A 72,089-nucleotide genomic window follows, 5' to 3' on the forward strand; every position below is an offset into this window, starting at 1 on the left:
ATGCCTCCAAATAGTATTTAATTCACTTCCCGAGCCCCTGGAAGCATGCAAATCACTTTAAACATGCTAATTTTAGCTCTAACACTGATGATCAACCTACAAATGTGAACTGACGTTCAAAAATAAAACATTTGAAAACGGACCAGTCTCCACATTTCTGAAGCATGACGTAATGGGGGGGTGTTATCTCTTTTGTCGAAAATCAGCCGTTTTTGCTTGAACATTAAATGCCTCCAAATAGTATTTAATTAACTTCCCGGGGTGAAGAAACCCTTTTTGAGAACTCAGAGTGAGTAAATTGGCCATTTTCATGCACTTTTAACCATTCCATAAATCTTGTGTTTAGGGCCCCTGGAAGCATGAAACTCACTTTAAACATGCTAATTTTTGCTCTAACACTGATGATCAACCTACAAATGTGAACTGACGTTCAAAAATAAAACATTTGAAAACGGACCATTTTCCACATTTCTGAAGCATGACGTAATGGGGGGGTGTTATCTCTTTTGTCAAAAATAAGCCATTTTTGCTTGAACAATAAATGCCTCCAAATAGTATTTAATTCACTTCCCGAGCCCCTGGAAGCATGAAAATCACTTTAAACATGCTAATTTTAGCTCTAACACTGATGATCAACCTACAAATGTGAACTGACGTTCAAAAATAAAACATTTGAAAACGGACCAGTCTCCACATTTCTGAAGCATGACGTAATGGGGGGGGGTTATCTCTTTTGTCGAAAATCAGCCGTTTTTGCTTGAACATTCAATACCTCCAAATGGTATTTAATTAACTTCCCGGGGTGAAGAAACCCTTTTTGAGAACTCAGAGTGAGTAAATTGGCCATTTTCATGCACTTTTAACCATTCCATAAATCTTGTGTTTAGGGCCCCTGGAAGCATGAAAATCACTTTAAACATGCTAATTTTAGCTCTAACACTGATGATCAACCTACAAATGTGAACTGACGTTCAAAAATAAAACATTTGAAAACGGACCATTTTCCACATTTCTGAAACATGACGTAATGGGGGGTGTTATCTCTTTTGTCAAAAATCAGCCGTTTTTGCTTGAACATTAAATGCCTACAAATAGTATTTAATTCACTTCCCGAGCCCCTGGAAGCATGAAAATCACTTTAAACATGCTAATTTTAGCTCTAACACTGATGATCCACCTACAAATGTGAACTGACGTTCAAAAATAAAACATTTGAAAACGGACCATTTTCCACATTTCTGAAGCATGATGTAATGGGGGGGTGTTATCTCTTTTGTCGAAAATCAGCCGTTTTTGCTTGAACATTAAATGCCTCCAAATGGTATTTAATTAACTTCCCAGGGTGAAGAAACCCTTTTTGAGAACTCAGAGTGAGTAAATTGGCCATTTTCATGCACTTTTAACCATTCCATAAATCTTGTGTTTAGGGCCCCTGGAAGCATGAAAATCACTTTAAACATGCTAATTTTAGCTCTAACACTGATGATCAACCTACAAATGTGAACTGACATTCAAAAATAAAACATTTGAAAACGGACCATTTTCCACATTTCTGAAGCATGACGTAATGGGGGGGTGTTATCTCTTTTGTCAAAAATCCGCCGTGTTTGCTTGAACATTAAATGCCTCCAAATAGTATTTAATTCACTTCCCGAGCCCCTGGAGGCATGAAAATCACTTTAAACATGCTAATTTTAGCTCTAACACTGATGATCCACCTACAAATGTGAACTGACGTTCAAAAATAAAACATTTGAAAACGGACCATTTTCCACATTTCTGAAGCATGACGTAATGGGGGGGTGTTATCTCTTTTGTCGAAAATCAGCCGTTTTTGCTTGACCATTAAATGCCTCCAAATGGTATTTCATTAACTTCCCGGGGTGAAGAAACCCTTTTTGAGAACTCAGAGTGAGTAAATTGGCCATTTTCATGCACTTTTAACCATTCCATAAATCTTGTGTTTAGGGCCCCTGGAAGCTTGAAACTCACTTTAAACATGCTAATTTTAGCTCTACCACTGATGATCAACCTACAAATGTGAACTGACGTTCAAAAATAAAACATTTGAAAACGGACCATTTTCCACATTTCTGAAGCATGACGTAATGGGGGGGTGTTATCTCTTTTGTCAAAAATCAGCCATTTTTGCTTGAACATTAAATGCCTCCAAATAGTATTTAATTCACTTACCAAGCCCCTGGAAGCATGAAAATCACTTTAAACATGCTAATTTTAGCTCTAACACTGATGATCAACCTACAAATGTGAACTGACGTTCAAAAATAAAACATTTGAAAACGGACCAGTCTCCACATTTCTGAAGCATGACGTAATGGGGGGGTGTTATCTCTTTTGTCGAAAATCAGCCGTTTTTGCTTGAACATTAAATGCCTCCAAATAGTATTTAATTAACTTCCCGGGGTGAAGAAACCCTTTTTGAGAACTCAGAGTGAGTAAATTGGCCATTTTCATGCACTTTTAACCATTCCATAAATCTTGTGTTTAGGGCCCCTGGAAGCATGAAACTCACTTTAAACATGCTAATTTTAGCTCTAACACTGATGATCAACCTACAAATGTGAACTGACGTTCAAAAATAAAACATTTGAAAACGGACCATTTTCCACATTTCTGAAGCATGACGTAATGGGGGGGTGTTATCTCTTTTGTCAAAAATAAGCCATTTTTGCTTGAACATTAAATGCCTCCAAATAGTATTTAATTCACTTCCCGAGACCCTGGAAGCATGAAAATCACTTTAAACATGCTAATTTTAGCTCTAACACTGATGATCAACCTACAAATGTGAACTGACGTTCAAAAATAAAACATTTGAAAACGGACCAGTCTCCACATTTCTGAAGCATGATGTAATGGGGGGGTTATCTCTTTTGTCGAAAATCAGCCGTTTTTGCTTGATCATTCAATGCCTCCAAATGGTATTTAATTAACTTCCCGGGGTGAAGAAACCCTTTTTGAGAACTCAGAGTGAGTAAATTGGCCATTTTCATGCACTTTTAACCATTCCATAAATCTTGTGTTTAGGGCCCCTGGAAGCATGAAAATCACTTTAAACATGCTAATTTTAGCTCTAACACTGATGATCAACCTACAAATGTGAACTGACATTCAAAAATAAAACATTTGAAAACGGATCATTTTCCACATTTCTGAAACATGACGTAATGGGGGTGTTATCTCTTTTGTCAAAAATCAGCCGTTTTTGCTTGAACATTAAATGCCTCCAAATAGTATTTAATTCACTTCCCGAGCCCCTGGAAGCATGAAAATCACTTTAAACATGCTAATTTTAGCTCTAACACTGATGATCCACCTACAAATGTGAACTGACGTTCAAAAATAAAACATTTGAAAACGGACCATTTTCCACATTTCTGAAGCATGATGTAATGGGGGGGTGTTATCTCTTTTGTCGAAAATCAGCCGTTTTTGCTTGAACATTAAATGCCTCCAAATGGTATTTAATTAACTTCCCAGGGTGAAGAAACCCTTTTTGAGAACTCAGAGTGAGTACATTGGCCATTTTCATGCACTTTTAACCATTCCATAAATCTTGTGTTTAGGGACCCTGGAAGCATGAAAATCACTTTAAACATGCTAATTTTAGCTCTAACACTGATGATCAACCTACAAATGTGAACTGACGTTCAAAAATAAAACATTTGAAAACGGACCATTTTCCACATTTCTGAAGCATGACGTAATGGGGGGGTGTTATCTCTTTTGTCAAAAATCAGCCGTTTTTGCTTGAACATTAAATGCCTCCAAATAGTATTTAATTCACTTCCCGAGCCCCTGGAAGCATGAAAATCACTTTAAACATGCTAAATTTAGCTCTAACACTGATGATCCACCTACAAATGTGAACTGACGTTCAAAAATAAAACATTTGAAAACAGACCATTTTCCACATTTCTGAAGCATGATGTAATGGGGGGGTGTTATCTCTTTTGTCAAAAATCAGCCGTTTTTGCTTGTACATTAAATGCCTCCAAATAGTATTTAATTCACTTCCCGAGCCCCTGGAGGCATGAAAATCACTTTAAACATGCTAATTTTAGCTCTAACACTGATGATCCACCTACAAATGTGAACTGACGTTCAAAAATAAAACATTTGAAAACGGACCAGTCTCCACATTTCTGAAGCATGACGTAATGGGGGGTGTTATCTCTTTTGTCGAAAATCAGCCGTTTTTGCTTGAACATTAAATGCCTCCAAATGGTATTTAATTAACTTCCCGGGGTGAAGAAACTCTTTTTGAGAACTCAGAGTGAGTAAATTGGCCATTTTCATGCACTTTTAACCATTCCATAAATCTTGTGTTTAGGGCCCCTGGAAGCATGAAAATCACTTTAAACATGCTAATTTTAGCTCTAACACTGATGATCAACCTAAAAATGTGAACTGACGTTCAAAAATAAAACATTTGAAAACGGACCATTTTCCACATTTCTGAAGCATGACGTAATGGGGGGGTGTTATCTCTTTTGTCAAAAATCAGCCGTTTTTGCTTGAACATTAAATGCCTCCAAATAGTATTTAATTCACTTCCCGAGCCCCTGGAGGCATGAAAATCACTTTAAACATGCTAATTTTAGCTCTAACACTGATGATCCACCTACAAATGTGAACTGACGTTCAAAAATAAAACATTTGAAAACGGACCATTTTCCACATTTCTGAAGCATGACGTAATGGGGGGGTGTTATCTCTTTTGTCGAAAATCAGCCATTTTTGCTTGACCATTAAATGCCTCCAAATGGTATTTAATTAACTTCCCGGGGTGAAGAAACCCTTTTTGAGAACTCAGAGTGAGTAAATTGGCCATTTTCATGCACTCTTAACCATTCCATAAATCTTGTGTTTAGGGCCCCTGGAAGCTTGAAACTCACTTTAAACATGCTAATTTTAGCTCTACCACTGATGATCAACCTACAAATGTGAACTGACGTTCAAAAATAAAACATTTGAAAACGGACCATTTTCCACATTTCTGAAGCATGACGTAATGGGGGGTGTTATCTCTTTTGTCAAAAATCAGCCATTTTTGCTTGAACATTAAATGCCTCCAAATAGTATTTAATTCACTTCCCGAGCCCCTGGAAGCATGCAAATCACTTTAAACATGCTAATTTTAGCTCTAACACTGATGATCAACCTACAAATGTGAACTGACGTTCAAAAATAAAACATTTGAAAACGGACCAGTCTCCACATTTCTGAAGCATGACGTAATGGGGGGGTGTTATCTCTTTTGTCGAAAATCAGCCGTTTTTGCTTGAACATTAAATGCCTCCAAATAGTATTTAATTAACTTCCCGGGGTGAAGAAACCCTTTTTGAGAACTCAGAGTGAGTAAATTGGCCATTTTCATGCACTTTTAACCATTCCATAAATCTTGTGTTTAGGGCCCCTGGAAGCATGAAACTCACTTTAAACATGCTAATTTTTGCTCTAACACTGATGATCAACCTACAAATGTGAACTGACGTTCAAAAATAAAACATTTGAAAACGGACCATTTTCCACATTTCTGAAGCATGACGTAATGGGGGGGTGTTATCTCTTTTGTCAAAAATAAGCCATTTTTGCTTGAACATTAAATGCCTCCAAATAGTATTTAATTCACTTCCCGAGCCCCTGGAAGCATGAAAATCACTTTAAACATGCTAATTTTAGCTCTAACACTGATGATCAACCTACAAATGTGAACTGACGTTCAAAAATAAAAGATTTGAAAACGGACCAGTCTCCACATTTCTGAAGCATGACGTAATGGGGGGGGGTTATCTCTTTTGTCGAAAATCAGCCGTTTTTGCTTGAACATTCAATACCTCCAAATGGTATTTAATTAACTTCCCGGGGTGAAGAAACCCTTTTTGAGAACTCAGAGTGAGTAAATTGGCCATTTTCATGCACTTTTAACCATTCCATAAATCTTGTGTTTAGGGCCCCTGGAAGCATGAAAATCACTTTAAACATGCTAATTTTAGCTCTAACACTGATGATCAACCTACAAATGTGAACTGACGTTCAAAAATAAAACATTTGAAAACGGACCATTTTCCACATTTCTGAAACATGACGTAATGGGGGGTGTTATCTCTTTTGTCAAAAATCAGCCGTTTTTGCTTGAACATTAAATGCCTCCAAATAGTATTTAATTCACTTCCCGAGCCCCTGGAAGCATGAAAATCACTTTAAACATGCTAATTTTAGCTCTAACACTGATGATCCACCTACAAATGTGAACTGACGTTCAAAAATAAAACATTTGAAAACGGACCATTTTCCACATTTCTGAAGCATGATGTAATGGGGGGGTGTTATCTCTTTTGTCGAAAATCAGCCGTTTTTGCTTGAACATTAAATGCCTCCAAATGGTATTTAATTAACTTCCCAGGGTGAAGAAACCCTTTTTGAGAACTCAGAGTGAGTAAATTGGCCATTTTCATGCACTTTTAACCATTCCATAAATCTTGTGTTTAGGGCCCCTGGAAGCATGAAAATCACTTTAAACATGCTAATTTTAGCTCTAACACTGATGATCAACCTAAAAATGTGAACTGACGTTCAAAAATAAAACATTTGAAAACGGACCATTTTCCACATTTCTGAAGCATGACGTAATGGGGGGGTGTTATCTCTTTTGTCAAAAATCAGCCGTTTTTGCTTGTACATTAAATGCCTCCAAATAGTATTTAATTCACTTCCCGAGCCCCTGGAGGCATGAAAATCACTTTAAACCTGCTAATTTTAGCTCTAACACTGATGATCCACCTACAAATGTGAACTGACGTTCAAAAATAAAACATTTGAAAACGGACCAGTCTCCACATTTCTGAAGCATGACGTAATGGGGGGTGTTATCTCTTTTGTCGAAAATCAGCCGTTTTTGCTTGAACATTAAATGCCTCCAAATGGTATTTAATTAACTTCCCGGGGTGAAGAAACTCTTTTTGAGAACTCAGAGTGAGTAAATTGGCCATTTTCATGCACTTTTAACCATTCCATAAATCTTGTGTTTAGGGCCCCTGGAAGCTTGAAACTCACTTTAAACATGCTAATTTTAGCTCTACCACTGATGATCAACCTACAAATGTGAACTGACGTTCAAAAATAAAACATTTGAAAACGGACCATTTTCCACATTTCTGAAGCATGACGTAATGGGGGGGTGTTATCTCTTTTGTCAAAAATCAGCCATTTTTGCTTGAACATTAAATGCCTCCAAATAGTATTTAATTCACTTCCCGAGCCCCTGGAAGCATGCAAATCACTTTAAACATGCTAATTTTAGCTCTAACACTGATGATCAACCTACAAATGTGAACTGACGTTCAAAAATAAAACATTTGAAAACGGACCAGTCTCCACATTTCTGAAGCATGACGTAATGGGGGGGTGTTATCTCTTTTGTCGAAAATCAGCCGTTTTTGCTTGAACATTAAATGCCTCCAAATAGTATTTAATTAACTTCCCGGGGTGAAGAAACCCTTTTTGAGAACTCAGAGTGAGTAAATTGGCCATTTTCATGCACTTTTAACCATTCCATAAATCTTGTGTTTAGGGCCCCTGGAAGCATGAAACTCACTTTAAACATGCTAATTTTAGCTCTAACACTGATGATCAACCTACAAATGTGAACTGACGTTCAAAAATAAAACATTTGAAAACGGACCATTTTCCACATTTCTGAAGCATGACGTAATGGGGGGGTGTTATCTCTTTTGTCAAAAATCAGCCGTTTTTGCTTGAACATTAAATGCCTCCAAATAGTATTTAATTCACTTCCCGAGCCCCTGGAAGCATGAAAATCACTTTAAACATGCTAATTTTAGCTCTAACACTGATGATCCACCTACAAATGTGAACTGACGTTCAAAAATAAAACATTTGAAAACAGACCATTTTCCACATTTCTGAAGCATGATGTAATGGGGGGGTGTTATCTCTTTTGTCGAAAATCAGCCGTTTTTGCTTGAACATTAAATGCCTCCAAATAGTATTTAATTAACTTCCCGGGGTGAAGAAACCCTTTTTGAGAACTCAGAGTGAGTAAATTGGCCATTTTCATGCACTTTTAACCATTCCATAAATCTTGTGTTTAGGGCCCCTGGAAGCATGAAACTCACTTTAAACATGCTAATTTTTGCTCTAACACTGATGATCAACCTACAAATGTGAACTGACGTTCAAAAATAAAACATTTGAAAACGGACCATTTTCCACATTTCTGAAACATGACGTAATGGGGGGTGTTATCTCTTTTGTCAAAAATCAGCCGTTTTTGCTTGAACATTAAATGCCTCCAAATAGTATTTAATTCACTTCCCGAGCCCCTGGAAGCATGAAAATCACTTTAAACATGCTAATTTTAGCTCTAACACTGATGATCCACCTACAAATGTGAACTGACGTTCAAAAATAAAACATTTGAAAACGGACCATTTTCCACATTTCTGAAGCATGATGTAATGGGGGGGTGTTATCTCTTTTGTCGAAAATCAGCCGTTTTTGCTTGAACATTAAATGCCTCCAAATGGTATTTAATTAACTTCCCAGGGTGAAGAAACCCTTTTTGAGAACTCAGAGTGAGTAAATTGGCCATTTTCATGCACTTTTAACCATTCCATAAATCTTGTGTTTAGGGCCCCTGGAAGCATGAAAATCACTTTAAACATGCTAATTTTAGCTCTAACACTGATGATCAACCTACAAATGTGAACTGACATTCAAAAATAAAACATTTGAAAACGGACCATTTTCCACATTTCTGAAGCATGACGTAATGGGGGGTGTTATCTCTTTTGTCAAAAATCCGCCGTGTTTGCTTGAACATTAAATGCCTCCAAATAGTATTTAATTCACTTCCCGAGCCCCTGGAGGCATGAAAATCACTTTAAACATGCTAATTTTAGCTCTAACACTGATGATCCACCTACAAATGTGAACTGACGTTCAAAAATAAAACATTTGAAAACGGACCATTTTCCACATTTCTGAAGCATGACGTAATGGGGGGGTGTTATCTCTTTTGTCGAAAATCAGCCGTTTTTGCTTGACCATTAAATGCCTCCAAATGGTATTTCATTAACTTCCCGGGGTGAAGAAACCCTTTTTGAGAACTCAGAGTGAGTAAATTGGCCATTTTCATGCACTTTTAACCATTCCATAAATCTTGTGTTTAGGGCCCCTGGAAGCTTGAAACTCACTTTAAACATGCTAATTTTAGCTCTACCACTGATGATCAACCTACAAATGTGAACTGACGTTCAAAAATAAAACATTTGAAAACGGACCATTTTCCACATTTCTGAAGCATGACGTAATGGGGGGGTGTTATCTCTTTTGTCAAAAATCAGCCATTTTTGCTTGAACATTAAATGCCTCCAAATAGTATTTAATTCACTTCCCAAGCCCCTGGAAGCATGAAAATCACTTTAAACATGCTAATTTTAGCTCTAACACTGATGATCAACCTACAAATGTGAACTGACGTTCAAAAATAAAACATTTGAAAACGGACCAGTCTCCACATTTCTGAAGCATGACGTAATGGGTGGGTGTTATCTCTTTTGTCGAAAATCAGCCGTTTTTGCTTGAACATTAAATGCCTCCAAATAGTATTTAATTAACTTCCCGGGGTGAAGAAACCCTTTTTGAGAACTCAGAGTGAGTAAATTGGCCATTTTCATGCACTTTTAACCATTCCATAAATCTTGTGTTTAGGGCCCCTGGAAGCATGAAACTCACTTTAAACATGCTAATTTTAGCTCTAACACTGATGATCAACCTACAAATGTGAACTGACATTCAAAAATAAAACATTTGAAAACGGACCATTTTCCACATTTCTGAAGCATGACGTAATGGGGGGGTGTTATCTCTTTTGTCAAAAATAAGCCATTTTTGCTTGAACATTAAATGCCTCCAAATAGTATTTAATTTACTTCCCGAGACCCTGGAAGCATGAAAATCACTTTAAACATGCTAATTTTAGCTCTAACACTGATGATCAACCTACAAATGTGAACTGACGTTCAAAAATAAAACATTTGAAAACGGACCAGTCTCCACATTTCTGAAGCATGATGTAATGGGGGGGTTATCTCTTTTGTCGAAAATCAGCCGTTTTTGCTTGAACATTCAATGCCTCCAAATGGTATTTAATTAACTTCCCGGGGTGAAGAAACCCTTTTTGAGAACTCAGAGTGAGTAAATTGGCCATTTTCATGCACTTTTAACCATTCCATAAATCTTGTGTTTAGGGCCCCTGGAAGCATGAAAATCACTTTAAACATGCTAATTTTAGCTCTAACACTGATGATCAACCTACAAATGTGAACTGACATTCAAAAATAAAACATTTGAAAACGGACCATTTTCCACATTTCTGAAACATGACGTAATGGGGGTGTTATCTCTTTTGTCAAAAATCAGCCGTTTTTGCTTGAACATTAAATGCCTCCAAATAGTATTTAATTCACTTCCCGAGCCCCTGGAAGCATGAAAATCACTTTAAACATGCTAATTTTAGCTCTAACACTGATGATCCACCTACAAATGTGAACTGACGTTCAAAAATAAAACATTTGAAAACGGACCATTTTCCACATTTCTGAAGCATGATGTAATGGGGGGGTGTTATCTCTTTTGTCGAAAATCAGCTGTTTTTGCTTGAACATTAAATGCCTCCAAATGGTATTTAATTAACTTCCCAGGGTGAAGAAACCCTTTTTGAGAACTCAGAGTGAGTACATTGGCCATTTTCATGCACTTTTAACCATTCCATAAATCTTGTGTTTAGGGCCCCTGGAAGCATGAAAATCACTTTAAACATGCTAATTTTAGCTCTAACACTGATGATCAACCTACAAATGTGAACTGACGTTCAACAATAAAACATTTGAAAACGGACCATTTTCCACATTTCTGAAGCATGACGTAATGGGGGGGTGTTATCTCTTTTGTCAAAAATCAGCCGTTTTTGCTTGAACATTAAATGCCTCCAAATAGTATTTAATTCACTTCCCGAGCCCCTGGAAGCATGAAAATCACTTTAAACATGCTAATTTTAGCTCTAACACTGATGATCCACCTACAAATGTGAACTGACGTTCAAAAATAAAACATTTGAAAACAGACCATTTTCCACATTTCTGAAGCATGATGTAATGGGGGGGTGTTATCTCTTTTGTCGAAAATCAGCCGTTTTTGCTTGAACATTAAATGCCTCCAAATAGTATTTAATTAACTTCCCGGGGTGAAGAAACCCTTTTTGAGAACTCAGAGTGAGTAAATTGGCCATTTTCATGCACTTTTAACCATTCCATAAATCTTGTGTTTAGGGCCCCTGGAAGCATGAAACTCACTTTAAACATGCTAATTTTTGCTCTAACACTGATGATCAACCTACAAATGTGAACTGACGTTCAAAAATAAAACATTTGAAAACGGACCATTTTCCACATTTCTGAAGCATGACGTAATGGGGGGGTGTTATCTCTTTTGTCAAAAATAAGCCATTTTTGCTTGAACATTAAATGCCTCCAAATAGTATTTAATTCACTTCCCGAGCCCCTGGAAGCATGAAAATCACTTTAAACATGCTAATTTTAGCTCTAACACTGATGATCAACCTACAAATGTGAACTGACGTTCAAAAATAAAACATTTGAAAACGGACCAGTCTCCACATTTCTGAAGCATGACGTAATGGGGGGGTTATCTCTTTTGTCGAAAATCAGCCGTTTTTGCTTGAACATTCAATACCTCCAAATGGTATTTAATTAACTTCCCGGGGTGAAGAAACCCTTTTTGAGAACTCAGAGTGAGTAAATTGGCCATTTTCATGCACTTTTAACCATTCCATAAATCTTGTGTTTAGGGCCCCTGGAAGCATGAAAATCACTTTAAACATGCTAATTTTAGCTCTAACACTGATGATCAACCTACAAATGTGAACTGACGTTCAAAAATAAAACATTTGAAAATGGACCATTTTCCACATTTCTGAAACATGACGTAATGGGGGGTGTTATCTCTTTTGTCAAAAATCAGCCGTTTTTGCTTGAACATTAAATGCCTCCAAATAGTATTTAATTCACTTCCCGAGCCCCTGGAAGCATGAAAATCACTTTAAACATGCTAATTTTAGCTCTAACACTGATGATCCACCTACAAATGTGAACTGACGTTCAAAAATAAAACATTTGAAAACGGACCATTTTCCACATTTCTGAAGCATGATGTAATGGGGGGGTGTTATCTCTTTTGTCGAAAATCAGCCGTTTTTGCTTGAACATTAAATGCCTCCAAATGGTATTTAATTAACTTCCCAGGGTGAAGAAACCCTTTTTGAGAACTCAGAGTGAGTAAATTGGCCATTTTCATGCACTTTTAACCATTCCATAAATCTTGTGTTTAGGGCCCCTGGAAGCATGAAAATCACTTTAAACATGCTAATTTTAGCTCTAACACTGATGATCAACCTAAAAATGTGAACTGACGTTCAAAAATAAAACATTTGAAAACGGACCATTTTCCACATTTCTGAAGCATGACGTAATGGGGGGGTGTTATCTCTTTTGTCAAAAATCAGCCGTTTTTGCTTGTACATTAAATGCCTCCAAATAGTATTTAATTCACTTCCCGAGCCCCTGGAGGCATGAAAATCACTTTAAACATGCTAATTTTAGCTCTAACACTGATGATCCACCTACAAATGTGAACTGACGTTCAAAAATAAAACATTTGAAAACGGACCAGTCTCCACATTTCTGAAGCATGACGTAATGGGGGTGTTATCTCTTTTGTCGAAAATCAGCCGTTTTTGCTTGAACATTAAATGCCTCCAAATGGTATTTAATTAACTTCCCGGGGTGAAGAAACTCTTTTTGAGAACTCAGAGTGAGTAAATTGGCCATTTTCATGCACTTTTAACCATTCCATAAATCTTGTGTTTAGGGCCCCTGGAAGCATGAAAATCACTTTAAACATGCTAATTTTAGCTCTAACACTGATGATCAACCTAAAAATGTGAACTGACGTTCAAAAATAAAACATTTGAAAACGGACCATTTTCCACATTTCTGAAGCATGACGTAATGGGGGGGTGTTATCTCTTTTGTCAAAAATCAGCCGTTTTTGCTTGAACATTAAATGCCTCCAAATAGTATTTAATTCACTTCCCGAGCCCCTGGAGGCATGAAAATCACTTTAAACATGCTAATTTTAGCTCTAACACTGATGATCCACCTACAAATGTGAACTGACGTTCAAAAATAAAACATTTGAAAACGGACCATTTTCCACATTTCTGAAGCATGACGTAATGGGGGGGTGTTATCTCTTTTGTCGAAAATCAGCCATTTTTGCTTGACCATTAAATGCCTCCAAATGGTATTTAATTAACTTCCCGGGGTGAAGAAACCCTTTTTGAGAACTCAGAGTGAGTAAATTGGCCATTTTCATGCACTTTTAACCATTCCATAAATCTTGTGTTTAGGGCCCCTGGAAGCTTGAAACTCACTTTAAACATGCTAATTTTAGCTCTACCACTGATGATCAACCTACAAATGTGAACTGACGTTCAAAAATAAAACATTTGAAAACGGACCATTTTCCACATTTCTGAAGCATGACGTAATGGGGGGGTGTTATCTCTTTTGTCGAAAATCAGCCGTTTTTGCTTGAACATTAAATGCCTCCAAATAGTATTTAATTCACTTCCCGAGCCCCTGGAAGCATGAAAATCACTTTAAACATGCTAATTTTAGCTCTAACACTGATGATCAACCTACAAATGTGAACTGACGTTCAAAAATAAAACATTTGAAAACGGACCAGTCTCCACATTTCTGAAGCATGACGTAATGGGTGGGTGTTATCTCTTTTGTCGAAAATCAGCCGTTTTTGCTTGAACATTAAATGCCTCCAAATAGTATTTAATTAACTTCCCGGGGTGAAGAAACCCTTTTTGAGAACTCAGAGTGAGTAAATTGGCCATTTTCATGCACTTTTAACCATTCCATAAATCTTGTGTTTAGGGCCCCTGGAAGCATGAAACTCACTTTAAACATGCTAATTTTAGCTCTAACACTGATGATCAACCTACAAATGTGAACTGACATTCAAAAATAAAACATTTGAAAACGGACCATTTTCCACATTTCTGAAGCATGACGTAATGGGGGGGTGTTATCTCTTTTGTCAAAAATAAGCCATTTTTGCTTGAACATTAAATGCCTCCAAATAGTATTTAATTTACTTCCCGAGACCCTGGAAGCATGAAAATCACTTTAAACATGCTAATTTTAGCTCTAACACTGATGATCAACCTACAAATGTGAACTGACGTTCAAAAATAAAACATTTGAAAACGGACCAGTCTCCACATTTCTGAAGCATGATGTAATGGGGGGGTTATCTCTTTTGTCGAAAATCAGCCGTTTTTGCTTGAACATTCAATGCCTCCAAATGGTATTTAATTAACTTCCCGGGGTGAAGAAACCCTTTTTGAGAACTCAGAGTGAGTAAATTGGCCATTTTCATGCACTTTTAACCATTCCATAAATCTTGTGTTTAGGGCCCCTGGAAGCATGAAAATCACTTTAAACATGCTAATTTTAGCTCTAACACTGATGATCAACCTACAAATGTGAACTGACGTTCAAAAATAAAACATTTGAAAACGGACCATTTTCCACATTTCTGAAACATGACGTAATGGGGGGTGTTATCTCTTTTGTCAAAAATAAGCCATTTTTGCTTGAACATTAAATGCCTCCAAATAGTATTTAATTCACTTCCCGAGCCCCTGGAAGCATGAAAATCACTTTAAACATGCTAATTTTAGCTCTAACACTGATGATCAACCTACAAATGTGAACTGACGTTCAAAAATAAAACATTTGAAAACGGACCAGTCTCCACATTTCTGAAGCATGACGTAATGGGGGGGGTTATCTCTTTTGTCGAAAATCAGCCGTTTTTGCTTGAACATTCAATACCTCCAAATGGTATTTAATTAACTTCCCGGGGTGAAGAAACCCTTTTTGAGAACTCAGAGTGAGTAAATTGGCCATTTTCATGCACTTTTAACCATTCCATAAATCTTGTGTTTAGGGCCCCTGGAAGCATGAAAATCACTTTAAACATGCTAATTTTAGCTCTAACACTGATGATCAACCTACAAATGTGAACTGACGTTCAAAAATAAAACATTTGAAAACGGACCATTTTCCACATTTCTGAAACATGACGTAATGGGGGGTGTTATCTCTTTTGTCAAAAATCAGCCGTTTTTGCTTGAACATTAAATGCCTCCAAATAGTATTTAATTCACTTCCCGAGCCCCTGGAAGCATGAAAATCACTTTAAACATGCTAATTTTAGCTCTAACACTGATGATCCACCTACAAATGTGAACTGACGTTCAAAAATAAAACATTTGAAAACGGACCATTTTCCACATTTCTGAAGCATGATGTAATGGGGGGGTGTTATCTCTTTTGTCGAAAATCAGCCGTTTTTGCTTGAACATTAAATGCCTCCAAATGGTATTTAATTAACTTCCCAGGGTGAAGAAACCCTTTTTGAGAACTCAGAGTGAGTAAATTGGCCATTTTCATGCACTTTTAACCATTCCATAAATCTTGTGTTTAGGGCCCCTGGAAGCATGAAAATCACTTTAAACATGCTAATTTTAGCTCTAACACTGATGATCAACCTAAAAATGTGAACTGACGTTCAAAAATAAAACATTTGAAAACGGACCATTTTCCACATTTCTGAAGCATGACGTAATGGGGGGGTGTTATCTCTTTTGTCAAAAATCAGCCGCTTTTGCTTGTACATTAAATGCCTCCAAATAGTATTTAATTCACTTCCCGAGCCCCTGGAGGCATGAAAATCACTTTAAACATGCTAATTTTAGCTCTAACACTGATGATCCACCTACAAATGTGAACTGACGTTCAAAAATAAAACATTTGAAAACGGACCAGTCTCCACATTTCTGAAGCATGACGTAATGGGGGTGTTATCTCTTTTGTCGAAAATCAGCCGTTTTTGCTTGAACATTAAATGCCTCCAAATGGTATTTAATTAACTTCCCGGGGTGAAGAAACTCTTTTTGAGAACTCAGAGTGAGTAAATTTGCCATTTTCATGCACTTTTAACCATTCCATAAATCTTGTGTTTAGGGCCCCTGGAAGCATGAAAATCACTTTAAACATGCTAATTTTAGCTCTAACACTGATGATCAACCTAAAAATGTGAACTGACGTTCAAAAATAAAACATTTGAAAACGGACCATTTTCCACATTTCTGAAGCATGACGTAATGGGGGGGTGTTATCTCTTTTGTCAAAAATCAGCCGTTTTTGCTTGAACATTAAATGCCTCCAAATAGTATTTAATTCACTTCCCGAGCCCCTGGAGGCATGAAAATCACTTTAAACATGCTAATTTTAGCTCTAACACTGATGATCCACCTACAAATGTGAACTGACGTTCAAAAATAAAACATTTGAAAACGGACCATTTTCCACATTTCTGAAGCATGACGTAATGGGGGGGTGTTATCTCTTTTGTCGAAAATCAGCCATTTTTGCTTGACCATTAAATGCCTCCAAATGGTATTTAATTAACTTCCCGGGGTGAAGAAACCCTTTTTGAGAACTCAGAGTGAGTAAATTGGCCATTTTCATGCACTCTTAACCATTCCATAAATCTTGTGTTTAGGGCCCCTGGAAGCTTGAAACTCACTTTAAACATGCTAATTTTAGCTCTACCACTGATGATCAACCTACAAATGTGAACTGACGTTCAAAAATAAAACATTTGAAAACGGACCATTTTCCACATTTCTGAAGCATGACGTAATGGGGGGGTGTTATCTCTTTTGTCAAAAATCAGCCATTTTTGCTTGAACATTAAATGCCTCCAAATAGTATTTAATTCACTTCCCGAGCCCCTGGAAGCATGCAAATCACTTTAAACATGCTAATTTTAGCTCTAACACTGATGATCAACCTACAAATGTGAACTGACGTTCAAAAATAAAACATTTGAAAACGGACCAGTCTCCACATTTCTGAAGCATGACGTAATGGGGGGGTGTTATCTCTTTTGTCGAAAATCAGCCGTTTTTGCTTGAACATTAAATGCCTCCAAATAGTATTTAATTAACTTCCCGGGGTGAAGAAACCCTTTTTGAGAACTCAGAGTGAGTAAATTGGCCATTTTCATGCACTTTTAACCATTCCATAAATCTTGTGTTTAGGGCCCCTGGAAGCATGAAACTCACTTTAAACATGCTAATTTTTGCTCTAACACTGATGATCAACCTACAAATGTGAACTGACGTTCAAAAATAAAACATTTGAAAACGGACCATTTTCCACATTTCTGAAGCATGACGTAATGGGGGGGTGTTATCTCTTTTGTCAAAAATAAGCCATTTTTGCTTGAACATTAAATGCCTCCAAATAGTATTTAATTCACTTCCCGAGCCCCTGGAAGCATGAAAATCACTTTAAACATGCTAATTTTAGCTCTAACACTGATGATCAACCTACAAATGTGAACTGACGTTCAAAAATAAAACATTTGAAAACGGACCAGTCTCCACATTTCTGAAGCATGACGTAATGGGGGGGGTTATCTCTTTTGTCGAAAATCAGCCGTTTTTGCTTGAACATTCAATACCTCCAAATGGTATTTAATTAACTTCCCGGGGTGAAGAAACCCTTTTTGAGAACTCAGAGTGAGTAAATTGGCCATTTTCATGCACTTTTAACCATTCCATAAATCTTGTGTTTAGGGCCCCTGGAAGCATGAAAATCACTTTAAACATGCTAATTTTAGCTCTAACACTGATGATCAACCTACAAATGTGAACTGACGTTCAAAAATAAAACATTTGAAAACGGACCATTTTCCACATTTCTGAAACATGACGTAATGGGGGGTGTTATCTCTTTTGTCAAAAATCAGCCGTTTTTGCTTGAACATTAAATGCCTACAAATAGTATTTAATTCACTTCCCGAGCCCCTGGAAGCATGAAAATCACTTTAAACATGCTAATTTTAGCTCTAACACTGATGATCCACCTACAAATGTGAACTGACGTTCAAAAATAAAACATTTGAAAACGGACCATTTTCCACATTTCTGAAGCATGATGTAATGGGGGGGTGTTATCTCTTTTGTCGAAAATCAGCCGTTTTTGCTTGAACATTAAATGCCTCCAAATGGTATTTAATTAACTTCCCAGGGTGAAGAAACCCTTTTTGAGAACTCAGAGTGAGTAAATTGGCCATTTTCATGCACTTTTAACCATTCCATAAATCTTGTGTTTAGGGCCCCTGGAAGCATGAAAATCACTTTAAACATGCTAATTTTAGCTCTAACACTGATGATCCACCTACAAATGTGAACTGACGTTCAAAAATAAAACATTTGAAAACGGACCATTTTCCACATTTCTGAAGCATGACGTAATGGGGGGGTGTTATCTCTTTTGTCGAAAATCAGCCGTTTTTGCTTGACCATTAAATGCCTCCAAATGGTATTTCATTAACTTCCCGGGGTGAAGAAACCCTTTTTGAGAACTCAGAGTGAGTAAATTGGCCATTTTCATGCACTTTTAACCATTCCATAAATCTTGTGTTTAGGGCCCCTGGAAGCTTGAAACTCACTTTAAACATGCTAATTTTAGCTCTACCACTGATGATCAACCTACAAATGTGAACTGACGTTCAAAAATAAAACATTTGAAAACGGACCATTTTCCACATTTCTGAAGCATGACGTAATGGGGGGGTGTTATCTCTTTTGTCAAAAATCAGCCATTTTTGCTTGAACATTAAATGCCTCCAAATAGTATTTAATTCACTTACCGAGCCCCTGGAAGCATGAAAATCACTTTAAACATGCTAATTTTAGCTCTAACACTGATGATCAACCTACAAATGTGAACTGACGTTCAAAAATAAAACATTTGAAAACGGACCAGTCTCCACATTTCTGAAGCATGACGTAATGGGGGGGTGTTATCTCTTTTGTCGAAAATCAGCCGTTTTTGCTTGAACATTAAATGCCTCCAAATAGTATTTAATTAACTTCCCGGGGTGAAGAAACCCTTTTTGAGAACTCAGAGTGAGTAAATTGGCCATTTTCATGCACTTTTAACCATTCCATAAATCTTGTGTTTAGGGCCCCTGGAAGCATGAAACTCACTTTAAACATGGTAATTTTAGCTCTAACACTGATGATCAACGTACAAATGTGAACTGACGTTCAAAAATAAAACATTTGAAAACGGACCATTTTCCACATTTCTGAAGCATGACGTAATGGGGGGGTGTTATCTCTTTTGTCAAAAATAAGCCATTTTTGCTTGAACATTAAATGCCTCCAAATAGTATTTAATTCACTTCCCGAGACCCTGGAAGCATGAAAATCACTTTAAACATGCTAATTTTAGCTCTAACACTGATGATCAACCTACAAATGTGAACTGACGTTCAAAAATAAAACATTTGAAAACGGACCAGTCTCCACATTTCTGAAGCATGATGTAATGGGGGGGTTATCTCTTTTGTCGAAAATCAGCCGTTTTTGCTTGATCATTCAATGCCTCCAAATGGTATTTAATTAACTTCCCGGGGTGAAGAAACCCTTTTTGAGAACTCAGAGTGAGTAAATTGGCCATTTTCATGCACTTTTAACCATTCCATAAATCTTGTGTTTAGGGCCCCTGGAAGCATGAAAATCACTTTAAACATGCTAATTTTAGCTCTAACACTGATGATCAACCTACAAATGTGAACTGACATTCAAAAATAAAACATTTGAAAACGGATCATTTTCCACATTTCTGAAACATGACGTAATGGGGGTGTTATCTCTTTTGTCAAAAATCAGCCGTTTTTGCTTGAACATTAAATGCCTCCAAATAGTATTTAATTCACTTCCCGAGCCCCTGGAAGCATGAAAATCACTTTAAACATGCTAATTTTAGCTCTAACACTGATGATCCACCTACAAATGTGAACTGACGTTCAAAAATAAAACATTTGAAAACAGACCATTTTCCACATTTCTGAAGCATGATGTAATGGGGGGGTGTTATCTCTTTTGTCGAAAATCAGCCGTTTTTGCTTGAACATTAAATGCCTCCAAATGGTATTTAATTAACTTCCCAGGGTGAAGAAACCCTTTTTGAGAACTCAGAGTGAGTACATTGGCCATTTTCATGCACTTTTAACCATTCCATAAATCTTGTGTTTAGGGACCCTGGAAGCATGAAAATCACTTTAAACATGCTAATTTTAGCTCTAACACTGATGATCAACCTACAAATGTGAACTGACGTTCAAAAATAAAACATTTGAAAACGGACCATTTTCCACATTTCTGAAGCATGACGTAATGGGGGGGTGTTATCTCTTTTGTCAAAAATCAGCCGTTTTTGCTTGAACATTAAATGCCTCCAAATAGTATTTAATTCACTTCCCGAGCCCCTGGAAGCATGAAAATCACTTTAAACATGCTAATTTTAGCTCTAACACTGATGATCCACCTACAAATGTGAACTGACGTTCAAAAATAAAACATTTGAAAACAGACCATTTTCCACATTTCTGAAGCATGATGTAATGGGGGGGTGTTATCTCTTTTGTCAAAAATCAGCCGTTTTTGCTTGTACATTAAATGCCTCCAAATAGTATTTAATTCACTTCCCGAGCCCCTGGAGGCATGAAAATCACTTTAAACATGCTAATTTTAGCTCTAACACTGATGATCCACCTACAAATGTGAACTGACGTTCAAAAATAAAACATTTGAAAACGGACCAGTCTCCACATTTCTGAAGCATGACGTAATGGGGGGTGTTATCTCTTTTGTCGAAAATCAGCCGTTTTTGCTTGAACATTAAATGCCTCCAAATGGTATTTAATTAACTTCCCGGGGTGAAGAAACTCTTTTTGAGAACTCAGAGTGAGTAAATTGGCCATTTTCATGCACTTTTAACCATTCCATAAATCTTGTGTTTAGGGCCCCTGGAAGCATGAAAATCACTTTAAACATGCTAATTTTAGCTCTAACACTGATGATCAACCTAAAAATGTGAACTGACGTTCAAAAATAAAACATTTGAAAACGGACCATTTTCCACATTTCTGAAGCATGACGTAATGGGGGGGTGTTATCTCTTTTGTCAAAAATCAGCCGTTTTTGCTTGAACATTAAATGCCTCCAAATAGTATTTAATTCACTTCCCGAGCCCCTGGAGGCATGAAAATCACTTTAAACATGCTAATTTTAGCTCTAACACTGATGATCCACCTACAAATGTGAACTGACGTTCAAAAATAAAACATTTGAAAACGGACCATTTTCCACATTTCTGAAGCATGACGTAATGGGGGGGTGTTATCTCTTTTGTCGAAAATCAGCCATTTTTGCTTGACCATTAAATGCCTCCAAATGGTATTTAATTAACTTCCCGGGGTGAAGAAACCCTTTTTGAGAACTCAGAGTGAGTAAATTGGCCATTTTCATGCACTCTTAACCATTCCATAAATCTTGTGTTTAGGGCCCCTGGAAGCTTGAAACTCACTTTAAACATGCTAATTTTAGCTCTACCACTGATGATCAACCTACAAATGTGAACTGACGTTCAAAAATAAAACATTTGAAAACGGACCATTTTCCACATTTCTGAAGCATGACGTAATGGGGGGGTGTTATCTCTTTTGTCAAAAATCAGCCATTTTTGCTTGAACATTAAATGCCTCCAAATAGTATTTAATTCACTTCCCGAGCCCCTGGAAGCATGCAAATCACTTTAAACATGCTAATTTTAGCTCTAACACTGATGATCAACCTACAAATGTGAACTGACGTTCAAAAATAAAACATTTGAAAACGGACCAGTCTCCACATTTCTGAAGCATGACGTAATGGGGGGGTGTTATCTCTTTTGTCGAAAATCAGCCGTTTTTGCTTGAACATTAAATGCCTCCAAATAGTATTTAATTAACTTCCCGGGGTGAAGAAACCCTTTTTGAGAACTCAGAGTGAGTAAATTGGCCATTTTCATGCACTTTTAACCATTCCATAAATCTTGTGTTTAGGGCCCCTGGAAGCATGAAACTCACTTTAAACATGCTAATTTTTGCTCTAACACTGATGATCAACCTACAAATGTGAACTGACGTTCAAAAATAAAACATTTGAAAACGGACCATTTTCCACATTTCTGAAGCATGACGTAATGGGGGGGTGTTATCTCTTTTGTCAAAAATAAGCCATTTTTGCTTGAACATTAAATGCCTCCAAATAGTATTTAATTCACTTCCCGAGCCCCTGGAAGCATGAAAATCACTTTAAACATGCTAATTTTAGCTCTAACACTGATGATCAACCTACAAATGTGAACTGACGTTCAAAAATAAAACATTTGAAAACGGACCAGTCTCCACATTTCTGAAGCATGACGTAATGGGGGGGGGGTTATCTCTTTTGTCGAAAATCAGCCGTTTTTGCTTGAACATTCAATACCTCCAAATGGTATTTAATTAACTTCCCGGGGTAAAGAACCCCTTTTTGAGAACTCAGAGTGAGTAAATTGGCCATTTTCATGCACTTTTAACCATTCCATAAATCTTGTGTTTAGGGCCCCTGGAAGCATGAAAATCACTTTAAACATGCTAATTTTAGCTCTAACACTGATGATCAACCTACAAATGTGAACTGACGTTCAAAAATAAAACATTTGAAAACGGACCATTTTCCACATTTCTGAAACATGACGTAATGGGGGGTGTTATCTCTTTTGTCAAAAATCAGCCGTTTTTGCTTGAACATTAAATGCCTCCAAATAGTATTTAATTCACTTCCCGAGCCCCTGGAAGCATGAAAATCACTTTAAACATGCTAATTTTAGCTCTAACACTGATGATCCACCTACAAATGTGAACTGACGTTCAAAAATAAAACATTTGAAAACGGACCATTTTCCACATTTCTGAAGCATGATGTAATGGGGGGGTGTTATCTCTTTTGTCGAAAATCAGCCGTTTTTGCTTGAACATTAAATGCCTCCAAATGGTATTTAATTAACTTCCCAGGGTGAAGAAACCCTTTTTGAGAACTCAGTGTGAGTAAATTGGCCATTTTCATGCACTTTTAACCATTCCATAAATCTTGTGTTTAGGGCCCCTGGAAGCATGAAAATCACTTTAAACATGCTAATTTTAGCTCTAACACTGATGATCAACCTACAATTGTGAACTGACATTCAAAAATAAAACATTTGAAAACGGACCATTTTCCACATTTCTGAAGCATGACGTAATGGGGGGGTGTTATCTCTTTTGTCAAAAATCCGCCGTGTTTGCTTGAACATTAAATGCCTCCAAATAGTATTTAATTCACTTCCCGAGCCCCTGGAGGCATGAAAATCACTTTAAACATGCTAATTTTAGCTCTAACACTGATGATCCACCTACAAATGTGAACTGACGTTCAAAAATAAAACATTTGAAAATGGACCATTTTCCACATTTCTGAAGCATGACGTAATGGGGGGGTGTTATCTCTTTTGTCGAAAATCAGCCGTTTTTGCTTGACCATTAAATGCCTCCAAATGGTATTTCATTAACTTCCCGGGGTGAAGAAACCCTTTTTGAGAACTCAGAGTGAGTAAATTGGCCATTTTCATGCACTTTTAACCATTCCATAAATCTTGTGTTTAGGGCCCCTGGAAGCTTGAAACTCACTTTAAACATGCTAATTTTAGCTCTACCACTGATGATCAACCTACAAATGTGAACTGACGTTCAAAAATAAAACATTTGAAAACGGACCATTTTCCACATTTCTGAAGCATGACGTAATGGGGGGGTGTTATCTCTTTTGTCAAAAATCAGCCATTTTTGCTTGAACATTAAATGCCTCCAAATAGTATTTAATTCACTTACCGAGCCCCTGGAAGCATGAAAATCACTTTAAACATGCTAATTTTAGCTCTAACACTGATGATCAACCTACAAATGTGAACTGACGTTCAAAAATAAAACATTTGAAAACGGACCAGTCTCCACATTTCTGAAGCATGACGTAATGGGGGGGTGTTATCTCTTTTGTCGAAAATCAGCCGTTTTTGCTTGAACATTAAATGCCTCCAAATAGTATTTAATTAACTTCCCGGGGTGAAGAAACCCTTTTTGAGAACTCAGAGTGAGTAAATTGGCCATTTTCATGCACTTTTAACCATTCCATAAATCTTGTGTTTAGGGCCCCTGGAAGCATGAAACTCACTTTAAACATGCTAATTTTAGCTCTAACACTGATGATCAACCTACAAATGTGAACTGACGTTCAAAAATAAAACATTTGAAAACGGACCATTTTCCACATTTCTGAAGCATGACGTAATGGGGGGGTGTTATCTCTTTTGTCAAAAATAAGCCATTTTTGCTTGAACATTAAATGCCTCCAAATAGTATTTAATTCACTTCCCGAGACCCTGGAAGCATGAAAATCACTTTAAACATGCTAATTTTAGCTCTAACACTGATGATCAACCTACAAATGTGAACTGACGTTCAAAAATAAAACATTTGAAAACGGACCAGTCTCCACATTTCTGAAGCATGATGTAATGGGGGGGTTATCTCTTTTGTCGAAAATCAGCCGTTTTTGCTTGAACATTCAATGCCTCCAAATGGTATTTAATTAACTTCCCGGGGTGAAGAAACCCTTTTTGAGAACTCAGAGTGAGTAAATTGGCCATTTTCATGCACTTTTAACCATTCCATAAATCTTGTGTTTAGGGCCCCTGGAAGCATGAAAATCACTTTAAACATGCTAATTTTAGCTCTAACACTGATGATCAACCTAAAAATGTGAACTGACGTTCAAAAATAAAACATTTGAAAACGGACCATTTTCCACATTTCTGAAGCATGACGTAATGGGGGGGTGTTATCTCTTTTGTCAAAAATCAGCCGTTTTTGCTTGAACATTAAATGCCTCCAAATAGTATTTAATTCACTTCCCGAGCCCCTGGAGGCATGAAAATCACTTTAAACATGCTAATTTTAGCTCTAACACTGATGATCCACCTACAAATGTGAACTGACGTTCAAAAATAAAACATTTGAAAACGGACCATTTTCCACATTTCTGAAGCATGACGTAATGGGGGGGTGTTATCTCTTTTGTCGAAAATCAGCCATTTTTGCTTGACCATTAAATGCCTCCAAATGGTATTTAATTAACTTCCCGGGGTGAAGAAACCCTTTTTGAGAACTCAGAGTGAGTAAATTGGCCATTTTCATGCACTCTTAACCATTCCATAAATCTTGTGTTTAGGGCCCCTGGAAGCTTGAAACTCACTTTAAACATGCTAATTTTAGCTCTACCACTGATGATCAACCTACAAATGTGAACTGACGTTCAAAAATAAAACATTTGAAAACGGACCATTTTCCACATTTCTGAAGCATGACGTAATGGGGGGGTGTTATCTCTTTTGTCAAAAATCAGCCATTTTTGCTTGAACATTAAATGCCTCCAAATAGTATTTAATTCACTTCCCGAGCCCCTGGAAGCATGCAAATCACTTTAAACATGCTAATTTTAGCTCTAACACTGATGATCAACCTACAAATGTGAACTGACGTTCAAAAATAAAACATTTGAAAACGGACCAGTCTCCACATTTCTGAAGCATGACGTAATGGGGGGGTGTTATCTCTTTTGTCGAAAACCAGCCGTTTTTGCTTGAACATTAAATGCCTCCAAATAGTATTTAATTAACTTCCCGGGGTGAAGAAACCCTTTTTGAGAACTCAGAGTGAGTAAATTGGCCATTTTCATGCACTTTTAACCATTCCATAAATCTTGTGTTTAGGGCCCCTGGAAGCATGAAACTCACTTTAAACATGCTAATTTTTGCTCTAACACTGATGATCAACCTACAAATGTGAACTGACGTTCAAAAATAAAACATTTGAAAACGGACCATTTTCCACATTTCTGAAGCATGACGTAATGGGGGGGTGTTATCTCTTTTGTCAAAAATAAGCCATTTTTGCTTGAACATTAAATGCCTCCAAATAGTATTTAATTCACTTCCCGAGCCCCTGGAAGCATGAAAATCACTTTAAACATGCTAATTTTAGCTCTAACACTGATGATCAACCTACAAATGTGAACTGACGTTCAAAAATAAAACATTTGAAAACGGACCAGTCTCCACATTTCTGAAGCATGACGTAATGGGGGGGGTTATCTCTTTTGTCGAAAATCAGCCGTTTTTGCTTGAACATTCAATACCTCCAAATGGTATTTAATTAACTTCCCGGGGTGAAGAAACCCTTTTTGAGAACTCAGAGTGAGTAAATTGGCCATTTTCATGCACTTTTAACCATTCCATAAATCTTGTGTTTAGGGCCCCTGGAAGCATGAAAATCACTTTAAACATGCTAATTTTAGCTCTAACACTGATGATCAACCTACAAATGTGAACTGACGTTCAAAAATAAAACATTTGAAAACGGACCATTTTCCACATTTCTGAAACATGACGTAATGGGGGGTGTTATCTCTTTTGTCAAAAATCAGCCGTTTTTGCTTGAACATTAAATGCCTCCAAATAGTATTTAATTCACTTCCCGAGCCCCTGGAAGCATGAAAATCACTTTAAACATGCTAATTTTAGCTCTAACACTGATGATCCACCTACAAATGTGAACTGACGTTCAAAAATAAAACATTTGAAAACGGACCATTTTCCACATTTCTGAAGCATGATGTAATGGGGGGGTGTTATCTCTTTTGTCGAAAATCAGCCGTTTTTGCTTGAACATTAAATGCCTCCAAATGGTATTTAATTAACTTCCCAGGGTGAAGAAACCCTTTTTGAGAACTCAGAGTGAGTAAATTGGCCATTTTCATGCACTTTTAACCATTCCATAAATCTTGTGTTTAGGGCCCCTGGAAGCATGAAAATCACTTTAAACATGCTAATTTTAGCTCTAACACTGATGATCAACCTACAAATGTGAACTGACATTCAAAAATAAAACATTTGAAAACGGACCATTTTCCACATTTCTGAAGCATGACGTAATGGGGGGGTGTTATCTCTTTTGTCAAAAATCTGCCGTGTTTGCTTGAACATTAAATGCCTCCAAATAGTATTTAATTCACTTCCCGAGCCCCTGGAGGCATGAAAATCACTTTAAACATGCTAATTTTAGCTCTAACACTGATGATCCACCTACAAATGTGAACTGACGTTCAAAAATAAAACATTTGAAAATGGACCATTTTCCACATTTCTGAAGCATGACGTAATGGGGGGGTGTTATCTCTTTTGTCGAAAATCAGCCGTTTTTGCTTGACCATTAAATGCCTCCAAATGGTATTTCATTAACTTCCCGGGGTGAAGAAACCCTTTTTGAGAACTCAGAGTGAGTAAATTGGCCATTTTCATGCACTTTTAACCATTCCATAAATCTTGTGTTTAGGGCCCCTGGAAGCTTGAAACTCACTTTAAACATGCTAATTTTAGCTCTACCACTGATGATCAACCTACAAATGTGAACTGACGTTCAAAAATAAAACATTTGAAAACGGACCATTTTCCACATTTCTGAAGCATGACGTAATGGGGGGGTGTTATCTCTTTTGTCAAAAATCAGCCATTTTTGCTTGAACATTAAATGCCTCCAAATAGTATTTAATTCACTTACCGAGCCCCTGGAAGCATGAAAATCACTTTAAACATGCTAATTTTAGCTCTAACACTGATGATCAACCTACAAATGTGAACTGACGTTCAAAAATAAAACATTTGAAAACGGACCAGTCTCCACATTTCTGAAGCATGACGTAATGGGGGGGTGTTATCTCTTTTGTCGAAAATCAGCCGTTTTTGCTTGAACATTAAATGCCTCCAAATAGTATTTAATTAACTTCCCGGGGTGAAGAAACCCTTTTTGAGAACTCAGAGTGAGTAAATTGGCCATTTTCATGCACTTTTAACCATTCCATAAATCTTGTGTTTAGGGCCCCTGGAAGCATGAAACTCACTTTAAACATGCTAATTTTAGCTCTAACACTGATGATCAACCTACAAATGTGAACTGACGTTCAAAAATAAAACATTTGAAAACGGACCATTTTCCACATTTCTGAAGCATGACGTAATGGGGGGGTGTTATCTCTTTTGTCAAAAATAAGCCATTTTTGCTTGAACATTAAATGCCTCCAAATAGTATTTAATTCACTTCCCGAGACCCTGGAAGCATGAAAATCACTTTAAACATGCTAATTTTAGCTCTAACACTGATGATCAACCTACAAATGTGAACTGACGTTCAAAAATAAAACATTTGAAAACGGACCAGTCTCCACATTTCTGAAGCATGATGTAATGGGGGGGTTATCTCTTTTGTCGAAAATCAGCCGTTTTTGCTTGAACATTCAATGCCTCCAAATGGTATTTAATTAACTTCCCGGGGTGAAGAAACCCTTTTTGAGAACTCAGAGTGAGTAAATTGGCCATTTTCATGCACTTTTAACCATTCCATAAATCTTGTGTTTAGGGCCCCTGGAAGCATGAAAATCACTTTAAACATGCTAATTTTAGCTCTAACACTGATGATCAACCTACAAATGTGAACTGACATTCAAAAATAAAACATTTGAAAACGGACCATTTTCCACATTTCTGAAACATGACGTAATGGGGGTGTTATCTCTTTTGTCAAAAATCAGCCGTTTTTGCTTGAACATTAAATGCCTCCAAATAGTATTTAATTCACTTCCCGAGCCCCTGGAAGCATGAAAATCACTTTAAACATGCTAATTTTAGCTCTAACACTGATGATCCACCTACAAATGTGAACTGACGTTCAAAAATAAAACATTTGAAAACGGACCATTTTCCACATTTCTGAAGCATGATGTAATGGGGGGGTGTTATCTCTTTTGTCGAAAATCAGCCGTTTTTGCTTGAACATTAAATGCCTCCAAATGGTATTTAATTAACTTCCCAGGGTGAAGAAACCCTTTTTGAGAACTCAGAGTGAGTACATTGGCCATTTTCATGCACTTTTAACCATTCCATAAATCTTGTGTTTAGGGACCCTGGAAGCATGAAAATCACTTTAAACATGCTAATTTTAGCTCTAACACTGATGATCAACCTACAAATGTGAACTGACGTTCAAAAATAAAACATTTGAAAACGGACCATTTTCCACATTTCTGAAGCATGACGTAATGGGGGGGTGTTATCTCTTTTGTCAAAAATCAGCCGTTTTTGCTTGAACATTAAATGCCTCCAAATAGTATTTAATTCACTTCCCGAGCCCCTGGAAGCATGAAAATCACTTTAAACATGCTAATTTTAGCTCTAACACTGATGATCCACCTACAAATGTGAACTGACGTTCAAAAATAAAACATTTGAAAACAGACCATTTTACACATTTCTGAAGCATGATGTAATGGGGGGGTGTTATCTCTTTTGTCGAAAATCAGCCGTTTTTGCTTGAACATTAAATGCCTCCAAATGGTATTTAATTAACTTCCCAGGGTGAAGAAACCCTTTTTGAGAACTCAGAGTGAGTAAATTGGCCATTTTCATTCACTTTTAACCATTCCATAAATCTTGTGTTTAGGGCCCCTGGAAGCATGAAAATGACTTTAAACATGCTAGTTTTAGCTCTAACACTGATGATCAACCTACAAATGTGAACTGACGTTCAAAAATGAAACATTTGAAAACGGACCATTTTCCGCATTTCTGAAGCATGACGTAATGGGGGAGTGTTTTCTCTTTTGTCAAAAATCAGCCATTTTTGCTTGAACATTAAATGCCTCCAAATAGTATTTAATTCACTTCCCGAGCCCCTGGAAGCATGAAAATCACTTTAAACATGCTAATTTTAGCTCTAACACTGATGATCAACCTACAAATGTGAACTGACGTTCAAAAATAAAACATTTGAAAACGGACCAGTCTCCACATTTCTGAAGCAGGACGTAATGGGGGGTGTTATCTCTTTTGTCGAAAATCAGCCGTTTTTGCTTGAACATTAAATGCCTCCAAATGGTATTTAATTAACTTCCCGGGGTGAAGAAACTCTTTTTGAGAACTCAGAGTGAGTAAATTGGCCATTTTCATGCACTTTTAACCATTCCATAAATCTTGTGTTTAGGGCCCCGGGAAGCATGAAACTCACTTTAAACATGCTAATTTTAGCTCTAACACTGATGATCAACCTACAAATGTGAACTGACGTTCAAAAATAAAACATTTGAAAACGGACCATTTTCCACATTTCTGAAGCATGACGTAATGGGGGGGTGTTATCTCTTTTGTCAAAAATCAGCCATTTTTGCTTGAACATTAAAATGCCTCCAAATAGTATTTAATTCACTTCCCGAGCCACTGGAAGCATGAAAATCACTTTAAACATGCTAATTTTAGCTCTAACACTGATGATCAACCTACAAATGTGAACTGACGTTCAAAAATAAAACATTTGAAAACTGACCAGTCTCCACATTTCTGAAGCATGACGTAATGGGGGGGTGTTATCTCTTTTGTCGAAAATCAGCCGTTTTTGCTTGAACATTCAATGCCTCCAAATGGTATTTAATTAACTTCCCGGGGTGAAGAAACCCTTTTTGAGAACTCAGAGTGAGTGAATTGGCCATTTTCATGCACTTTTAACCATTCCATAAATCTTGTGTTTAGGGCCCCTGGAAGCATGAAAATCACTTTAAACATGCTAATTTTAGCTCTAACACTGATGATCAACCTACAAATGTGAACTGACGTTCAAAAATGAAACATTTGAAAACGGACCATTTTCCACATTTCTGAAACATGACGTAATGGGGGGGGGTGTTATCTCTTTTGTCAAAAATCAGCCGTTTTTGCTTGAACATTAAATGCCTCCAAATAGTATTTAATTCACTTACTGTGCCCCTGGAAGCATGAAAATCACTTTAAACATGCTAATTTTAGCTTTAACACTGATGATCCACCTACAAATGTGAACTGACGTTCAAAAATAAAACATTTGAAAACGGACCATTTTCCACATTTCTGAAGCATGATGTAATGGGGGGTGTTATCTCTTTTGTCGAAAATCAGCCGTTTTTGCTTGAACATTCAATGCCTCCAAATGGTATTTAATTAACTTCCTGGGGTGAAGAAACCCTTTTTGAGAACTCAGAGTGAGTAAATTGGCCATTTTCATGCACTTTTAACCATTCCATAAATCTTGTGTTTAGGGCCGCTGGAAGTATGAAACTCACTTTAAACATGCTAATTTTAGCTCTAACACTGATGATCAACCTACAAATGTGAACTGACGTTCAAAAATAAAACATTTGAAAACGGACCATTTTCCACATTTCTGAAGCATGACGTAATGGGGGGGTGTTATCTCTTTTGTCAAAAATCAGCCATTTTTGCTTGAACATTAAATGCCTCCAAATAGTATTTAATTCACTTCCCGAGCCCCTGGAAGCATGAAAATCACTTTAAACATGCTAATTTTAGCTCTAACACTGATGATCAACCTACAAATGTGAACTGACGTTCAAAAATAAAACATTTGAAAACGGACCAGTCTCCACATTTCTGAAGCATGACGTAATGGGGGGTGTTATCTCTTTTGTCGAAAATCAGCCGTTTTTGCTTGAACATTAAATGCCTCCAAATGGTATTTAATTAACTTCCCGGGGTGAAGAAACTCTTTTTGAGAACTCAGAGTGAGTAAATTGGCCATTTTCATGCACTTTTAACCATTCCATAAATCTTGTGTTTAGGGCCCCTGGAAGCATGAAACTCACTTTAAACATGCTAATTTTAGCTCTAACACTGATGATCAACCTACAAATGTGAACTGACGTTAAAAAATAAAACATTTGAAAACGGACCATTTTCCACATTTCTGAAGCATGACGTAATGGGGGGGGTGTTATATCTTTTGTCAAAAACCAGCCATTTTTGCTTGAACATTAAATGCCTCCAAATAGTATTTAATTCACTTCCCGAGCCCCTGGAAGCATGAAAATCACTTTCAACATGCTAATTTTAGCTCTAACACTGATGATCAACCTACAAATGTGAACTGACGTTCAAAAATAAAACATTTGAAAACGGACCAGTCTCCACATTTCTGAAGCATGACGTAATGGGGGGGTGTTATCTCTTTTGTCGAAAATCAGCCGTTTTTGCTTGAACATTCAATGCCTCCAAATGGTATTTATTTAACTTCCCGGGGTGAAGAAACACTTTTTTAGAACTCAGAGTGAGTAAATTGGCCATTTTCATGCACTTTTAACCATTCCATAAATCTTGTGTTTAGGGCCCCTGGAAGCATGAAAATCACTTTAAACATGCTAATTTTAGCTCTAACACTGATGATCAACCTACAAATGTGAACTGACGTTCAAAAATAAAACATTTGAAAACGGACCATTTTCCACATTTCTGAAGCATGACGTAATGGGGGGGTGTTATCTCTTTTGTCAAAAATCAGCCGTTTTTGCTTGAACATTAAATGCCTCCAAATAGTATTTAATTCACTTCCCGAGCCCCTGGAAGCATGAAAATCACTTTAAACATGCTAATTTTAGCTCTAACACTGATGATCCACCTACAAATGTGAACTGACGTTCAAAAATAAAACATTTGAAAACAGACCATTTTCCACATTTCTGAAGCATGATGTAATGGGGGGGTGTTATCTCTTTTGTCGAAAATCAGCCGTTTTTGCTTGAACATTAAATGCCTCCAAATGGTATTTAATTAACTTCCCGGGGTGAAGAAACCCTTTTTGAGAACTCAGAGTGAGTAAATTGGCCATTTTCATGCACTTTTAACCATTCCATAAATCTTGTGTTTAGGGCCCCTGGAAGCATGAAAATGACTTTAAACATGCTAATTTTAGCTCTAACACTGATGATCAACCTACAAATGTGAACTGACGTTCAAAAATAAAACATTTGAAAACGGACCATTTTCCGCATTTCTGAAGCATGACGTAATGGGGGGGTGTTATCTCTTTTGTCAAAAATCAGCCATTTTTGCTTGAACATTAAATGTCTCCAAATAGTATTTAATTCACTTCCCGAGCCCCTGGAAGCATGAAAATCACTTTAAACATGCTAATTTTAGCTCTAACACTGATGATCAACCTACAAATGTGAACTGACGTTCAAAAATAAAACATTTGAAAACGGACCATTTTCCACATTTCTGAAGCATGACGTAATGGGGGGGTGTTATCTCTTTTGTCAAAAATCAGCCATTTTTGCTTCAACATTAAATGCCTCCAAATAGTATTTAATTCACTTCCCGAGCCACTGGAAGCATGAAAATCACTTTAAACATGCTAATTTTAGCTCTAACACTGATGATCAACCTACAAATGTGAACTGACGTTCAAAAATGAAACATTTGAAAACGGACCATTTTCCACACTTCTGAAACATGACGTAATGGGGGGGGTGTTATCTCTTTTGTCAAAAATCAGCCATTTTTGCTTGAACATTAAATGCCTCCAAATAGTATTTAATTCACTTACTGAGCCCCTGGAAGCATGAAAATCACTTTAAACATGCTAATTTTAGCTTTAACACTGATGATCCACCTACAAATGTGAACTGACGTTCAAAAATAAAACATTTGAAAACGGACCATTTTCCACATTTCTGAAGCATGATGTAATGGGGGGTGTTATCTCTTTTGTCGAAAATCAGCCGTTTTTGCTTGAACATTCAATGCCTCCAAATGGTATTTAATTAACTTCCCGGGGTGAAGAAACCCTTTTTGAGAACTCAGAGTGAGTAAATTGGCCATTTTCATGCACTTTTAACCATTCCATAAATCTTGTGTTTAGGGCCCCTGGAAGCATGAAAATCACTTTAAACATGCTAATTTTAGCTCTAACACTGATGATCAACCTACAAATGTGAACTGACGTTCAAAAATGAAACATTTGAAAACGGACCATTTTCCACATTTCTGAAACATGACGTAATGGGGGGGTGTTATCTCTTTTGTCAAAAATCAGCCGTTTTTGCTTGAACATTAAATGCCTCCAAATAGTATTTAATTCACTTCCCGAGCCCCTGGAAGCATGAAAATCACTTTAAACATGCTAATTTTAGCTCTAACACTGATGATCCACCTACAAATGTGAACTGACGTTCAAAAATAAAACATTTGAAAACGGACCATTTTCCACATTTCTGAAGCATGACGTAATGGGGGGGTGTTATCTCTTTTGTCAAAAATCAGCCATTTTTGCTTGAACATTAAATGCCTCCAAATAGTATTTAATTCACTTCCCGAGCCCCTGGAAGCATGAAAATCACTTTAAACATACTAATTTTAGCTCTAACACTGATGATCAACCTACAAATGTGAACTGACGTTCAAAAATAAAACATTTGAAAACGGACCAGTCTCCACATTTCTGAAGCATGACGTAATGGGGGGTGTTATCTCTTTTGTCGAAAATCAGCCGTTTTTGCTTGAACATTAAATGCCTCCAAATGGTATTTAATTAACTTCCCGGGGTGAAGAAACTCTTTTTGAGAACTCAGAGTGAGTAAATTGGCCATTTTCATGCACTTTTAACCATTCCATAAATCTTGTGTTTAGGGCCCCTGGAAGCATGAAACTCACTTTAAACATGCTAATTTTAGCTCTAACACTGATGATCAACCTACAAATGTGAACTGACGTTAAAAAATAAAACATTTGAAAACGGACCATTTTCCACATTTCTGAAGCATGACGTAATGGGGGGGGGGTGTTATATCTTTTGTCAAAAACCAGCCATTTTTGCTTGAACATTAAATGCCTCCAAATAGTATTTAATTCACTTTCCGAGCCCCTGGAAGCATGAAAATCACTTTCAACATGCTAATTTTAGCTCTAACACTGATGATCAACCTACAAATGTGAACTGACGTTCAAAAATAAAACATTTGAAAACGGACCAGTCTCCACATTTCTGAAGCATGACGTAATGGGGGGGTGTTATCTCTTTTGTCGAAAATCAGCCGTTTTTGCTTGAACATTCAATGCCTCCAAATGGTATTTATTTAACTTCCCGGGGTGAAGAAACACTTTTTTAGAACTCAGAGTGAGTAAATTGGCCATTTTCATGCACTTTTAACCATTCCATAAATCTTGTGTTTAGGGCCCCTGGAAGCATGAAAATCACTTTAAACATGCTAATTTTAGCTCTAACACTGATGATCAACCTACAAATGTGAACTGACGTTCAAAAATAAAACATTTGAAAATGGACCATTTTCCACATTTCTGAAGCATGACGTAATGGGGGGGTATTATCTCTTTTGTCAAAAATCAGCCGTTTTTGCTTGAACATTAAATGCCTCCAAATAGTATTTAATTCACTTCCCGAGCCCCTGGAAGCATGAAAATCACTTTAAACATGCTAATTTTAGCTCTAACACTGATGATCCACCTACAAATGTGAACTGACGTTCAAAAATAAAACATTTGAAAACGGACCATTTTCAACATTTCTGAAGCATGACGTAATGGGGGGTGTTATCTCTTTTGTCGAAAATCAGCCGTTTTTGCTTGAACATTAAATGCCTCCAAATGGTATTTAATTAACTTCCCAGGGTGAAGAAACCCTTTTTGAGAACTCAGAGTGAGTAAATTGGCCATTTTCATGCACTTTTAACCATTTACATAAATCTTGTGTTTAGGGCCCCTGGAAGCATGAAAATCACTTTAAACATGCTAATTTTAGCTCTAACACTGATGATCAACCTACAAATGTGAACTGACGTTCAAAAATAAAACATTTGAAAAAGGACCATTTTCCACATTTCTGAAGCATGACGTAATGGGGGGGGTGTTATCTCTTTTGTCAAAAATCAGCCGTTTTTGCTTGAACATTAAATGCCTCCAAATAGTATTTAATTCACTTCCCGAGCCCCTGGAAGCATGAAAATCACTTTAAACATGCTCATTTTAGCTCTAACACTGATGATCCACCTACAAATGTGAACTGACGTTCAAAAATAAAACATTTGAAAAAGGACCATTTTCCACATTTCTGAAGCATGACGTAATGGGGGGGGTGTTATCTCTTTTGTCAAAAATCAGCCGTTTTTGCTTGAACATTAAATGCCTCCAAATAGTATTTAATTCACTTCCCGAGCCCCTGGAAGCATGAAAATCACTTTAAACATGCTAATTTTAGCTCTAACACTGATGATCCACCTACAAATGTGAACTGACGTTCAAAAATAAAACATTTGAAAACGGACCATTTTCAACATTTCTGAAGCATGACGTAATGGGGGGTGTTATCTCTTTTGTCGAAAATCAGCCGTTTTTGCTTGAACATTAAATGCCTCCAAATGGTATTTAATTAACTTCCCAGGGTGAAGAAACCCTTTTTGAGAACTCAGAGTGAGTAAATTGGCCATTTTCATGCACTTTTAACCATTTACATAAATCTTGTGTTTAGGGCCCCTGGAAGCATGAAAATCACTTTAAACATGCTAATTTTAGCTCTAACACTGATGATCAACCTACAAATGTGAACTGACGTTCAAAAATAAAACATTTGAAAAAGGACCATTTTCCACATTTCTGAAGCATGACGTAATGGGGGGGGTGTTATCTCTTTTGTCAAAAATCAGCCGTTTTTGCTTGAACATTAAATGCCTCCAAATAGTATTTAATTCACTTCCCGAGCCCCTGGAAGCATGAAAATCACTTTAAACATGCTCATTTTAGCTCTAACACTGATGATCCACCTACAAATGTGAACTGACGTTCAAAAATAAAACATTTGAAAAAGGACCATTTTCCACATTTCTGAAGCATGACGTAATGGGGGGGTGTTATCTCTTTTGTCAAAAATCAGCCGTTTTTGCTTGAACATTAAATGCCTCCAAATAGTATTTAATTCACTTCCCGAGCCCCTGGAAGCATGAAAATCACTTTAAACATGCTAATTTTAGCTCTAACACTGATGATCAACCTACAAATGTGAACTGACGTTCAAAAATAAAACATTTAAAAACGGACCATTTTCCACATTTCTGAAGCATGACGTAATGGGGGGGTGTTATCTCTTTTGTCAAAAATCAGCCGTTTTTGCTTGAACATTAAATGCCTCCAAATAGTATTTAATTCACTTCCCGAGCCCCTGGAAGCATGAAAATCACTTTCAACATGCTAATTTTAGCTCTAACACTGATGATCCACCTACAAATGTGAACTGACGTTCAAAAATAAAACATTTGAAAACGGACCATTTTCCACATTTCTGAAGCATGACGTAATGGGGGGGTATTATCTCTTTTGTCGAAAATCAGCCATTTTTGCTTGAACATTAAGTGCCTCCAAATGGTATTTAATTAACTTCCCAGGGTGAATAAACCCTTTTTGAGAACTCAGAGTGAGTAAATTGGCCATTTTCATGCACTTTTAACCATTCCATAAATCTTGTGTTTAGGGCCCCTGGAAGCATGAAAATCACTTTAAACATGCTAATTTTAGCTCTAACACTGATGATAAACCTAAAAATGTGAACTGACGTTCAAAAATAAAACATTTGAAAACGGACCATTTTCCACATTTCTGAAGCATGACGTAATGGGGGGGTGTTATCTCTTTTGTCGAAAATCAGCCGTTTTTGCTTGAACATTAAATGCCTCCAAATGGTATTTAATTAACTTCCCGGGGTGAAGAAACCCTTTTTGAGAACTCAGAGTGAGTAAATTGGCCATTTTCATGCACTTTTAACCATTCCATAAATCTTGTGTTTAGGGCCCCTGGAAGCATGAAACTCACTTTAAACATGCTAATTTTAGCTCTAACACTGATGATCAACCTACAAATGTGAACTGACGTTCAAAAATAAAACATTTGAAAACGGACCAGTCTCCACATTTCTGAAGCATGACGTAATGGGGGGGTGTTATCTCTTTTGTCGAAAATCAGCCGTTTTTGCTTGAACATTCAATGCCTCCAAATGGTATTTATTTAACTTTCCGGGGTGAAGAAACCCTTTTTTAGAACTCAGAGTGAGTAAATTGGCCATTTTCATGCACTTTTAACCATTCCATAAATCTTGTGTTTAGGGCCCCTGGAAGCATGAAAATCACTTTAAACATGCTAATTTTAGCTCTAACACTGATGATCAACCTACAAATGTGAACTGACGTTCAAAAATAAAACATTTGAAAACGGACCATTTTCCACATTTCTGAAGCATGACGTAATGGGGGGGTGTTATCTCTTTTGTCAAAAATCAGCCGTTTTTGCTTGAACATTAAATGCCTCCAAATAGTATTTAATTCACTTCCCGAGCCCCTGGAAGCATGAAAATCACTTTAAACATGCTAATTTTAGCTCTAACACTGATGATCCACCTACAAATGTGAACTGACGTTCAAAAATAAAACATTTGAAAACGGACCATTTTCAACATTTCTGAAGCATGACGTAATGGGGGGTGTTATCTCTTTTGTCGAAAATCAGCCGTTTTTGCTTGAACATTAAATGCCTCCAAATGGTATTTAATTAACTTCCCAGGGTGAAGAAACCCTTTTTGAGAACTCAGAGTGAGTAAATTGGCCATTTTCATGCACTTTTAACCATTTACATAAATCTTGTGTTTAGGGCCCCTGGAAGCATGAAAATCACTTTAAACATGCTAATTTTAGCTCTAACACTGATGATCAACCTACAAATGTGAACTGACGTTCAAAAATAAAACATTTGAAAAAGGACCATTTTCCACATTTCTGAAGCATGACGTAATGGGGGGGGTGTTATCTCTTTTGTCAAAAATCAGCCGTTTTTGCTTGAACATTAAATGCCTCCAAATAGTATTTAATTCACTTCCCGAGCCCCTGGAAGCATGAAAATCACTTTAAACATGCTCATTTTAGCTCTAACACTGATGATCCACCTACAAATGTGAACTGACGTTCAAAAATAAAACATTTGAAAAAGGACCATTTTCCACATTTCTGAAGCATGACGTAATGGGGGGGGGGTGTTATCTCTTTTGTCAAAAATCAGCCGTTTTTGCTTGAACATTAAATGCCTCCAAATAGTATTTAATTCACTTCCCGAGCCCCTGGAAGCATGAAAATCACTTTAAACATGCTAATTTTAGCTCTAACACTGATGATCAACCTACAAATGTGAACTGACGTTCAAAAATAAAACATTTAAAAACGGACCATTTTCCACATTTCTGAAGCATGACGTAATGGGGGGGGTGTTATCTCTTTTGTCAAAAATCAGCCGTTTTTGCTTGAACATTAAATGCCTCCAAATAGTATTTAATTCACTTCCCGAGCCCCTGGAAGCATGAAAATCACTTTAAACATGCAAATTTTAGCTCTAACACTGATGATCCACCTACAAATGTGAACTGACGTTCAAAAATAAAACATTTGAAAACGGACCATTTTCCACATTTCTGAAGCATGACGTAATGGGGGGGTATTATCTCTTTTGTCGAAAATCAGCCGTTTTTGCTTGAACATTAAATGCCTCCAAATGGTATTTAATTAACTTCCCAGGGTGAATAAACCCTTTTTGAGAACTCAGAGTGAGTAAATTGGCCATTTTCATGCACTTTTAACCATTCCATAAATCTTGTGTTTAGGGCCCCTGGAAGCATGAAAATCACTTTAAACATGCTAATTGTAGCTCTAACACTGATGATCAACCTAAAAATGTGAACTGACGTTCAAAAATAAAACATTTGGAAACGGACCATTTTCCACATTTCTGAAGCATGACGTAATGGGGGGGTGTTATCTCTTTTGTCGAAAATCAGCCGTTTTTGCTTGAACATTAAATGCCTCCAAATGGTATTTAATTAACTTCCCGGTGTGAAGAAACCCTTTTTGAGAACTCAGAGTGAGTAAATTGGCCATTTTCATGCACTTTTAACCATTCCATAAATCTTGTGTTTAGGGCCCCTGGAAGCATGAAACTCACTTTAAACATGCTAATTTTAGCTCTAACACTGATGATCAACCTACAAATGTGAACTGACGTTCAAAAATAAAACATTTGAAAACGGACCAGTCTCCACATTTCTGAAGCATGACGTAATGGGGGGGTGTTATCTCTTTTGTCAAAAATCAGCCGTTTTTGCTTGAACATTAAATGCCTCCAAATAGTATTGAATTCACTTCCCGAGCCCCTGGAAGCATGAAAATCACTTTAAACATGCTAATTTTAGCTCTAACACTGATGATCCACCTACAAATGTGAACTGACGTTCAAAAATAAAACATTTGAAAACGGACCATTTTCAAAATTTCTGAAGCATGACGTAATGGGGGGGTGTTATCTCTTTTGTCGAAAATCAGCCGTTTTTGCTTGAACATTAAATGCCTCCAAATGGTATTTAATTAACTTCCCGGGGTGAAGAAACCCTTTTTGAGAACTCAGAGTGAGTAAATTGGCCATTTTCATGCACTTTTATCCATTCCATAAATCTTGTGTTTAGGGCCCCTGGAAGCTTGAAACTCACTTTAAACATGCTAATTTTAGCTCTAACACTGATGATCAACCTACAAATGTGAACTGACTTTCAAAAATAAAACATTTGAAAACGGACCATTTTCCCCATTTCTGAAGCATGACGTAATGGGGGGGGTGTTATCTCTTTTGTCAAAAATCAGCCGTTTTTGCTTGAACATTAAATGCCTCCAAATAGTATTTAATTCACTTCCCGAGCCCCTGGAAGCATGAAAATCACTTTAAACATGCTAATTTTAGCTCTAACACTGATGATCAACCTACAAATGTGAACTGACGTTCAAAAATAAAACATTTAAAAACGGACCATTTTCCACATTTCTGAAGCATGACGTAATGGGGGGGGTGTTATCTCTTTTGTCAAAAATCAGCCGTTTTTGCTTGAACATTAAATGCCTCCAAATAGTATTTAATTCACTTCCCGAGCCCCTGGAAGCATGAAAATCACTTTAAACATGCTAATTTTAGCTCTAACACTGATGATCCACCTACAAATGTGAACTGACGTTCAAAAATAAAACATTTGAAAACGGACCATTTTCAACATTTCTGAAGCATGACGTAATGGGGGTGTTATCTCTTTTGTCGAAAATCAGCCGTTTTTGCTTGAACATTAAATGCCTCCAAATGGTATTTAATTAACTTCCCAGGGTGAAGAAACCCTTTTTGAGAACTCAGAGTGAGTAAATTGGCCATTTTCATGCACTTTTAACCATTTACATAAATCTTGTGTTTAGGGCCCCTGGAAGCATGAAAATCACTTTAAACATGCTAATTTTAGCTCTAACACTGATGATCAACCTACAAATGTGAACTGACGTTCAAAAATAAAACATTTGAAAAAGGACCATTTTCCACATTTCTGAAGCATGACGTAATGGGGGGGGTGTTATCTCTTTTGTCAAAAATCAGCCGTTTTTGCTTGAACATTAAATGCCTCCAAATAGTATTTAATTCACTTCCCGAGCCCCTGGAAGCATGAAAATCACTTTAAACATGCTCATTTTAGCTCTAACACTGATGATCCACCTACAAATGTGAACTGACGTTCAAAAATAAAACATTTGAAAAAGGACCATTTTCCACATTTCTGAAGCATGACGTAATGGGGGGGGTGTTATCTCTTTTGTCAAAAATCAGCCGTTTTTGCTTGAACATTAAATGCCTCCAAATAGTATTTAATTCACTTCCCGAGCCCCTGGAAGCATGAAAATCACTTTAAACATGCTAATTTTAGCTCTAACACTGATGATCAACCTACAAATGTGAACTGACGTTCAAAAATAAAACATTTAAAAACGGACCATTTTCCACATTTCTGAAGCATGACGTAATGGGGGGGTGTTATCTCTTTTGTCAAAAATCAGCCGTTTTTGCTTGAACATTAAATGCCTCCAAATAGTATTTAATTCACTTCCCGAGCCCCTGGAAGCATGAAAATCACTTTCAACATGCTAATTTTAGCTCTAACACTGATGATCCACCTACAAATGTGAACTGACGTTCAAAAATAAAACATTTGAAAACGGACCATTTTCCACATTTCTGAAGCATGACGTAACGGGGGGGTATTATCTCTTTTGTCGAAAATCAGCCATTTTTGCTTGAACATTAAATGCCTCCAAATGGTATTTAATTAACTTCCCAGGGTGAATAAACCCTTTTTGAGAACTCAGAGTGAGTAAATTGGCCATTTTCATGCACTTTTAACCATTCCATAAATCTTGTGTTTAGGGCCCCTGGAAGCATGAAAATCACTTTAAACATGCTAATTTTAGCTCTAACACTGATGATAAACCTAAAAATGTGAACTGACGTTCAAAAATAAAACATTTGAAAACGGACCATTTTCCACATTTCTGAAGCATGACGTAATGGGGGGGTGTTATCTCTTTTGTCGAAAATCAGCCGTTTTTGCTTGAACATTAAATGCCTCCAAATGGTATTTAATTAACTTCCCGGGGTGAAGAAACCCTTTTTGAGAACTCAGAGTGAGTAAATTGGCCATTTTCATGCACTTTTAACCATTCCATAAATCTTGTGTTTAGGGCCCCTGGAAGCATGAAACTCACTTTAAACATGCTAATTTTAGCTCTAACACTGATGATCAACCTACAAATGTGAACTGACGTTCAAAAATAAAACATTTGAAAACGGACCAGTCTCCACATTTCTGAAGCATGACGTAATGGGGGGGGTGTTATCTCTTTTGTCAAAAATCAGCCGTTTTTGCTTGAACATTAAATGCCTCCAAATAGTATTTAATTCACTTCCCGAGCCCCTGGAAGCTTGAAACTCACTTTAAACATGCTAATTTTAGCTCTAACACTGATGATCAACCTACAAATGTGAACTGACTTTCAAAAATAAAACATTTGAAAACGGACCATTTTCCCCATTTCTGAAGCATGACGTAATGGGGGGGGGTGTTATCTCTTTTGTCAAAAATCAGCCGTTTTTGCTTGAACATTAAATGCCTCCAAATAGTATTTAATTCACTTCCCGAGCCCCTGGAAGCATGAAAATCACTTTAAACATGCTAATTTTAGCTCTAACACTGATGATCAACCTACAAATGTGAACTGACGTTCAAAAATAAAACATTTAAAAACGGACCATTTTCCACATTTCTGAAGCATGACGTAATGGGGGGGGTGTTATCTCTTTTGTCAAAAATCAGCCGTTTTTGCTTGAACATTAAATGCCTCCAAATAGTATTTAATTCACTTCCCGAGCCCCTGGAAGCATGAAAATCACTTTAAACATGCTAATTTTAGCTCTAACACTGATGATCCACCTACAAATGTGAACTGACGTTCAAAAATAAAACATTTGAAAACGGACCATTTTCAACATTTCTGAAGCATGACGTAATGGGGGTGTTATCTCTTTTGTCGAAAATCAGCCGTTTTTGCTTGAACATTAAATGCCTCCAAATGGTATTTAATTAACTTCCCAGGGTGAAGAAACCCTTTTTGAGAACTCAGAGTGAGTAAATTGGCCATTTTCATGCACTTTTAACCATTTACATAAATCTTGTGTTTAGGGCCCCTGGAAGCATGAAAATCACTTTAAACATGCTAATTTTAGCTCTAACACTGATGATCAACCTACAAATGTGAACTGACGTTCAAAAATAAAACATTTGAAAAAGGACCATTTTCCACATTTCTGAAGCATGACGTAATGGGGGGGGTGTTATCTCTTTTGTCAAAAATCAGCCGTTTTTGCTTGAACATTAAATGCCTCCAAATAGTATTTAATTCACTTCCCGAGCCCCTGGAAGCATGAAAATCACTTTAAACATGCTCATTTTAGCTCTAACACTGATGATCCACCTACAAATGTGAACTGACGTTCAAAAATAAAACATTTGAAAAAGGACCATTTTCCACATTTCTGAAGCATGACGTAATGGGGGGGGTGTTATCTCTTTTGTCAAAAATCAGCCGTTTTTGCTTGAACATTAAATGCCTCCAAATAGTATTTAATTCACTTCCCGAGCCCCTGGAAGCATGAAAATCACTTTAAACATGCTAATTTTAGCTCTAACACTGATGATCAACCTACAAATGTGAACTGACGTTCAAAAATAAAACATTTAAAAACGGACCATTTTCCACATTTCTGAAGCATGACGTAATGGGGGGGTGTTATCTCTTTTGTCAAAAATCAGCCGTTTTTGCTTGAACATTAAATGCCTCCAAATAGTATTTAATTCACTTCCCGAGCCCCTAGAAGCATGAAAATCACTTTCAACATGCTAATTTTAGCTCTAACACTGATGATCCACCTACAAATGTGAACTGACGTTCAAAAATAAAACATTTGAAAACGGACCATTTTCCACATTTCTGAAGCATGACGTAATGGGGGGGTATTATCTCTTTTGTCGAAAATCAGCCATTTTTGCTTGAACATTAAATGCCTCCAAATGGTATTTAATTAACTTCCCAGGGTGAATAAACCCTTTTTGAGAACTCAGAGTGAGTAAATTGGCCATTTTCATGCACTTTTAACCATTCCATAAATCTTGTGTTTAGGGCCCCTGGAAGCATGAAAATCACTTTAAACATGCTAATTTTAGCTCTAACACTGATGATAAACCTAAAAATGTGAACTGACGTTCAAAAATAAAACATTTGAAAACGGACCATTTTCCACATTTCTGAAGCATGACGTAATGGGGGGGTGTTATCTCTTTTGTCGAAAATCAGCCGTTTTTGCTTGAACATTAAATGCCTCCAAATGGTATTTAATTAACTTCCCGGGGTGAAGAAACCCTTTTTGAGAACTCAGAGTGAGTAAATTGGCCATTTTCATGCACTTTTAACCATTCCATAAATCTTGTGTTTAGGGCCCCTGGAAGCATGAAACTCACTTTAAACATGCTAATTTTAGCTCTAACACTGATGATCAACCTACAAATGTGAACTGACGTTCAAAAATAAAACATTTGAAAACGGACCAGTCTCCACATTTCTGAAGCATGACGTAATGGGGGGGTGTTATCTCTTTTGTCGAAAATCAGCCGTTTTTGCTTGAACATTCAATGCCTCCAAATGGTATTTATTTAACTTTCCGGGGTGAAGAAATCCTTTTTTAGAACTCAGAGTGAGTAAATTGGCCATTTTCATGCACTTTTAACCATTCCATAAATCTTGTGTTTAGGGCCCCTGGAAGCATGAAAATCACTTTAAACATGCTAATTTTAGCTCTAACACTGATGATCAACCTACAAATGTGAACTGACGTTCAAAAATAAAACATTTGAAAACGGACCATTTTCCACATTTCTGAAGCATGACGTAATGGGGGGGTGTTATCTCTTTTGTCAAAAATCAGCCGTTTTTGCTTGAACATTAAATGCCTCCAAATAGTATTTAATTCACTTCCCGAGCCCCTGGAAGCATGAAAATCACTTTAAACATGCTAATTTTAGCTCTAACACTGATGATCCACCTACAAATGTGAACTGACGTTCAAAAATAAAACATTTGAAAACGGACCATTTTCAACATTTCTGAAGCATGACGTAATGGGGGGTGTTATCTCTTTTGTCGAAAATCAGCCGTTTTTGCTTGAACATTAAATGCCTCCAAATGGTATTTAATTAACTTCCCAGGGTGAAGAAACCCTTTTTGAGAACTCAGAGTGAGTAAATTGGCCATTTTCATGCACTTTTAACCATTTACATAAATCTTGTGTTTAGGGCCCCTGGAAGCATGAAAATCACTTTAAACATGCTAATTTTAGCTCTAACACTGATGATCAACCTACAAATGTGAACTGACGTTCAAAAATAAAACATTTGAAAAAGGACCATTTTCCACATTTCTGAAGCATGACGTAATGGGGGGGGTGTTATCTCTTTTGTCAAAAATCAGCCGTTTTTGCTTGAACATTAAATGCCTCCAAATAGTATTTAATTCACTTCCCGAGCCCCTGGAAGCATGAAAATCACTTTAAACATGCTCATTTTAGCTCTAACACTGATGATCCACCTACAAATGTGAACTGACGTTCAAAAATAAAACATTTGAAAAAGGACCATTTTCCACATTTCTGAAGCATGACGTAATGGGGGGGGGGTGTTATCTCTTTTGTCAAAAATCAGCCGTTTTTGCTTGAACATTAAATGCCTCCAAATAGTATTTAATTCACTTCCCGAGCCCCTGGAAGCATGAAAATCACTTTAAACATGCTAATTTTAGCTCTAACACTGATGATCAACCTACAAATGTGAACTGACGTTCAAAAATAAAACATTTAAAAACGGACCATTTTCCACATTTCTGAAGCATGACGTAATGGGGGGGGTGTTATCTCTTTTGTCAAAAATCAGCCGTTTTTGCTTGAACATTAAATGCCTCCAAATAGTATTTAATTCACTTCCCGAGCCCCTGGAAGCATGAAAATCACTTTAAACATGCAAATTTTAGCTCTAACACTGATGATCCACCTACAAATGTGAACTGACGTTCAAAAATAAAACATTTGAAAACGGACCATTTTCCACATTTCTGAAGCATGACGTAATGGGGGGGTATTATCTCTTTTGTCGAAAATCAGCCGTTTTTGCTTGAACATTAAATGCCTCCAAATGGTATTTAATTAACTTCCCAGGGTGAATAAACCCTTTTTGAGAACTCAGAGTGAGTAAATTGGCCATTTTCATGCACTTTTAACCATTCCATAAATCTTGTGTTTAGGGCCCCTGGAAGCATGAAAATCACTTTAAACATGCTAATTGTAGCTCTAACACTGATGATCAACCTAAAAATGTGAACTGACGTTCAAAAATAAAACATTTGGAAATGGACCATTTTCCACATTTCTGAAGCATGACGTAATGGGGGGGTGTTATCTCTTTTGTCGAAAATCAGCCGTTTTTGCTTGAACATTAAATGCCTCCAAATGATATTTAATTAACTTCCCGGGGTGAAGAAACCCTTTTTGAGAACTCAGAGTGAGTAAATTGGCCATTTTCATGCACTTTTAACCATTCCATAAATCTTGTGTTTAGGGCCCCTGGAAGCATGAAACTCACTTTAAACATGCTAATTTTAGCTCTAACACTGATGATCAACCTACAAATGTGAACTGACGTTCAAAAATAAAACATTTGAAAACGGACCAGTCTCCACATTTCTGAAGCATGACGTAATGGGGGGGGTGTTATCTCTTTTGTCAAAAATCAGCCGTTTTTGCTTGAACATTAAATGCCTCCAAATAGTATTTAATTCACTTCCCGAGCCCCTGGAAGCATGAAAATCACTTTAAACATGCTAATTTTAGCTCTAACACTGATGATCAACCTACAAATGTGAACTGACGTTCAAAAATAAAACATTTAAAAACGGACCATTTTCCACATTTCTGAAGCATGACGTAATGGGGGGGGTGTTATCTCTTTTGTCAAAAATCAGCCGTTTTTGCTTGAACATTAAATGCCTCCAAATAGTATTTAATTCACTTCCCGAGCCCCTGGAAGCATGAAAATCACTTTAAACATGCTAATTTTAGCTCTAACACTGATGATCCACCTACAAATGTGAACTGACGTTCAAAAATAAAACATTTGAAAACGGACCATTTTCAACATTTCTGAAGCATGACGTAATGGGGGGTGTTATCTCTTTTGTCGAAAATCAGCCGTTTTTGCTTGAACATTAAATGCCTCCAAATGGTATTTAATTAACTTCCCAGGGTGAAGAAACCCTTTTTGAGAACTCAGAGTGAGTAAATTGGCCATTTTCATGCACTTTTAACCATTTACATAAATCTTGTGTTTAGGGCCCCTGGAAGCATGAAAATCACTTTAAACATGCTAATTTTAGCTCTAACACTGATGATCAACCTACAAATGTGAACTGACGTTCAAAAATAAAACATTTGAAAAAGGACCATTTTCCACATTTCTGAAGCATGACGTAATGGGGGGGGTGTTATCTCTTTTGTCAAAAATCAGCCGTTTTTGCTTGAACATTAAATGCCTCCAAATAGTATTTAATTCACTTCCCGAGCCCCTGGAAGCATGAAAATCACTTTAAACATGCTCATTTTAGCTCTAACACTGATGATCCACCTACAAATGTGAACTGACGTTCAAAAATAAAACATTTGAAAAAGGACCATTTTCCACATTTCTGAAGCATGACGTAATGGGGGGGTGTTATCTCTTTTGTCAAAAATCAGCCGTTTTTGCTTGAACATTAAATGCCTCCAAATAGTATTTAATTCACTTCCCGAGCCCCTGGAAGCATGAAAATCACTTTAAACATGCTAATTTTAGCTCTAACACTGATGATCAACCTACAAATGTGAACTGACGTTCAAAAATAAAACATTTAAAAACGGACCATTTTCCACATTTCTGAAGCATGACGTAATGGGGGGGTGTTATCTCTTTTGTCAAAAATCAGCCGTTTTTTGCTTGAACATTAAATGCCTCCAAATAGTATTTAATTCACTTCCCGAGCCCCTGGAAGCATGAAAATCACTTTCAACATGCTAATTTTAGCTCTAACACTGATGATCCACCTACAAATGTGAACTGACGTTCAAAAATAAAACATTTGAAAACGGACCATTTTCCACATTTCTGAAGCATGACGTAATGGGGGGGTATTATCTCTTTTGTCGAAAATCAGCCATTTTTGCTTGAACATTAAATGCCTCCAAATGGTATTTAATTAACTTCCCAGGGTGAATAAACCCTTTTTGAGAACTCAGAGTGAGTAAATTGGCCATTTTCATGCACTTTTAACCATTCCATAAATCTTGTGTTTAGGGCCCCTGGAAGCATGAAAATCACTTTAAACTTGCTAATTTTAGCTCTAACACTGATGATAAACCTAAAAATGTGAACTGACGTTCAAAAATAAAACATTTGAAAACGGACCATTTTCCACATTTCTGAAGCATGACGTAATGGGGGGGTGTTATCTCTTTTGTCGAAAATCAGCCGTTTTTGCTTGAACATTAAATGCCTCCAAATGGTATTTAATTAACTTCCCGGGGTTAAGAAACCCTTTTTGAGAACTCAGAGTGAGTAAATTGGCCATTTTCATGCACTTTTAACCATTCCATAAATCTTGTGTTTAGGGCCCCTGGAAGCATGAAACTCACTTTAAACATGCTAATTTTAGCTCTAACACTGATGATCAACCTACAAATGTGAACTGACGTTCAAAAATAAAACATTTGAAAACGGACCAGTCTCCACATTTCTGAAGCATGACGTAATGGGGGGGTGTTATCTCTTTTGTCGAAAATCAGCCGTTTTTGCTTGAACATTCAATGCCTCCAAATGGTATTTATTTAACTTTCCGGGGTGAAGAAACCCTTTTTTAGAACTCAGAGTGAGTAAATTGGCCATTTTCATGCACTTTTAACCATTCCATAAATCTTGTGTTTAGGGCCCCTGGAAGCATGAAAATCACTTTAAACATGCTAATTTTAGCTCTAACACTGATGATCAACCTACAAATGTGAACTGACGTTCAAAAATAAAACATTTGAAAACGGACCATTTTCCACATTTCTGAAGCATGACGTAATGGGGGGGTGTTATCTCTTTTGTCAAAAATCAGCCGTTTTTGCTTGAACATTAAATGCCTCCAAATAGTATTTAATTCACTTCCCGAGCCCCTGGAAGCATGAAAATCACTTTAAACATGCTAATTTTAGCTCTAACACTGATGATCCACCTACAAATGTGAACTGACGTTCAAAAATAAAACATTTGAAAACGGACCATTTTCAACATTTCTGAAGCATGACGTAATGGGGGGTGTTATCTCTTTTGTCGAAAATCAGCCGTTTTTGCTTGAACATTAAATGCCTCCAAATGGTATTTAATTAACTTCCCAGGGTGAAGAAACCCTTTTTGAGAACTCAGAGTGAGTAAATTGGCCATTTTCATGCACTTTTAACCATTTACATAAATCTTGTGTTTAGGGCCCCTGGAAGCATGAAAATCACTTTAAACATGCTAATTTTAGCTCTAACACTGATGATCAACCTACAAATGTGAACTGACGTTCAAAAATAAAACATTTGAAAAAGGACCATTTTCCACATTTCTGAAGCATGACGTAATGGGGGGGGTGTTATCTCTTTTGTCAAAAATCAGCCGTTTTTGCTTGAACATTAAATGCCTCCAAATAGTATTTAATTCACTTCCCGAGCCCCTGGAGGCATGAAAATCACTTTAAACATGCTCATTTTAGCTCTAACACTGATGATCCACCTACAAATGTGAACTGACGTTCAAAAATAAAACATTTGAAAAAGGACCATTTTCCACATTTCTGAAGCATGACGTAATGGGGGGGGGGTGTTATCTCTTTTGTCAAAAATCAGCCGTTTTTGCTTGAACATTAAATGCCTCCAAATAGTATTTAATTCACTTCCCGAGCCCCTGGAAGCATGAAAATCACTTTAAACATGCTAATTTTAGCTCTAACACTGATGATCCACCTACAAATGTGAACTGACGTTCAAAAATAAAACATTTGAAAACGGACCATTTTCCACATTTCTGAAGCATGACGTAATGGGGGGGTATTATCTCTTTTGTCGAAAATCAGCCGTTTTTGCTTGAACATTAAATGCCTCCAAATGGTATTTAATTAACTTCCCAGGGTGAATAAACCCTTTTTGAGAACTCAGAGTGAGTAAATTGGCCATTTTCATGCACTTTTAACCATTCCATAAATCTTGTGTTTAGGGCCCCTGGAAGCATGAAAATCACTTTAAACATGCTAATTGTAGCTCTAACACTGATGATCAACCTAAAAATGTGAACTGACGTTCAAAAATAAAACATTTGGAAACGGACCATTTTCCACATTTCTGAAGCATGACGTAATGGGGGGGTGTTATCTCTTTTGTCGAAAATCAGCCGTTTTTGCTTGAACATTAAATGCCTCCAAATGGTATTTAATTAACTTCCCGGGGTGAAGAAACCCTTTTTGAGAACTCAGAGTGAGTAAATTGGCCATTTTCATGCACTTTTAACCATTCCATAAATCTTGTGTTTAGGGCCCCTGGAAGCATGAAACTCACTTCAAACATGCTAATTTTAGCTCTAACACTGATGATCAACCTACAAATGTGAACTGACGTTCAAAAATAAAACATTTGAAAACGGACCAGTCTCCACATTTCTGAAGCATGACGTAATGGGGGGGTGTTATCTCTTTTGTCAAAAATCAGCCGTTTTTGCTTGAACATTAAATGCCTCCAAATAGTATTGAATTCACTTCCCGAGCCCCTGGAAGCATGAAAATCACTTTAAACATGCTAATTTTAGCTCTAACACTGATGATCCACCTACAAATGTGAACTGACGTTCAAAAATAAAACATTTGAAAACGGACCATTTTCAACATTTCTGAAGCATGACGTAATGGGGGGGTGTTATCTCTTTTGTCGAAAATCAGCCGTTTTTGCTTGAACATTAAATGCCTCCAAATGGTATTTAATTAACTTCCCGGGGTGAAGAAACCCTTTTTGAGAACTCAGAGTGAGTAAATTGGCCATTTTCATGCACTTTTATCCATTCCATAAATCTTGTGTTTAGGGCCCCTGGAAGCTTGAAACTCACTTTAAACATGCTAATTTTAGCTCTAACACTGATGATCAACCTACAAATGTGAACTGACTTTCAAAAATAAAACATTTGAAAACGGACCATTTTCCCCATTTTTAAAGCATGACGTAATGGGGGGGTGGTATCTCTTTTGTCAAAAATCAGCCATTTTTGCTTGAACATTAAATGCCTCCGAATAGTATTTAATTCACTTCCCGAGCCCCTGGAAGCATGAAAATCACTTTAAACATGCTAATTTTAGCTCTAACACTGATGATCAACCTACAAATGTGAACTGACGTTCAAAAATAAAACATTTGAAAACGGACCATTTTCCACATTTCTGAAGCATGACGTAATGGGGGGGGGTGTTATCTCTTTTGTCAAAAATCAGCCGTTTTTGCTTGAACATTAAATGCCTCCAAATAGTATTTAATTCACTTCCCGAGCCCCTGGAAGCATGAAAATCACTTTAAACATGCTAATTTTAGCTCTAACACTGATGTTCAACCTACAAATGTGAACTGGCGTTCAAAAATAAAACATTTGAAAACGGACCATTTTCTACATTTCTGAAGCATGACGTAATGGGGGGGTGTTATCTCTTTTGTCGAAAATCAGCCGTTTTTGCTTGAACATTAAATGCCTCCAAATGGTATTTAATTAACTTCCCGGGGTGAAGAAACCCTTTTTGAGAACTCAGAGTGAGTAAATTGGCCATTTTCATGCACTTTTAACCATTCCATAAATCTTGTGTTTAGGGCCCCTGGAAGCATGAAAATCACTTTAAACATGCTAATTTTAGCTCTAACACTGATGATCAACCTACAAATGTGAACTGACGTTCAAAAATAAAACATTTGAAAACGGACCATTTCCCACATTTCTGAAGCATGACGTAATGGGGGGTGTTATCTCTTTTGTCAAAAATCAGCCGTTTTTGCTTGAACATTAAATGCCTCCAAATAGTATTTAATTCACTTCCCGAGCCCCTGGAAGCATGAAAATCACTTTAAACATGCTAATTTTAGCTCTAACACTGATGATCCACCTACAAATGTGAACTGACGTTCAAAAATAAAACATTTGGAAACGGACCATTTTCCACATTTCTGAAGCATGACGTAATGGGGGGGTGTTATCTCTTTTGTCGAAAAATAGCCGTTTTTGCTTGAACATTAAATGCCTCCAAATGGTATTTAATTAACTTCCCGGGTGAAGAAACCCTTTTTGAGAACTCAGAGTGAGTAAATTGGCCATTTTCATGCACTTTTAACCATTCCATAAATCTTGTGTTTAGGGCCCCTGGAAGCATGAAAATCACTTTAAACATGCTAATTTTAGCTCTAACACTGATGATCAACCTACAAATGTGAACTGACGTTCAAAAATAAAACATTTGAAAACGGACCATTTTCCACATTTCTGAAGCATGACGTAATGGGAGGGTGTTATCTCTTTTGTCAAAAATCAGCCGTTTTTGCTTGAACATTAAATGCCTCCAAATAGTATTTAATTCACTTCCCGAGCCCCTGGAAGCATGAAAATCACTTTAAACATGCTAATTTTAGCTCTAACACTGATGATCCACCTACAAAGTGAACTGACGTTCAAAAATAAAACATTTGAAAACGGACCATTTTCCACATTTCTGAAGCATGACGTAATGGGGGGTGTTATCTCTTTTGTCGAAAATCAGCCGTTTTTGCTTGAACATTAAATGCCTCCAAATGGTATTTAATTAACTTACCAGGGTGAAGAAACCCTTTTTGAGAACACAGAGTGAGTAAATTGGCCATTTTCATGCACTTTTAACCATTCCATAAATCTTGTGTTTAGGGCCCCTGGAAGCTTGAAACTCACTTTAAACATGCTAATTTTAGCTCTAACACTGATGATCAACCTACAAATGTGAACTGACGTTCAAAAATAAAACATTTGAAAACGGACCATTTTCCACATTTCTGAAGCATGACGTAATGGGGGGGGTGTTATCTCTTTTGTCAAAAATCAGCCATTTTTGCTTGAACATTAAATGCCTCCAAAAAGTATTTAATTCACTTCCCGAGCCCCTGGAAGCATGAAAATCACTTTAAACATGCTAATTTTAGCTCTAACACTGATGATCAACCTACAAATGTGAACTGACGTTCAAAAATAAAACATTTGAAAACGGACCAGTCTCCACATTTCTGAAGCATGACGTAATGGGGGGGTGTTATCTCTTTTGTCGAAAATCAGCCGTTTTTGCTTGAACATTCAATGCCTCCAAATGGTATTTAATTAACTTCCCGGGGTGAAGAAACCCTTTTTGAGAACTCAGAGTGAGTAAATTGGCCATTTTCATGCACTTTTAACCATTCCATAAATCTTGTGTTTAGGGCCCCTGGTAGCATGAAAATCACTTTAAACATGCTAATTTTAGCTCTAACACTGATGATCCTCCTACAAATGTGAACTGACTTTCAAAAATAAAACATTTGAAAACTGACCATTTTCCACATTTCTGAAGCATGACGTAATGGGGGGGTGTTATCTCTTTTGTCGAAAAATAGCCGTTTTTGCTTGAACATTAAATGCCTCCAAATGGTATTTAATTAACTTCCCGGGGTGAAGAAACCTTTTTGAGGAACTCAGAGTGAGTAAATTGGCCATTTTCATGCACTTTTAACCATTCCATAAATCTTGTGTTTAGGGCCCCTAGAAGCATGAAAATCACTTTAAACATGCTAATTTTAGCTCTAACACTGATGATCAACCTACAAATGTGAACTGACGTTCAAAAATAAAACCTTTGAAAACGGACCATTTTCCACATTTCTGAAGCATGACGTAATGGGGGGTGTTATCTCTTTTGTCAAAAATCAGTCGTTTTTGCTTGAACATTAAATGCCTCCAAATAGTATTTAATTCACTTCCCGAGCCCCTGGAAGCATGAAAATCACTTTAAACATGCTAATTTTAGCTCTAACACTGATGATCCACCTACAAATGTGAACTGACGTTCAAAAATAAAACATTTGAAAACTAACCATTTTCCACATTTCTGAAGCATGACGTAATGGGGGGTGTTATCTCTTTTGTCGAAAATCAGCCGTTTTTGCTTGAACATTAAATGCCTCCAAATGGTATTTAATTAACTTCCCGGGGCGAAGAAACCCTTTTTGAGAACTCAGAGTGAGTAAATTGGCCATTTTCATGCACTTTTAACCATTCCATAAATCTTGTGTTTAGAGCCCCTAGAAGCATGAAAATCACTTTAAACATGCTAATTTTAGCTCTAACACTGATGATCAACCTACAAATGTGAACTGACGTTCAAAAATAAAACATTTGAAAACGGACCATTTTCCACATTTCTGAAGCATGACGTAATGGGGGGGGTGTTATCTCTTTTGTCAAAAATCAGCCGTTTTTGCTTGAACATTAAATGCCTCCAAATAGTATTTAATTCACTTCCCGAGCCCCTGGAAGCATGAAAATCACTTTAAAGATGCTAATTTTAGCTCTAACACTGATGATCCACCTACAAATGTGAACTGACGTTCAAAAATAAAACATTTGAAAACGGACCATTTTCCACATTTCTGAAGCATGACGTAATGGGGGGGTGTTATCTCTTTTGTCGAAAATCAGCCGTTTTTGCTTAGACATTAAATGCCTCCAAATGGTATTTAATTAACTTCCCGGGGTGAAGAAACCCTTTTTGAGAACTCAGAGTGAGTAAATTGGCCATTTTCATGCACTTTTAACCATTCCATAAATCTTGTGTTTAGGGCCCCTGGAAGCATGAAAATCACTTTAAACATGCTAATTTTAGCTCTAACACTGATGATCAACCTACAAATGTGAACTGACGTTCAAAAATAAAACATTTGAAACGGACCATTTTCCACATTTCTGAAGCATGACGTAATGGGGGTTGTTATCTCTTTTGTCAAAAATCAGCAGTTTTTGCTTGATCATTAAATGCCTCCAAATAGTATTTAATTCATTTCCCGAGCCCCTGGAAGCATGAAAATCACTTTAAACATGCTAATTTTAGCTCTAACACTGATGATCCACCTACAAATGTGAACTGACGTTCAAAAATAAAACATTTGAAAACGGACCATTTTCCACATTTCTGAAGCATGACGTAATGGGGGGGTGTTATCTCTTTTGTCAAAAATCAGCCGTTTTTGCTTGAACATTAAATGCCTCCAAATAGTATTTAATTCACTTCCCGAGCCCCTGGAAGCATGAAAATCACTTTAAACATGCTAATTTTAGCTCTAACACTGATGATCCACCTACAAATGTGAACTGACGTTCAAAAATAAAACATTTGAAAACGGACCATTTTCCACATTTCTGAAGCATGACATAATGGGGGGTGTTATCTCTTTTGTCGAAAATCAGCCGTTTTTGCTTGAACATTAAATGCCTCCAAATGGTATTTAATTAACTTCCCGGGGTGAAGAAACCCTTTTTGAGAACTCAGAGTGAGTAAATTGGCCATTTTCATGCACTTTTAACCATTCCATAAATCTTGTGTTTAGGGCCCCTGGAAGCATGAAAATCACTTTAAACATGCTAATTTTAGCTCTAACACTGATGATCCACCTACAAATGTGAACTGACGTTCAAAAATAAAACATTTGAAAACGGACCATTTTCCACATTTCTGAAGCATGACGTAATGGGGGGGTATTATCTCTTTTGTCGAAAATCAGCCGTTTTTGCTTGAACATTAAATGCCTCCAAATGGTATTTAATTAACTTCCCAGGGTGAATAAACCCTTTTTGAGAACTCAGAGTGAGTAAATTGGCCATTTTCATGCACTTTTAACCATTCCATAAATCTTGTGTTTAGGGCCCCTGGAAGCATGAAAATCACTTTAAACATGCTAATTTTAGCTCTAACACTGATGATCAACCTAAAAATGTGAACTGACGTTCAAAAATAAAACATTTGGAAACGGACCATTTTCCACATTTCTGAAGCATGACGTAATGGGGGGGTGTTATCTCTTTTGTCGAAAATCAGCCGTTTTTGCTTGAACATTAAATGCCTCCAAATGGTATTTAATTAACTTCCCGGGGTGAAGAAACCCTTTTTGAGAACTCAGAGTGAGTAAATTGGCCATTTTCATGCACTTTTAACCATTCCATAAATCTTGTGTTTAGGGCCCCTGGAAGCATGAAACTCACTTTAAACATGCTAATTTTAGCTCTAACACTGATGATCAACCTACAAATGTGAACTGACGTTCAAAAATAAAACATTTGAAAACGGACCAGTCTCCACATTTCTGAAGCATGACGTAATGGGGGGGTGTTATCTCTTTTGTCAAAAATCAGCCGTTTTTGCTTGAACATTAAATGCCTCCAAATAGTATTTAATTCACTTCCCGAGCCCCTGGAAGCATGAAAATCACTTTAAACATGCTAATTTTAGCTCTAACACTGATGATCCACCTACAAATGTGAACTGACGTTCAAAAATAAAACATTTGAAAACGGACCATTTTCAACATTTCTGAAGCATGACGTAATGGGGGGGTGTTATCTCTTTTGTCGAAAATCAGCCGTTTTTGCTTGAACATTAAATGCCTCCAAATGGTATTTAATTAACTTCCCGGGGTGAAGAAACCCTTTTTGAGAACTCAGAGTGAGTAAATTGGCCATTTTCATGCACTTTTATCCATTCCATAAATCTTGTGTTTAGGGCCCCTGGAAGCTTGAAACTCACTTTAAACATGCTAATTTTAGCTCTAACACTGATGATCAACCTACAAATGTGAACTGACTTTCAAAAATAAAACATTTGAAAACGGACCATTTTCCCCATTTCTAAAGCATGACGTAATGGGGGGGTGTTATCTCTTTTGTCAAAAATCAGCCATTTTTGCTTGAACATTAAATGCCTCCGAATAGTATTTAATTCACTTCCCGAGCCCCTGGAAGCATGAAAATCACTTTAAACATGCTAATTTTAGCTCTAACACTGATGATCAACCTACAAATGTGAACTGACGTTCAAAAATAAAACATTTGAAAACGGACCATTTTCCACATTTCTGAAGCATGACGTAATGGGGGGGGGGTGTTATCTCTTTTGTCAAAAATCAGCTGTTTTTGCTTGAACATTAAATGCCTCCAAATAGTATTTAATTCACTTCCCGAGCCCCTGGAAGCATGAAAATCACTTTAAACATGCTAATTTTAGCTCTAACACTGATGTTCAACCTACAAATGTGAACTGACGTTCAAAAATAAAACATTTGAAAACGGACCAGTCTCCACATTTCTGAAGCATGACGTAATGGGGGGTGTTATCTCTTTTGTTGAAAATCAGCTGTTTTTGCTTGAACATTCAATGCCTCCAAATGGTATTTAATTAACTTCCCAGGGTGAATAAACCCTTTTTGAGAACTCAGAGTGAGTAAATTGGCCATTTTCATGCACTTTTAACCATTCCATAAATCTTGTGTTTAGGGCCCCTGGAAGCATGAAAATCACTTTAAACATGCTAATTTTAGCTCTAACACTGATGATCAACCTAAAAATGTGAACTGACGTTCAAAAATAAAACATTTGGAAACGGACCATTTTCCACATTTCTGAAGCATGACGTAATGGGGGGGTGTTATCTCTTTTGTCGAAAATCAGCCGTTTTTGCTTGAACATTAAATGCCTCCAAATGGTATTTAATTAACTTCCCGGGGTGAAGAAACCCTTTTTGAGAACTCAGAGTGAGTAAATTGGCCATTTTCATGCACTTTTAACCATTCCATAAATCTTGTGTTTAGGGCCCCTGGAAGCATGAAACTCACTTTAAACATGCTAATTTTAGCTCTAACACTGATGATCAACCTACAAATGTGAACTGACGTTCAAAAATAAAACATTTGAAAACGGACCAGTCTCCACATTTCTGAAGCATGACGTAATGGGGGGGTGTTATCTCTTTTGTCAAAAATCAGCCGTTTTTGCTTGAACATTAAATGCCTCCAAATAGTATTTAATTCACTTCCCGAGCCCCTGGAAGCATGAAAATCACTTTAAACATGCTAATTTTAGCTCTAACACTGATGATCCACCTACAAATGTGAACTGACGTTCAAAAATAAAACATTTGAAAACGGACCATTTTCAACATTTCTGAAGCATGACGTAATGGGGGGGTGTTATCTCTTTTGTCGAAAATCAGCCGTTTTTGCTTGAACATTAAATGCCTCCAAATGGTATTTAATTAACTTCCCGGGGTGAAGAAACCCTTTTTGAGAACTCAGAGTGAGTAAATTGGCCATTTTCATGCACTTTTATCCATTCCATAAATCTTGTGTTTAGGGCCCCTGGAAGCTTGAAACTCACTTTAAACATGCTAATTTTAGCTCTAACACTGATGATCAACCTACAAATGTGAACTGACTTTCAAAAATAAAACATTTGAAAACGGACCATTTTCCCCATTTCTAAAGCATGACGTAATGGGGGGGTGTTATCTCTTTTGTCAAAAATCAGCCATTTTTGCTTGAACATTAAATGCCTCCGAATAGTATTTAATTCACTTCCCGAGCCCCTGGAAGCATGAAAATCACTTTAAACATGCTAATTTTAGCTCTAACACTGATGATCAACCTACAAATGTGAACTGACGTTCAAAAATAAAACATTTGAAAACGGACCATTTTCCACATTTCTGAAGCATGACGTAATGGGGGGGGGGTGTTATCTCTTTTGTCAAAAATCAGCTGTTTTTGCTTGAACATTAAATGCCTCCAAATAGTATTTAATTCACTTCCCGAGCCCCTGGAAGCATGAAAATCACTTTAAACATGCTAATTTTAGCTCTAACACTGATGTTCAACCTACAAATGTGAACTGACGTTCAAAAATAAAACATTTGAAAACGGACCAGTCTCCACATTTCTGAAGCATGACGTAATGGGGGGTGTTATCTCTTTTGTTGAAAATCAGCTGTTTTTGCTTGAACATTCAATGCCTCCAAATGGTATTTAATTAACTTCCCGGGTGAAGAAACCCTTTTTGAGAACTCAGAGTGAGTAAATTGGCCATTTTCATGCACTTTTAACCATTCCATAAATCTTGTGTTTAGGGCCCCTGGAAGCATGAAAATCACTTTAAACATGCTAATTTTAGCTCTAACACTGATGATCAACCTACAAATGTGAACTGACGTTCAGAAATAAAACATTTGAAACGGACCATTTTCCACATTTCTGAAGCATGACGTAATGGGGGGGTGTTATCTCTTTTGTCGAAAAATAGCCGTTTTTGCTTGAACATTAAATGCCTCCAAATGGTATTTAATTAACTTCCCGGGTGAAGAAACCCTTTTTGAGAACTCAGAGTGAGTAAATTGGCCATTTTCATGCACTTTTAACCATTCTATAAATCTTGTGTTTAGGGCCCCTGGAAGCATGAAAATCACTTTAAACATGCTAATTTTAGCTCTAACACTGATGATCAACCTACAAATGTGAACTGACGTTCAAAAATAAAACATTTGAAAACGGACCATTTTCCACATTTCTGAAGCATGACGTAATGGGGGGGGTGTTATCTCTTTTGTCAAAAATCAGCCGTTTTTGCTTGAACATTAAATGCCTCCAAATAGTATTTAATTCACTTCCCGAGCCCCTGGAAGCATGAAAATCACTTTAAACATGCTAATTTTAGCTCTAACACTGATGATCCACCTACAAAGTGAACTGACGTTCAAAAATAAAACATTTGAAAACGGACCATTTTCCACATTTCTGAAGCATGACGTAATGGGGGGTGTTATCTCTTTTGTCGAAAATCAGCCGTTTTTGCTTGAACATTAAATGCCTCCAAATGGTATTTAATTAACTTACCAGGGTGAAGAAACCCTTTTTGAGAACACAGAGTGAGTAAATTGGCCATTTTCATGCACTTTTAACCATTCCATAAATCTTGTGTTTAGGGCCCCTGGAAGCTTGAAAGTCACTTTAAACATGCTAATTTTAGCTCTAACACTGATGATCAACCTACAAATGTGAACTGACGTTCAAAAATAAAACATTTGAAAACGGACCATTTTCCACATTTCTGAAGCATGACGTAATGGGGGGGTGTTATCTCTTTTGTCAAAAATCAGCCATTTTTGCTTGAACATTAAATGCCTCCAAAAAGTATTTAATTCACTTCCCGAGCCCCTGGAAGCATGAAAATCACTTTAAACATGCTAATTTTAGCTCTAACACTGATGATCAACCTACAAATGTGAACTGACGTTCAAAAATAAAACATTTGAAAACGGACCAGTCTCCACATTTCTGAAGCATGACGTAATGGGGGGGTGTTATCTCTTTTGTCGAAAATCAGCCGTTTGTGCTTGAACATTCAATGCCTCCAAATGGTATTTAATTAACTTCCCGGGGTGAAGAAACCCTTTTTGAGAACTCAGAGTGAGTAAATTGGCCATTTTCATGCACTTTTAACCATTCCATAAATCTTGTGTTTAGGGCCCCTGGTAGCATGAAAATCACTTTAAACATGCTAATTTTAGCTCTAACACTGATGATCCTCCTACAAATGTGAACTGACGTTCAAAAATAAAACATTTGAAAACTGACCATTTTCCACATTTCTGAAGCATGACGTAATGGGGGGGTGTTATCTCTTTTGTCGAAAAATAGCCGTTTTTGCTTGAACATTAAATGCCTCCAAATGGTATTTAATTAACTTCCCGGGGTGAAGAAACCCTTTTTGAGGAACTCAGAGTGAGTAAATTGGCCATTTTCATGCACTTTTAACCATTCCATAAATCTTGTGTTTAGGGCCCCTAGAAGCATGAAAATCACTTTAAACATGCTAATTTTAGCTCTAACACTGATGATCAACCTACAAATGTGAACTGACGTTCAAAAATAAAACATTTGAAAACGGACCATTTTCCACATTTCTGAAGCATGACGTAATGGGGGTGTTATCTCTTTTGTCAAAAATCAGTCGTTTTTGCTTGAACATTAAATGCCTCCAAATAGTATTTAATTCACTTCCCGAGCCCCTGGAAGCATGAAAATCACTTTAAACATGCTAATTTTAGCTCTAACACTGATGATCCACCTACAAATGTGAACTGACGTTCAAAAATAAAACATTTGAAAACTGACCATTTTCCACATTTCTGAAGCATGACGTAATGGGGGGGTGTTATCTCTTTTGTCGAAAATCAGCCGTTTTTGCTTGAACATTAAATGCCTCCAAATGGTATTTAATTAACTTCCCGGGGCGAAGAAACCCTTTTTGAGAACTCAGAGTGAGTAAATTGGCCATTTTCATGCACTTTTAACCATTCCATAAATCTTGTGTTTAGAGCCCCTAGAAGCATGAAAATCACTTTAAACATGCTAATTTTAGCTCTAACACTGATGATCAACCTACAAATGTGAACTGACGTTCAAAAATAAAACATTTGAAAACGGACCATTTTCCACATTTCTGAAGCATGACGTAATGGGGGGGGTGTTATCTCTTTTGTCAAAAATCAGCCGTTTTTGCTTGAACATTAAATGCCTCCAAATAGTATTTAATTCACTTCCCGAGCCCCTGGAAGCATGAAAATCACTTTAAACATGCTAATTTTAGCTCTAACACTGATGATCCACCTACAAATGTGAACTGACGTTCAAAAATAAAACATTTGAAAACGGACCATTTTCCACATTTCTGAAGCATGACGTAATGGGGGGGTGTTATCTCTTTTGTCGAAAATCAGCCGTTTTTGCTTAGACATTAAATGCCTCCAAATGGTATTTAATTAACTTCCCGGGGTGAAGAAACCCTTTTTGAGAACTCAGAGTGAGTAAATTGGCCATTTTCATGCACTTTTAACCATTCCATAAATCTTGTGTTTAGGGCCCCTGGAAGCATGAAAATCACTTTAAACATGCTAATTTTAGCTCTAACACTGATGATCAACCTACAAATGTGAACTGACGTTCAAAAATAAAACATTTGAAACGGACCATTTTCCACATTTCTGAAGCATGACGTAATGGGGGTTATCTCTTTTGTCAAAAATCAGCAGTTTTTGCTTGATCATTAAATGCCTCCAAATAGTATTTAATTCATTTCCCGAGCCCCTGGAAGCATGAAAATCACTTTAAACATGCTAATTTTAGCTCTAACACTGATGATCCACCTACAAATGTGAACTGACGTTCAAAAATAAAACATTTGAAAACGGACCATTTTCCACATTTCTGAAGCATGACGTAATGGGGGGGTGTTATCTCTTTTGTCAAAAATCAGCCGTTTTTGCTTGAACATTAAATGCCTCCAAATAGTATTTAATTCACTTCCCGAGCCCCTGGAAGCATGAAAATCACTTTAAACATGCTAATTTTAGCTCTAACACTGATGATCCACCTACAAATGTGAACTGACGTTCAAAAATAAAACATTTGAAAACGGACCATTTTCCACATTTCTGAAGCATGACATAATGGGGGGTGTTATCTCTTTTGTCGAAAATCAGCCGTTTTTGCTTGAACATTAAATGCCTCCAAATGGTATTTAATTAACTTCCCGGGGTGAAGAAACCCTTTTTGAGAACTCAAAGTGAGTAAATTGGCCATTTTCATGCACTTTTAACCATTCCATAAATCTTGTGTTTAGGGCCCCTGGAAGCATGAAAATCACTTTAAACATGCTAATTTTAGCTCTAACACTGATGATCAACCTACAAATGTGAACTGACGTTCAAAAATAAAACATTTGAAAATGGACCAGTCTCCACATTTCTGAAGCATGACGTAATGGGGGTTGTTATCTCTTTTGTCAAAAATCAGCCGTTTTTGCTTGAACATTCAATGCCTCCAAATGGTATTTAATTAACTTCCCGGGGTGAAGAAACCCTTTTTGAGAACTCAGAGTGAGTAAATTGGCCATTTTCATGCACTTTTAACCATTCTATAAATCTTGTGTTTAGGGCCCCTGGAAGCTTGAAACTCACTTTAAACATGCTAATTTTAGCTCTAACACTGATGATCAACCTACAAATGTGAACTGACGTTCAAAAATAAAACATTTGAAAACGGACCATTTTCCACATTTCTGAAGCATGACGTAATGGGGGGGTGTTATCTCTTTTGTCAAAAATCAGCCATTTTTGCTTGAACATTAAATGCCTCCAAATAGTACTTAATTCACTTCCCGAGCCCCTGGAAGCATGAAAATCACTTTAAACATGCTAATTTTAGCTCTAACACTGATGATCAACCTACAAATGTGAACTGACGTTCAAAAATAAAACATTTGAAAACGGACCAGTCTCCACATTTCTGAAGCATGACGTAATGGGGGGGTGTTATCTCTTTTGTCGAAAATCAGCCGTTTTTGCTTGAACATTCAATGCCTCCAAATGGTATTTAATTAACTTCCCGGGGTGAAGAAACCCTTTTTGAGAACTCAGAGTGAGTAAATTGGCCATTTTCATGCACTTTTAACCATTCCATAAATCTTGTGTTTAGGGCCCCTGGAAGCATGAAAATCACTTTAAACATGCTAATTTTAGCTCTAACACTGATGATCAACCTATAAATGTGAACTGACGTTCAAAAATAAAACATTTGAAAACGGACCATTTTCCACATTTCTGAAGCATGACGTAATGGGGGGGGGTTATCTCTTTTGTCAAAAATCAGCCGTTTTTGCTTGAACATTAAATGCCTCCAAATAGTATTTAATTCACTTCCAGAGCCCCTGGAAGCGTGAAAATCACTTTAAACATGCTAATTTTAGCTCTAACACTGATGATCCTCCTACAAATGTGAACTGACGTTCAAAAATAAAACATTTGAAAACGGACCATTTTCCACATTTCTGAAGCATGACGTAATGGGGGGGTGTTATCTCTTTTGTCGAAAATCAGCCGTTTTTGCTTGAACATTAAATGCCTCCAAATGGTATTTAATTAACTTCCCAGGGTGAAGAAACCCTTTTTTAGAACTCAGAGTGAGTAAATTGGCCATTTTCATGCACTTTTAACCATTCCATAAATCTTGTGTTTAGGGCCCCTGGTAGCATGAAAATCACTTTAAACATGCTAATTTTAGCTCTAACACTGATGATCCTCCTACAAATGTGAACTGACGTTCAAAAATAAAACATTTGAAAACTGACCATTTTCCACATTTCTGAAGCATGACGTAATGGGGGGGTGTTATCTCTTTTGTCGAAAAATAGCCGTTTTTGCTTGAACATTAAATGCCTCCAAATGGTATTTAATTAACTTCCCGGGGTGAAGAAACCCTTTTTGAGGAACTCAGAGTGAGTAAATTGGCCATTTTCATGCACTTTTAACCATTCCATAAATCTGGTGTTTAGGGCCCCTAGAAGCATGAAAATCACTTTAAACATGCTAATTTTAGCTCTAACACTGATGATCAACCTACAAATGTGAACTGACGTTCAAAAATAAAACATTTGAAAACGGACCATTTTCCACATTTCTGAAGCATGACGTAATGGGGGGTGTTATCTCTTTTGTCAAAAATCAGTCGTTTTTGCTTGAACATTAAATGCCTCCAAATAGTATTTAATTCACTTCCCGAGCCCCTGGAAGCATGAAAATCACTTTAAACATGCTAATTTTAGCTCTAACACTGATGATCCACCTACAAATGTGAACTGACGTTCAAAAATAAAACATTTGAAAACTGACCATTTTCCACATTTCTGAAGCATGACGTAATGGGGGGGTGTTATCTCTTTTGTCGAAAATCAGCCGTTTTTGCTTGAACATTAAATGCCTCCAAATGGTATTTAATTAACTTCCCGGGGCGAAGAAACCCTTTTTGAGAACTCAGAGTGAGTAAATTGGCCATTTTCATGCACTTTTAACCATTCCATAAATCTTGTGTTTAGAGCCCCTAGAAGCATGAAAATCACTTTAAACATGCTAATTTTAGCTCTAACACTGATGATCAACCTACAAATGTGAACTGACGTTCAAAAATAAAACATTTGAAAACGGACCATTTTCCACATTTCTGAAGCATGACGTAATGGGGGGGGTGTTATCTCTTTTGTCAAAAATCAGCCGTTTTTGCATGAACATTAAATGCCTCCAAATAGTATTTAATTCACTTCCCGAGCCCCTGGAAGCATGAAAATCACTTTAAACATGCTAATTTTAGCTCTAACACTGATGATCCACCTACAAATGTGAACTGACGTTCAAAAATAAAACATTTGAAAACGGACCATTTTCCACATTTCTGAAGCATGACGTAATGGGGGGGTGTTATCTCTTTTGTCGAAAATCAGCCGTTTTTGCTTAGACATTAAATGCCTCCAAATGGTATTTAATTAACTTCCCGGGGTGAAGAAACCCTTTTTGAGAACTCAGAGTGAGTAAATTGGCCATTTTCATGCACTTTTAACCATTCCATAAATCTTGTGTTTAGGGCACCTGGAAGCATGAAAATCACTTTAAACATGCTAATTTTAGCTCTAACACTGATGATCAACCTACAAATGTGAACTGACGTTCAAAAATAAAACATTTGAAACGGACCATTTTCCACATTTCTGAAGCATGACGTAATGGGGGTTGTTATCTCTTTTGTCAAAAATCAGCAGTTTTTGCTTGATCATTAAATGCCTCCAAATAGTATTTAATTCATTTCCCGAGCCCCTGGAAGCATGAAAATCACTTTAAACATGCTAATTTTAGCTCTAACACTGATGATCCACCTACAAATGTGAACTGACGTTCAAAAATAAAACATTTGAAAACGGACCATTTTCCACATTTCTGAAGCATGACGTAATGGGGGGGTGTTATCTCTTTTGTCAAAAATCAGCCGTTTTTGCTTGAACATTAAATGCCTCCAAATAGTATTTAATTCACTTCCCGAGCCCCTGGAAGCATGAAAATCACTTTAAACATGCTAATTTTAGCTCTAACACTGATGATCCACCTACAAATGTGAACTGACGTTCAAAAATAAAACATTTGAAAACGGACCATTTTCCACATTTCTGAAGCATGACATAATGGGGGGTGTTATCTCTTTTGTCGAAAATCAGCCGTTTTTGCTTGAACATTAAATGCCTCCAAATGGTATTTAATTAACTTCCCGGGGTGAAGAAACCCTTTTTGAGAACTCAGAGTGAGTAAATTGGCCATTTTCATGCACTTTTAACCATTCCATAAATCTTGTGTTTAGGGCCCCTGGAAGCATGAAAATCACTTTAAACATGCTAATTTTAGCTCTAACACTGATGATCAACCTACAAATGTGAACTGACGTTCAAAAATAAAACATTTGAAAATGGACCAGTCTCCACATTTCTGAAGCATGACGTAATGGGGGTTGTTATCTCTTTTGTCAAAAATCAGCCGTTTTTGCTTGAACATTCAATGCCTCCAAATGGTATTTAATTAACTTCCTGGGGTGAAGAAACCCTTTTTGAGAACTCAGAGTGAGTAAATTGGCCATTTTCATGCACTTTTAACCATTCTATAAATCTTGTGTTTAGGGCCCCTCGAAGCTTGAAACTCACTTTAAACATGCTAATTTTAGCTCTAACACTGATGATCAACCTACAAATGTGAACTGACGTTCAAAAATAAAACATTTGAAAACGGACCATTTTCCACATTTCTGAAGCATGACGTAATGGGGGGGTGTTATCTCTTTTGTCAAAAATCAGCCATTTTTGCTTGAACATTAAATGCCTCCAAATAGTACTTAATTCACTTCCCGAGCCCCTGGAAGCATGAAAATCACTTTAAACATGCTAATTTTAGCTCTAACACTGATGATCAACCTACAAATGTGAACTGACGTTCAAAAATAAAACATTTGAAAACGGACCAGTCTCCACATTTCTGAAGCATGACGTAATGGGGGGGTGTTATCTCTTTTGTCGAAAATCAGCCGTTTTTGCTTGAACATTCAATGCCTCCAAATGGTATTTAATTAACTTCCCGGGGTGAAGAAACCCTTTTTGAGAACTCAGAGTGAGTAAATTGGCCATTTTCATGCACTTTTAACCATTCCATAAATCTTGTGTTTAGGGCCCCTGGAAGCATGAAAATCACTTTAAACATGCTAATTTTAGCTCTAACACTGATGATCAACCTATAAATGTGAACTGACGTTCAAAAATAAAACATTTGAAAACGGACCATTTTCCACATTTCTGAAGCAGGACGTAATGGGGGGGGGGTTATCTCTTTTGTCAAAAATCAGCCATTTTTGCTTGAACATTAAATGCCTCCAAATAGTATTTAATTCACTTCCAGAGCCCCTGGAAGCGTGAAAATCACTTTAAACATGCTAATTTTAGCTCTAACACTGATGATCCTCCTACAAATGTGAACTGACGTTCAAAAATAAAACATTTGAAAACGGACCATTTTCCACATTTCTGAAGCATGACGTAATGGGGGGGTGTTATCTCTTTCGTCGAAAATCAGCCGTTTTTGCTTGAACATTAAATGCCTCCAAATGGTATTTAATTAACTACCCAGGGTGAAGAAACCCTTTTTTAGAACTCAGAGTGAGTAAATTGGCCATTTTCATGCACTTTTAACCAATCCATAAATCTTGTGTTTAGGGCCCCTGGAAGCATGAAAATCACTTTAAACATGCTAATTTTAGCTCTAACACTGATGATCAACCTACAAATGTGAACTGACGTTCAAAAATAAAACATTTGAAAACGGACCATTTTCCACATTTCTGAAGCATGACGTAATGGGGGGGGGGGGGGTTATCTCTTTTGTCAAAAATCAGCCGTTTTTGCTTGAACATTAAATGCCTCCAAATAGTATTTAATTCACTTCCAGAGCCCCTGGAAGCGTGAAAATCACTTTAAACATGCTAATTTTAGCTCTAACACTGATGATCCTCCTACAAATGTGAACTGACGTTCAAAAATAAAACATTTGAAAACGGACCATTTTCCACATTTCTGAAGCATGACGTAATGGGGGGGTGTTATCTCTTTTGTCGAAAATCAGCCGTTTTTGCTTGAACATTAAATGCCTCCAAATGGTATTTAATTAACTACCCAGGGTGAAGAAACCCTTTTTTAGAACTCAGAGTGAGTAAATTGGCCATTTTCATGCACTTTTAACCATTCCATAAATCTTGTGTTTAGGGCCCCTGGAAGCATGAAAATCACTTTAAACATGCTAATTTTAGCTCTAACACTGATGATCAACCTACAAATGTGAACTGACGTTCAAAAATAAAACATTTGAAAACGGACCATTTTCCACATTTCTGAAGCATGACGTAATGGGGGGGTGTTATCTCTTTTGTCAAAAATCAGCCGTTTTTGCTTGAACATTAAATGCCTCCAAATGGTATTTAATTAACTTCCCGGGGTGAAGAAACTCTTTTTGAGAACTCAGAGTGAGTAAATTGGCCATTTTCATGCACTTTTAACCATTCCATAAATCTTGTGTTTAGGGCCCCTGGAAGCATGAAAATCACTTTAAACATGCTAATTTTAGCTCTAACACTGATGATCAACCTACAAATGTGAACTGACGTTCAAAAATAAAACATTTGAAAACGGACCATTTCCACATTTCTGAAGCATGACGTAATGGGGGGGGTGTTATCTCTTTTGTCAAAAATCTGCCGTTTTTGCTTGAACATTAAATGCCTCCAAATAGTATTTAATTCACTTCCCGAGCCCCTGGAAGCATGAAAATCACTTTAAACATGCTAATTTTAGCTCTAACACTGATGATCCACCTACAAATGTGAACTGATGTTCAAAAATAAAACATTTGAAAACAGACCATTTTCCACATTTCTGAAGCATGACGTAATGGGGGGTGTTATCTCTTTTGTCGAAAATCAGCCGTTTTTGCTTGAACATTAAATGCCTCAAAATGGTATTTAATTAACTTCCCGGGGTGAAGAAACCCTTTTTGAGAACTCAGAGTGAGTAAATTGGCCATTTTCATGCACTTTTAACCATTCCATAAATCTTGTGTTTAGGGCCCCTGGAATGATGAAACTCACTTTAAACATGCTAATTTTAGCTCTAACACTGATGATCAACCTACAAATGTGAACTGATGTTCAAAAATAAAACATTTGAAAACAGACCATTTTCCACATTTCTGAAGCATGACGTAATGGGGGGGTGTTATCTCTTCTGTCAAAAATCAGCCATTTTTGCTTGGACATTAAATGCCTCCAAATAGTATTTAATTCACTTCCCGAGCCCCTGGAAGCATGAAAATCACTTTAAACATGCTAATTTTAGCTCTAACACTGATGATCAACCTACAAATGTGAACTGACATTCAAAAATAAAACATTTGAAAACGGACCAGTCTCCACATTTCTGAAGCATGACGTAATGGGGGGGTGTTATCTCTTTTGTCGAAAATCAGCCGTTTTTGCTTGAACATTCAATGCCTCCAAATGGTATTTAATTAACTTCCCGGGGTGAAGAAACCCTTTTTGAGAACTGAGAGTGAGTAAATTGGCCATTTTCATGCACTTTTAACCATTCCATAAATCTTGTGTTTAGGGCCCCTGGAAGCATGAAAATCACTTTAAACATGCTAATTTTAGCTCTATCACTGATGATCAACCTACAAATGTGAACTGACGTTCAAAAATAAAAAATTTGAAAACGGACCATTTTCCACATTTCTGAAGCATGACGTAATGGGGGGTGTTATCTCTTTTGTCAAAAATCAGCCGGTTTTGCTTTACATTAAATGCCTCCAAATAGTATTTAATTCACTTCCCGAGCCCCTGGAAGCATGAAAATCACTTTAAACATGCTAATTTTAGCTCTAACACTGATGATCCACCTACAAATGTGAACTGACGTTCAAAAATAAAACATTTGAAAACGGACCATTTTCCACATTTCTGAAGCATGACGTAATGGGGGGTGTTATCTCTTTTGTCGAAAATCAGCCGTTTTTGCTTGAACATTAAATGCCTCCAAATGGTATTTAATTAACTTCCCAGGGTGAAGAAACCCTTTTTGAGAACTCAGAGTGAGTAAATTGGCCATTTTCATGCACTTTTAACCATTCCATAAATCTTGTGTTTAGGGCCCCTGGAAGCATGAAAATCACTTTAAACATGCTAATTTTAGCTCTAACACTGATGATCAACCTACAAATGTGAACTGACGTTCAAAAATAAAACATTTGAAAACGGACCATTTTCCACATTTCTGAAGCATGACGTAATGGGGGGTGTTATCTCTTTTGTCAAAAATCTGCCGTTTTTGCTTGAACATTAAATGCCTCCAAATAGTATTTAATTCACTTCCCGGGGTGAAGAAACCCATTTTGAGAACTCAGAGTGAGTAAATTGGCCATTTTCATGCACTTTTAACCATTCCATAAATCTTGTGTTTAGGGCCTAGGGCCCCTGGAAGCATGAAAATCACTTTAAAAATGCTAATGTTAGCTCTAACACTGATGATCAACCTACAAATGTGAACTGACGTTCAAAAATAAAACATTTGAAAACGGACCATTTTTCCAAATTTCTGAAGCATGACGTAATGGGGGGGTGTTATCTCTTTTGTCGAAAATCAGCCTTTTTTGCTTGAACATTAAATGCCTCCAAATGGTATTTAATTAACTTCCCAGGGTGAAGAAACCCTTTTTGAGAACTCAGAGTGAGTAAATTGGCCATTTTCATGCACTTTTAACCATTCCATAAATCTTGTGTTTAGGGCCCCTGGAAGCATGAAAATCACTTTAAACATGCTAATTTTAGCTCTAACACTGATGATCAACCTACAAATGTGAACTGACGTTCAAAAATAAAACATTTGAAAATGGACCATTTTCCACATTTCTGAAGCATGACGTAATGGGGGGGTGTTATCTCTTTTGTCAAAAATCAGCCGTTTTTGCTTGAACATTAAATGCCTCCAAATAGTATTTAATTCACTTCCCGAGCCCCTGGAAGCATGAAAATCACTTTAAACATGCTAATTTTAGCTCTAACACTGATGATCCACCTACAAATGTGAACTGACGTTCAAAAATAAAACATTTGAAAACGGACCATTTTCCACATTTCTGAAGCATGACGTAATGGGGGTGTTATCTCTTTTGTTGAAAATCTGCCGTTTTTGCTTGAACATTAAATGCCTCCAAATGGTATTTAATTAACATCCCGGGTGAAGAAACCCTTTTTGAGAACTCAGAGTGAGTAAATTGGCCATTTTCATGCACTTTTAACCATTCCATAAATCTTGTGTTTAGGGCCCCTGGAAGCATGAACATCACTTTAAACATGCTAATTTTAGCTCTAACACTGATGATCCACCTACAA

Source organism: Lissotriton vulgaris, chromosome 11 (assembly GCF_964263255.1).
Source record: "Lissotriton vulgaris chromosome 11, aLisVul1.2, whole genome shotgun sequence".
Classification (NCBI taxonomy): Eukaryota; Metazoa; Chordata; class Amphibia; order Caudata; family Salamandridae; genus Lissotriton; species Lissotriton vulgaris.